At 39.1% G+C, this 60,948-nt stretch overlaps 1 long non-coding RNA gene across 1 annotated transcript; it reads right to left on the reverse strand.

Moving 5' to 3' along the window:
- Window positions 1–29,129: 29,129 nt before the first annotated feature.
- Window positions 29,130–52,788, reverse strand: LOC140604896 (uncharacterized). Its single transcript, XR_012007715.1, has 2 exons — window positions 52,723–52,788; window positions 29,130–32,595 (listed from the first exon to the last, which is right to left on the reverse strand). It is a non-coding gene; the product is annotated as an uncharacterized lncRNA (long non-coding RNA).
- Between the last annotated feature and the right edge of the window lie 8,160 nt (window positions 52,789–60,948).

Genomic DNA, 60,948 nt, shown 5'->3' on the forward strand with positions numbered 1-60,948 from the left:
TTGATTTCCTTTCCCTTAGTTTGTATTTTCATCTCTCTACTCAGAGAGAAATTAGGAAACATGTTGCTTTGGACAAGGCCCAATGGTCTTTATGCCTCCTCTCTGATTTGTCTTCTCCTTGACCACTATTTGCACTAGAGAGGATCTGACTTCTCATCTAATGTTATCTGTAAATCTCATCTAATTTTCTCTCTGTAAATTGAGGGTAATAAAAGCATCTACTTACAGGTAAGGTTGCCCTAAAGATGAAGTGAGATACTCTACGGAAATAATTTAGAGAAGTGCCTGCTGCACTGCCCGTTCCTAAAAATGTTGATAAGTCATCAGTCAGAGCCCTGCTGATTTTGTCACCATTTCTGATCAATTTAGAGAATGATCTTAATGAAAGCAATAATTATCAAAGTGTGCATTCCTTATTTCTTCATTGTCAAATCTGGAGGAGATTTTGCTGTTCTTTGCTATTTCCTTTTTATTAAATGTTCAGATTTCTCTTGGAGTGCTTCTCTAGTTTTACATATATGAGAATCACCGGGGAGCAGGAAGAATGGTGAAAATGCAGATTATCAAAACCTGTCCCCCCTCTCAAGCAATTTTAATTCAGTATACTTGGGTGAGGGACCAGGAATTTGCATTATTAATCACTTCCTCCGACTCCCATTCTCAATCAGGTGATCCACAGAACTCTCTTAAGGAAGCACAGCCTCAGAATCTAAGGTCCACCCTTGAACAAGCCAGGTTTCAACTGTGCGGGTCACTTATATGCAGATTTTTTTATGAAACAGTACTGTAAATATATTTTCTCTTCCTTATGTTTTTCTTAATAACATTTTTTCCTCTAGTTTATTTTATTGTAAAAATACAGTTTATAATACAAAGAACATACAAGATACGTGTTAATCAACTGTTTATGTTATTGGTAAGGCTTCTGATAGTTAAGTTTTGGAGGAGTCAAAACTTATATGCAGATTTTTGACTGCACAGGGTTTGATGCCTGTAACCCCCACATTGTTCAAAGGTCACCTGTCCTTTAGGGCCTGACAATAGGATCATCGAGTTTATTGAACTGCTACTAAATTTGATTTTTTTTTCAGTTCATTGATGTGCTGAGAACTCTTTGTACTTTCCAAGCTCTTTAAAGAGATTTTAAAAACCTCTACCTTTGCATGGGAAGTTCTCAGTTCTGCCTAACTTTTCTGGAAGATTCCCAGTGGAATACTCAAACCATCTTTTCAGAATCCATGGGTCATCTTCCAAAGTGCTCAGGAGGAGTTAACAACTTTCCAGGATCTTCCAGTCAGAGCCTTGCCACCTGCTGGGTTTGGTACCAGCATGACTCAGTCCTATAAAAAAAAAAGCACCTGCGTGTTGGCAGTTGATTCTTGGCTCCCACTGCAGGTGTAGACATGATTGCCGAGTGTCATATGTCATTGCCATATTTTCTTGTGAAAAGCATAGGAATGACTCAGAAAACATTCTTTCCACATGCTCTCCTTTGTTAAAGAAAGTTAACCTCTTTCCATCGTAACAGGTTAAAAAAAAAATGCTTAGGTCTCTTGAGTGTTCAGGTTCTGTAGTGTTGAGGAAAATAGTAACTATAATGTATTATCAGTTTTCTTGGTCATAGAGACCATCTGTTACATCTTGAATTTCTGGTGGACCTTCTACATCTTTTTCATAATAGAGATAAAATTGCGTTTTCTTTTCCTTCAACTAAAAGTGGAATCAATTGAAAAATCTTTCTTGGAGATATGGTGCCTGCTCACAAAATATAAAACGTGGCATGTTACCCTCTTCTCCAAATGCAGTCAGCTCCCATAAATATTAAAGGCACTTAGACACTTGCACGATGGGAGAACACCACCATCTGTATTTAAACTACATGAAAAAAAAGGAGAGAAATAACTGCTGTGGTCTTCCCAATGTTTTATTTGTTGTGCATTTTTTTATTTATTCATGTCATCATACAAGTTTCTAAATATAGAAGCATCACGTCTTCTATGTGACATCTTCCCCACGGTAAATCTAATTAAATTGCCATCAAAGTTTGTGTTTGCTCTATTATGCCAAGGTTACCACAGCAGATACTAAATGTTAACAATATCTTTCTTTTCCCACTGCCAGTCATTTGAGGAGGAATCAGGAATAGTCTTTTAGAAATAGATTTTTTAAATAGATTTTAATAACTATTATTTTATTTTTTAATAAACAGTATTTGAGGATTTTGAAAATATCATTATCAGCAAAGATAATGAATAAACACTTGAAAAAATAATATATTTAGGGGTGCCTTGGTGACTCAGTCAATTTAGGGGTCTGACTCTTGATTTTGGTTCAGGTCATGACCTCAGGGTTGTGAGACTGAGTGCGGCATTGAGTCCATACCCAGTGTGGAGCCTGTTTAGGATTCTCTCTCTCCCTCTGCTCCTCTCTCTGCTAAAATAAAATAAAATAAAATAAAATAAAATAAAATAAATTTAAAAGATATATTTAGGAAATTTTCCTGTAAATAACAGAGTTTGATGGACAGTTCAAATCAACATTTGCATATTTCTCTGGCCTTGGATTAAGTGTCCAGCTTGTGTTCCAAAGCTGTCCATATCTGGACACCTACCTTTCCAGTCTGTTTGCCTGAGGCTAATAGCATTATTGCTGACTTCTGAACACAGCAAGTATGTCTTAGTCCTCACGTTTTTGCTCATACTAATTTTCAGTTTTAATTTTTTTAAGTCTAAGTCCCACCCACCTTTAGGACTCAGGTTGAAATAAAGTTTATCTTAGACCTCAGCAGCCCAAAGTGATTTCTCCTTCACCTTGATTCAACGGAGAAGCAGATCATCTTACATTGTCATAGATCATAGATCATCTTACATTGTCACTCATCATCTGCTCATCAAAAGTGTTTTCTGAGCTACCAACCTGAGGAAGAAGAAAGGCACCAGTAATTCTGTGCATATATTTTCTCCGTGGCAAGGGCTCACTGCTCCTCAGACTCCCAGGAATATTACTGGAGAGGGGACAGCATGCTCTTAGTTCTCACAGAGGTCAAGCAGGCTGGGTTGGGAGTTCCAGCAGCAGGGCCCCTTATCTGTCCATTCTCTCCTACTTTTCTTTTCTTTTCTTTTCTTTTCTTTTATTTTATTTTATTTTATTTTATTTTATTTTATTTTATTTTATTATCTTTTCTTTTCTTTTCTTTCTTTCTTTCTTTCTTTCTTTCTTTCTTTCTTTCTTTCTTTCTTTCTTCTTTCTTTTTCTTTCTTTTTTTTTTTTTTTCCTTCACCATTTCCTCTCTCTGACTGCCATATTAGAGCTCTATTTACATTTGCTGCTCCGGGCAAGCAGGCTGTCTGTTCCTGTCTGTCTCCATTCTCCACCCACACACCATGCAGCAGACTGTCCTTACTGCTCTGGCACAGCTCCTGGCCATGCTGCTAGTTGCATACCTTGGGGATGCAGGGCATACCAGGTTCTGTGGCTCACCTGGGGTCTCTACCAGATTTGTGCATGAATATCACTGCTCCTTCTTTTCCAGCCAGTAAGGCACTGCTTGGGTCCAGCCCCTCCTCTCCTTGAGTACCCTGGGGGCCTGCTGCCCTAGACTGGCAATGCAGGCTTCTTCCTCTGCCGTCTTTGCCCTTCCTTGCTATTTGGGAAGTAGTTTCTTATCTATTCTTATTTCACTATCAGATATCCTTCCACTTGGACTTGCAGGTTCATGCATATGTCTGTGGCCCCAAAGATGGACATTCACCCTTTGGTAGGAAGAGATGTGTGGACAAACATCTATCTCACTAACTAGAATTCCCACTTTGCTCTCTGTAAGTCCCTATGCCTAGTAGACTCGAAATAAATAGGAGTTGAGGTCAATCATTTTGGAACTCTCTCAAAACCCTCACAGCAATTAGAGTTACTATTTATTCAGCTTCTAAGAGGCTGCCAGGTTCTTTACCTGAATTATCTCATTAAATACTTATAGCATTACCATGGGGCAGATAACTCCTTTTTTTCTATTTTGTATGTGAGGAAACAGACTCAGAAATTAATTAACTTGCCCCAGGCCACTCAGTTAATAAGAGTCAGAGAACAGATTCAAACTCAAGTCTTCTGATTCTGGTATGTGCACCATTTCTGTTCTGACAGGCTGTTCCCAAGTGAGGAGCAAAATTCCCAGGGAGGTTTAAATTTATAATTCTCAGTTTATAAGGTCAAGGTTTTAGCTCCACAGAGTGAAGTCTCAATGTTGAACAGAAGTTACCCAGTTAGTTATCTGCACACTTTAACCAAAAATGTTAAAACTTACAAAAAGAAGTGCTTTAGTGTTGAATTCACACGTTTAATTATTTGAGAATTACCTGTTTGGGGAAACCTTAGGCCGTATTGAGACATTTCCTTCTTGCAGTTCCAGTGTTGTGTTTTCATCCATGGATTTGGCTTTTGACCCAAATACACAGAGTATACCATCCCTCTAACAGTTTAAATTGAAATATAACTCTCTTAAGTAGGTAATTTGTCAGCTGAAGGTTAATGATAGCAAAAATGCTAATGATGAAATGGCAATTAAGTGTATCATATTTTTAAACCAAACTCCCTTAAGAAGTATTACTATATAATTCTGTTCTAGGAAACCCTTCATCACCTACTAAATCAAAGTCAGGGAGACCTTCCTTAAGCAGCAACATGTTTGTCTTCTATCTTTTCTCTGTTTGATTTCACACAGCTTCATAAATCATTTAGCAGCTGCAATTGTTGTCAAAATGTTTTCGTTTCAAATGTAAATATTTATAACTATTGTTTTATTTTCCAAAACAAAGAAAGAGAACTGTACTGAAAACAGCAACTAGGACTGCCAATGCTTTAAACTCGGCCAGAGATGAGCCCCCATTATGAGACTGGGATCCCCCAGAGGCCTTTCTGCCTTCTGGCTTGTGGAAGGTCAAAAGCTTGAGTACCAGATTGAGTTCAAGGACTCCTCCACCTAACTAAATTGAATGAACTCAGTTCAGACTCAGCTTTGTCCTGGGTAGGTGTGGTCCTTATCCCAGATGAGAAGCACAAGTGCATTTTTTCAAGGCAGTTTCCTAGCGTTTCAAGGACCTTGAAGATTGATGTCATTCCAACTTTCATAAAATATGGTTCATGTGGGAAGACCATTAAAACAGGTTCATGCTAGACCCTCCTTCCACGGTCCTCCCAAATCTCTCTCTTCCCCAGGGACACTTAGCTGAAGATGTGCTCTGTGAGCCAGGCAGGCTGTGGCAATGTGGGCTCTTGGTGGTAAGGCACTCTCATCTTCTTCATAGGAATCAATATCCTAAGATTGATTAACTCATCAGATTTTTCTGAAAAGTTTGTTTGAAAACTAGACACATGTAGCTCACATAATAGTTACTGCAGGTGAGCAACGTTTCTGAGCTTCCAGAAGCTCAGAGGGGAATTATCATGTCATGCTCAGAATTGGTATTGTCACTTTCTAATTGTAAAAGCAATACATTTTTAAAAGTAAATTTTAAAGCTGAGGAAAGCATAATTCTCAGACTTATCAAAACTAAGTTTTTCTTCTTTCTTTCTTTCTTTCTTTCTTTCTTTCTTTCTTTCTTCTTTCTTCTTTTTCTTTTTCTTTCTTTTTTGCATATTCCGTTTCAGTCTTTATTCTCCTGCAAATAACCTGATATTGCTTCATAGTATCTGTAAAATTTCATATTCCCCTTCTCCCCTCCTCATGTTAGATGAATTTTGACAGAAATTAGATGACCGGCTGTTTAAAAGCAAACCCCCGAGGTGCACCTGGGGTGCACATTCAGGCTGTTGCTGGTGCAGAGACAGGCAGAGGCAGGGCTTGGCTGTGTGCTTGGAGCCATGGTGGCCAATCTCTCGAAGGGTCAGTAAGTCCTGTGAAGCTTAGGAAAGCTAGGGAACTGCTCCTTAGAAAGTGCACAACCACACAATTACAGATTTTTTTAATGTAATTTTAGGAAGTTAGAGAGCCATGATTGAAGATCTCTGATACAGAATTAACTGCAGTGGAACCTGCAAACAGAAATGCGATCTTCTCAAGGCAAAACTGGAAAAGAATAGGCAAGCCCAGAGATAGCCCTTGTGATAGCAAGTAAGGGGGACTATCTCAGGACCAACTGCTTTGGGTGTCAGATATAATGGCTACAGGCAATCTCGAACTGTGGGTCTTAATACTTTGATTTTAGGACTCCTTTACGTGTTTTAAAATTTTTGAGAACACTCCCAAAAGTTTGTTTTTTCGTATAGGCTGTAACTATTGATATTTACCACATTGGAAATTAAAACTGAGAAATTAAAATTATACTGTGGGACCCAGGAAATTTAACAAAAATCCCCTACCCCTGGACAAGCAGAGCAGGACTGATTCCATTTTGTGCTACACCTGCCACCTCCTGTATGACCCCCACAACCTGCTTATTGCTTAAGGCGCTGCCCCACCCTAGTCAAGCCCAGGGCACACCCTAATCGGAAATCGGCTCATAACCATGTAACCCTGCTTTGTGCCCGCCAAAACTGCGCGCAATTCTGACCAAAGTAATAGGCCAGCTCAAATGGATACTATAGGGTAAGACGTAATTCAATCGGCCACCTGCGTGTGGACCAACATGACTGTGCAACTTTCTGCGTATCCCATGGGCCACTGGCCCCTATAAAGCTGCTATGCCTCTTAATCTCAGGGTCCAAGTCCCTGCTCCGCTGTGTCGGGTACACTTGGACCCAAGCTGGAGATTGTAAATAAACCCTCGTGTGTTGGGATCCCTGGGTGGCGCAGTGGTTTGGCGCCTGCCTTTGGCCCAGGGCGTGATCCTGGAGACCCAGGATCGAATCCCACATCGGGCTCCCAGTGCATGGAGCCTGCTTCTCCCTCAGCCTATGTCTCTGCCTCTCTCTCTTTCTCTCTCTGTGACTATCATAAAAAAAAAAAAAACCCTCGTGTGTTTGCATCGCTGTCTGCTCCTTGGCGGTTTCTCAGATTTGCAATCTTGGGCATAATACATTTTATTAATTCATTTAACACTACAATAATAAATTCATGACATTGACATAAATAACATATCTTTTAAAAAGTCACTATTTTTTTAAAGATAGATTTATTTATTTATTTATTTATTTATTTATTTATTTATTTATTTATTTATGAGAGAGGCAGAAACACAGGCAGAGACAGGGGAAGCAGGCTCCATGCAAGGAGCCCCATATAGGATGCAATCCCAGGACTCCGGGATCACGCCCTGAACCGAAAGCAGACGCTCAACCGCTGAGCCACCCAGGCATCCCAAAAGTCGCTCTATTTATAAAATAGTGAGAAAAAGCCATTGTTTTCCATGTTTGCCAAGCTCTTTAGTATCTGTGTTAACAGAAGGCAGCTGGTGCTCATGTCTGTTTCTGTATTCAATCTGTGATGTTTCGTTGCTTTGGTTGAAGAATATGAAGAAAATTCAGCCTCACGCTGACATCGAGAAAAAAAGAGTATATTAGCCATCTTTCCAGTTAATCTGGATATTCTTCCTTTAATACTATGCCTAAAATCTGACAAGTGGTAGTTTCTTAAAAGAAAGTCCCTGCTGAATCCACAAACTGAAATAATTATAAAGTACTTTTTTTTTCGGTTACTTTAAAATCTGACTTTCAGTTTAAATGTCTGTTTTACTCATGAATGGTTTTGCACTTCTCACACCCCCTTAGGGGGTCCTTGAGCCCCAAGGTCACCTAGGTACAGTGCAGAAGCACTCCTCTTCTACTCACGCTACTGGGCCTGCAAGTTCTCCTTTTGTGGTTTTCTTCAATGGTTCCAGGCAGCACATTGTCCTTTTCATCCACAGTTAGCTCACAATTAAATACAGAGTATGGAGGATCCCTGGTGGCTCAGCAGTTTAGCGCCTGCCTTTGGCCCAAGGCGTGATCCTGGAGTCCTGGGATCGAGTCCCACATCGGGCTCCCTGCATGGAGCCTGCTTCTCCCTCTGCCTGTGTCTCTGCCTCTCTCTCTCTCTCTCTGTGTGTGTGTGTCTCATGAATAAATTAAAAAAATCTTTAAAAAATACGTACATACATACATACAAAGTGACCATCATCATGCTCTTGGAATCCATAGAAACTCCAGCACAAGGCTCAAAGAAGTAACATGTTGTGATGTAAAGAGAGAAGACCAGAAGGCGAAGGCAGGCAGACTCCAGAAGCAACCACAGGGGGAAGGACTCTGTCTTAATTCTGTGTGATGGTGTGGGTAGTCCTGGGGCTGGGAGTGCAGACAATTGGGGTACGGAGGCTGAGGGAAATGTGCCCAAACACAAGCTTTGCCTAATACCGATCATGGGAGAAATGTTCCACATAGAGTTAAGACAGTGCTTATAACTGGAACTCCCAGTTATTTGCAAGGCTGTTGGGATAATTATTAAAATAATACTATCTAGATAAGTGTTTAGCAAAGCTGTTGAATGGACCACATGTAGATTTTTTTCTACCATTAAAATTCCTTATATTTAATTTTTTTAAGTTAGTAATTAAATTGATTTCCTTTACTGAAGACAAAGTTAATCTCTAATTTAAACCAACGAATTCAGCACTGGTATTTTCTCTTTCCTGGGTAGTAGTTCCAATACTGGATTCTCAAATCTGACCTTACAGAATCTGGAAGGCCTTCCATCTCCCTGCACTTAATAATGACCTCTGATAGAATGTGCGAACGCTGGAGCCATCCGTGGTGTAACACGCCTTCAGGAGAATCTTGCCTGCGGGTCACAGCAGACCCTGTCGGGACTGACCTCACCAGAGACCAGGTCTTGGGGGAACTGGCAATAACCGACGCAAAGCTCTTCCTGCAAGTGCGTTCCGTTGTGGCTGCAACATTTCATTCCAAGACATGCGCCCTTCTCAGTAAGGGCCCGGCTCGGCCAGGAAGTCCTGGGATCTTGGGAAGCGACGTCCCCGGGTCTGCAGTGGCTCCGTTACCTGTGGAATCTTTGCCCGCGTCTCCGGAGACAGAGACATTTATCAGCCCGAAAGTCGGCGAAGGAAGACGGTGTTCTGGGATGGTAACCAGGGCGCGTCCCGAGCGCGTCCTTGCAGGTGCAGCCGTGGGGCGGGCCCGCAACGCACGGCCCGCGGGTCACCGCGCCCGGGTCACCGCCCTCCGGGGCCGGCGGGGTCTGATTGCCGCCAAGGGGGCGCGGCCCGCTCCCTGCGATTAAAGCCCCCTCCTCGCTGAGCTGCTGCTTTGCTTTTCAAGGAAACGGCTACCACTTGCTACTGACACTTCATGTCTAATGAACTATTTAAGATTCCTCGCAGCATCTTCCATATATCCCTGTTATGCAACTAATTTCCCCAAAGGAAACATAGTCTGAAGTGTCTGGGGCATCTGAAGGAACAAGGCAAAAAAGCACATTCTATGTGAAAGCCAAGCTGGCTTCTGTGCAAGCAGCACCCAGGCGCGGGGAAAACTGGTGTTTCTTCCAGATGGCTCCAGGCTCCAGGGACACATTTTTGGTCTCTGCCTCTGTCAAGTTCTGTATTTTCACCGCTAATGACTCAAAGGGGGGCAGGGGGTGATGTGTTGGCAAAAAACACGACGATGAATCCTGCTGATGCACCTTTTCTGGAAGGAGCCGGCTGCTGTCTTCTGCTTCCTATACCAGGCATATCTGTCACCTGGGTGTTTCCCGGTCCCCCAGCCCCCCCCCCCCCCCCGCCCCGTGGGGAGGAGGCGGCGGCTGCGCGGCCCCAAAACACCTTAACGAGGAGGATGCCGTTGTGGGCCAGTCATTATTGTGAACATCTGTGAACTGTAGAGTTTAATTGAGCTATAACTAATGTTTATCGTGTGTGGAAAGAGTAGGGGATTAATGGTTGTTTGATTGTCTTTAGATGGTTTCTTATTATCTTTTCCTTTCTCTTGTGATGTTTTGGCAGAAGTTACACAAATGAACAGGAGCCCCAAGATCAGGCATCTAAGTTATCTAATTTGGATTTGCAAACAAAGCAGCATGGGAGGTTTTTCTTACAGTCTTCCTTAGAAATATATCATATAAAATGTAGGGGCAGGTGGAAAAGCAGTTAATCAAAGTGAGGAAAATATTAGCCTCCTCCACACAGAGCAAAAAAAGATTTTCTAGAAAATTCGTCATAATTTCCCAAGTGGTATCAACTTTGCACTGTCATTTCCAAATATACTTATCTTGAATAATCCGGTGTTGAGCTGAAGAAATGAAAGTACATGAATTTTTTATATTTAACTACAAGGATCAGATTTTTTTTTTAAGACAAAAAAGGTAAATACTCTTTTTCTTTTCTTTCTTTTTTTCCTTGACTGAGTATAAATAACACTTTTTTAATCTTGGTTTCACTATATTGACCACTTGTGTGTTTGCAGAATGCTTTATACCATACCTTGTATTCCATTCTTGACAAATCTTTTAAGGTTTAAGTCACAAAACAAGCCTGCCCTTTCTTTTTCCCTCCCTTCCTTCTTCCCTTCCTTCCTTCCTTTCTTCCTTCTTTCTTTTCTCAGTATGACTTAAATCTGGAAGCAATTTCCAAGTTGTTTTTCAGTAAGAACATTCCATGTGTCTGGAATTTTAATTCCATTTTCATAAGAAATTTGAGTGTATGTAAGTATTCCAAACTCTAGACTTCAGGCTCTTCTTCTGTTCTATAAACCTGTGCTATAGCTGCCAAGAAAGAAATTTCAGCATTTTTGGTAATCTTCAAAGAGCTTTCTTTTGAAAGAACTCTGTGGAAGACATGCATACAGATGTGTGTATCCAACTTTTTTTGTTGAGTGAAAAATATGCTGCAAGGAGTATGCCAAGGTAAACAGATATACATAGGACCTAAACTTCTTCCTCTCATCCATAGTCACAAGCAATGACCTCCATCCATCCCAGCCTCAGCAGCCCTAACCAGACCCACTCCCCAACACACACACCCAGTTCCTCTTCTAGGAGCATCCCTCCTCGCAGGCGCAGAGTAGAAGTGATGAAGCCACGTGATGCTTTTCTATGTCACCTCAGTCAGATAACAACAAAACAAAAAGGAAACACAATCAGATAAAGGAAGGAAAAAAACCCTTTAGAGTAAAATTCCCTTTGTCCAAATATGTATTTTTCCCTTTTATTCTAGCTAGCAATTTTCCTAGAGAAACCTGAAAAAGAGAGAAGAAAATGCTGAAAAAGACATATGTGATTGAAATTAGCTGTTATCTTCAGGATGCCACTGGATTGCACATGAGATAATGAATTAAATGAAGTAGAAACCATGGCCTGAACTGGAAATGTGCTTCTTGCCTAATGTAATTAATCTCTATTGAAACAGCTAAGCCATTTAATTTGTGTTGCATGAATAATGAAATGAAAGGGGCACGTGTGAATTAACTTTTTAACCAGCAGAGAAGATGCAACCTCCAGGCTTAAAAATTGATTGGGATTTTCCTGACAACTCTTTAGATTTATGGGTCTAAGATACAGTTTCTTTCTCTCATTGGTCGGTCACAGGTTGGTTTTGCTTTTTAGCCATTTCTAGTCCATCCAGACTTATTGGGAACCAAAGTCATGGGATGTTTTCAGACAGTGACTCAAAGCATGGTGCCTAGCCCAGTTAGCTGTGCCCTACATAGTCTTTCCCTGCAAAGTATCTAGTTTTCTCCTTTCAAGATTTCCTTCCCCTGAATATTTGGAGAGAGCAGGTAGGAAGTTATCCCATAGCAACTGTCATGTTGATCTGTGCCTCGGAGACCAACATGGTTCTTTGCAAATGATGGTACGGCTACACTGGCCTCAGAGGAAGAGGGCCAGAAAGCCCTCAGCATTTAACACAGTTTTGCTGAAGACTTAGTAACAGCACATGACGATTATGAATAAAAGACAAGGGGAAGCCCGGGTGGCCTCAGTGGTTTAGTTCATGCCTTCTGCCCAGAGCGTGATCCTGGAGACCCGTGATTAAATAAATAAATAAAATCTTTTAAAAAATAATATAAAAGACAAGCTTAGGGCTACATATCCTAGAATCTGGCTACTGTGCATTTCTGCTGGCTTCCCCTCTCCTTAGCCTGCCACCGTGTTACAGGCACTGGTCTTATCATACTCCATGTTCAAAAATTTGGGTAGACATAAGAGAGTGAGTGGTTGAATAATATTTCTCAAAAATGAATAAGAATTTTTTGGAATAGTCCAATATAGATTCCTATTTCAAAATTTAGGAAAAAGGTCATTTGAAAGGGCACTGATTTTTGGTAATGTGTTACATCTAGAACTGTGCCTCTTTATAGAAAACGTTTGCTTCCCTTTGCCAGCCCTCTTTTTCCTAGGTTTGATCTCCCATCATAACTGGAACAAACATACTCACTCACTGCTGAGTCAGTGAACAGGGCTGACTATCATAGTCTAGAAAAAATATACTGTTCGGGTAGAAACAATAGAGGCCAGAGGCAAGAAAAATGAGGGAGAAGGGGAACAATGTGGTGATGTCTAAGCACAAGTAAAAGTGCTAGCACAGTTACTGAGTGGATTTAGCTACCTAGAAAAGGCAGCCTTTAAAGGTGTAGTCTGTAAGCATTCAAGTCAGGAATCTGCATTTCAGCCTCAACAAGTCTTTCAGTATAATAAATACAAATAAGGACAAAGTGATCATCCTGCTGACACTACACCCGAGTCGCAGTCTAGTGTTTCAAGGGTTCACAGAGTTCCCACACACCTCTTTTTTTTTTTTTAATCTTCAAAGCACCTTCAGAAGTGGAAAACCACTGTAGCACTCTCTGTTCCACCTTCCTTGAGTTCCCTTCTCAGCTGCTGTATATGGCTCCCAGGAAGCCAAAGTACTCTAATGTTTTTCCTAAACAACCCTCTGAGACCCATGGTTTCTCCTCAGTTGTGTCCACGTCCTCATCAAACAAGCTTGCTTCCTACCTTTCCTTTCAAATATCTACTGGACAGAATAAGACCTAAATAAATATATCAACACAAGGGGTTAATTCATTTTAAAGATAATTTTCCTTAGTAAAAAGAAGTGAGTCTTCAAATGTAGCATATTAAGCATCAAGATTGGTTGATAAAGAAGAAGGTTTGCAGAAAACAGGGAAGAGCTTTGTATCTTATCCCATGCTCAAGCAGGTATCCCAGTCCTCAGTATACCATTTTCATGGGGAAATGACCTGTGAGGAAGCCTCTGATCTATCCAACACACTAAGCCTTACCTTACTCATCATTAGAGGTATGATTTCTTTTTTTTAAGATTTTATTTATGTATTTGAGAGAGTGAGGGAGAGCACAAGCAGGGGGAGGGGCAGAGGAAGGGAGAAGTAGAGTCCCTACTCAACAGGGAACCTGACTCAGGGCTAGATCCCAGGACTTTCAGATCATGATCTGAGCCAAAGGCAGAAACCTAACCCACTGAGCCACCCAGACACCCCTAGATGTGTGGCTTTTGAGAAGAGGTCATGTAAGAAATTGCAGCCCCCTGCTTGCTAAATGGCTTGGATCACTTGCTCTGAAGAAAACCAGTTACCATGTTACAAGGGCACTCAAGCAGTCCCATGGCCAGGTCTACGGTCAAGGAACTGAGCCCTTCTGCCAATAGCCATGTGAGTGAACCATCTTGAAAACAAATACTCAGGGGCACTTGGCTGGTTCAGTCAGTAGACCATGTGACTCTTGATCTCGGGGTTATGAGTTCAAGCCTCATGTTGGGCCCAGAGCTTACTTTAAAACAAAACAAAACAAAAAAACAAAGAAGAAAAACAAAACAAAACAAAAGACAAAGAAGAATAAAACAAGTCTTCAGAGGAATACAACTCTGACACCTTGATAACAACTTCATGACAGACCCTGAGACAGAACTACCCAGCTAAATGCTCCTAAATTTCTGACCCACAAAAGTTGTGAAAATATAGATATTTATTATTGTTAATTGCTAAGTTTTAGGGCAATTTGTTATGTATCACTGGCTAGCTAAGAAACATTTAAAGAATATATATTATAAAAATTACATAAAACTATGTGTGATTACATAAGTCCAAATATTCCTCCCTGTTCCAAAAGGATTTGAGGCAACATTATTGAGTTTTATTTGCTCAAAGAACGACCAATTTGGTATGGTACTTTTAAACAAGATATTTACATGCCTCTTTTATATCACATTGTACTACAGTGAAGTTTGAATTTTCTTTTTTTTTTTTAAAGATTTTATTTATTCATGAGAGACACAGAGAGAGAGAGGCAGAGACATAGGCAGAGGGAGAAGCAGGCTCCATTCAGGAAGCCCGATGCGGGATGTGATCCGGAAACCCCAAGGACCATTCCCCGAACCAAAAGCGGACACCCAACCGCTGAGCCACCCAGGCATCCTGAATTTTCTTTAAAGAGTGTAACATTATATTTTTACCTTCACATTTTTGCCTGCTTCTTGTAAACTAGAAAAATCTGTAAATATTATATTAAAACAGAACTTATTAATAGCATAGAAAATGAGACAGATTATAATAAATTATAAGTGGCTACAGTTTAAAAAGGTATACTCTTCTTTACTTTTTTAAATTTCTTTTATGAAATAAGGGTTTTTTGTAGCTATTCAGAACAATAGAAGGCATTTATAGTGGTTTGGCTTCATCTGAACAGTGAAAATTTGCTTAAATTAAAACAAACAGATTTTCCACCTTTCAATTACGGTGTGTTTCCTAATTTGAACCGAATAATCTAATTATCCTTAATTTTATCCCTCATTTGTAGAAAATGAGAAATCTGCAGCAAAAAAAAAAGTCAAGGGAAGTCAAGAGCTGATAGTATACAAAGATGTCCTGCTTATGTCAGTAAGGAGACACTGGAGCAAATGAATCCCATTCTCTTCCTGCCTGGTCCACTAGCATTTATTCCGAATCATGCAAAACAAATCTGAAAGTTTCTTCTTAAACAGCATTTTCTAACTATTTTATTCTTAAAAAACCTGATTAATTTCTTTTTTTAATCTTGGAATCAAGCAATTTGCTGCAATTAGGGAAAAACAGGTGTACTTGCTCTGGATCCAAAACTTAGTGGTTTAAATAACAATAAATTTTACTATCTCACACAGTTTCTGTAGGTCAAAAATTTGGAAGAGTTCAGTGAGGTGTTTCTGCCTCCAGGTCTTTCAGGAGGTTTCAGTCAAGATGTCAGCTGGGGCAACAATTATCTGAAGGTTTGGCTGGGATTGGAGGATGCACTTTCAAGATGGCTCTCTTGCATGGCAATTCACAGGAAACCTCTTCCTCACCACTTGAACCTCCACATAGGGTGGCTTGTGTGTCTCATAATCAGGCAACTGGCTTTCCACTGAGTGAGTAATATAAGAAAGAGGAAAGTAGAGCAATAATGTTTCTTACAACCTATCGTTGGAAGTCACAAACCATCTTTTCTGCAATATCTTAATGGTTGCGCAAGTCATCCCTTAGTGAGTTTAGCTTTTAGAAGGACAACATGTGTATGTACTCGATAGCTCTTAACTTCCCCAAAGGGATGTACAAAGGGCAGTACTCATCCTCAAATCCATTAAATTTGCTTTTCTGTAAAATATATGAATATTTTTATTAGTTTATTTTTTTAACTTAAACTAACCTACATTAATTTTTTCAGGATTCTTTGGATTTGAGGATTGTGGAGAAGATATTACCAGTCAGTACAATTTACCTTCCTTTTATTTGATTGTTTTGTCTTTTTACTTGTATTTAGGTCTACAGCTAAGTTATCAAACCACTATTTTAATCCAAGTTGCTTAGAAAAAGCACTCTATTTCCAATGAACATTTTGCTATAGTTTTATATAGAATGGTTTTATCGCATAGATGTTAGACATAGTTTAGAAGTACTGTGTTGTACCACCTCACACCAGTGAGAATGGGGAAAATTAACAAGGCAGGAAACCACAAATGTTGGAGAGGATGCGGAGAAAAGGGAACCCTCTTACACTGTTGGTGGGAATGTGAACTGGTGCAGCCACTCTGGAAAACTGTGTGGAGGTTCCTCAAACAGTTAAAAATATACCTGCCCTACGACCCAGCAATTGCACTGTTGGGGATTTACCCCAAAGATACAAATGCAATGAAACGCCGGGACACCTGCACCCCGATGTTTCTAGCAGCAATGGCCACGATAGCCAAACTGTGGAAGGAGCCTCGGTGTCCAACGAAAGATGAATGGATAAAGAAGATGTGGTTTATGTATACAATGGAATATTACTCAGCTATTAGAAATGACAAATACCCACCATTTGCTTCAACGTGGATGGAACTGGAGGGTATTATGCTGAGTGAAGTAAGTCAGTCGGAGAAGGACAAACATTATATGTTCTCATTCATTTGGGGAATATAAATAATAGTGAAAGGGAAAATAAGGGAAGGGAGAAGAAATGTGTGGGAAATATCAGAAAGGGAGACAGAACGTAAAGACTGCTAACTCTGGGAAACGAACTAGGGGTGGTAGAAGGGGAGGAGGGCGGGGGGTGGGAGTGAATGGGTGACGGGCACTGGGTGTTATTCTGTATGTTAGTAAATTGAACACCAATAAAATATATAAAAAAAAAAAAAAAAGTACTGTGTTGAATTAGTAAATCTTAGATGTTTACCAAGTATTATAAAAGTATTCAAGATATAAAAATGTTTAATTATAAAAAGTCCTTGAAGAAGCTAAAACTCTTTGTCTTGAAGTTTTCCAGGCTATCAAAACTTTATTTACAGTCCAAAGATGTACATCACTAACCATAGCTACTCATCGCTAACCATAGCTACTCACAGTGAAAACAAAATATGCAGTAGATTCGGAAGCAGTGAAAGCCACTTATTTCATTTACAATTAGGAATGATTCAGGGAATGATCAGGAATGTTAAAGAGGCCTGCGAATTTCTTTTTTTAAAGTACCAGCTTTTAGTTAAGATGATTCTGTATCTTGAAGTCAAATGGATGTTTTGAATTCTTACTTGCATTTGACCTTGGGCTAGTGGCTTAAACTCCTTGAGCTTTAACTAGATAGGAGATGGTACCTATCTCACAGATGAATTAGAAGGATTAGAAAGAATTTTAGTGACAAAATTAACACAGGTCCTCTCAGCTTGTAGGGGCTCAAGAAGTTAGCTTTTGTTTTTTAAGATCATTTATTTGTTTGTTTATTTATTTATTTATTTATTTATTTATTTATTTATTTATGAGAGACACAGGAGAGAGAGGCAGAGACACAGGCAGAGGGAGAAGCAGGCTCCAAGGTGCAGGGAGCCTGACGTGGGACTCAATCCCGGGTCTCCAGGATCACACCCCGGGCTGAAGGCGGCGCTAAACCAGTGAGCCACCAGGGCTGCCCAAGTAGTTAGAAGATGTTAGGTAATACCATCTCTGAAAATTTGGGAATAAAATTTGTAGATACTGAATCATATTTAAAATACACTTAGGAATTTGCCTATAATAAAATCATCTATTTTTTTTAAGAGAACAATGTTTCTGTAAGGTAATTATGACTTTTAAATGACCAATGAGTTGGTCTAGATATTTAAAGAATAAGTTGGCCTTGACTGGGGTATAACACACTCATGCCAGCACCGAGTACCTGCAGCGCTACTGAAGAAGAAAAGGAAAGTCTTCCTGGTCTTTTACTCTGTCCCTCTGAATTCACTTACAGAGAGGAGAAGCTGGGCTGGTGCCAGGGACAATAAACATGAATTTCTCCTTAGATACAAGTACAGTGTTTACAAGGTTAGATGTCTAGCACAGGACTTTGACATTATGTAATATAACTTTTGTTGTGTTAATGTACCTCATTCATATGCTGATAAGACTCCTCTTGCTGGTGGCAAAGGGTTGCCTTTAAATTAATATAAAGGGCAGCTGTAAGTTTTAATTTACTACAACCTGATCAGCCCAATGGATGTGCTATTCTCATCATAAATTTAACTATGGTTACATTGCTCGGGCAGATAATTAGAAAGCACACTATTACTCCTACACTGAGTACAATATGCATTTTGGTTTTTAGCCATAGTTATTTCAACAGTTTAAAGAGTAAATTAAATTTACAGTACAGTTTTCATCAAGGTGCATGCAGTGATATTCCATCATAGCGACAAAGGATGTCGGAGATTATCTGCTTCAACCCTCTCATTTTATCAATGTGGAAATTGCTCCTAAGAAGGGAAGGGATTTCCTCGAGGTCACACAGCTGCTGAGTAGCAACTCTGAAGCTAGTCTCCTGTCTTCCCATGTAATTCCCTTTCCTCTCTCATATCAACAAGAGTGAAATATGGTAACATTCTAATGGGAGAGGCTGGTTTCTTTATCTCATCCATTCACACTTTCTTTAACCTTCTGCCAACTTTTCTATGGAGTATAAGTTATCTGCTGAGTAACCGTAACTTTGTTGAAGGGCTTTTCGATAGCAATTTCTTCCTTTCTTTTTGTCTCCTCCAGGCCACACCCATATTATCTCATGTAAAGATCATGACAATGAACTCATCTTCCTATTTCTGCTATCTCTCCACTCCATTCCAACATGAAAAATACCCATTGGTAAACTCATTCATTTCCTTCCATTAGAGGTCTACCCTGGAGAAGGCACTGTTCTAAGTGTTGGGCATGTTGCAATGAATAATAGGAAACCAAAGCCTATGTTCTCCTCACAGAATCGAGAGAACTCTATTGACGTTCCCTGCACAAAACTACTTTATGCCGTATATTACTTGCTTCATGGAGCCCTGCCTGACCACAGTAGCCCTTCAATCCCTCCTACTTCCTTGCTGCAATCATTGATAAATGTTAGTTAAAAAAAATTAATTAAATAAAATAAGGCTCCTGGGCTCCATCTCAGATCACTGAAGCGAATTGCTAGGTTAAAATCTTTTTTAACAAGCACTCCAAGTGATTTTTAGGCATGTCAAAATTTGAAACACACACACCTACACAAATGAATGTTGGCTCCATTACTGGGCCCTTACCACATGGTTATTTGTCATTTCAAAAGTGAATAAAATATTTTGTCGATTATATGGTTGGCTTCTTGATCATTGTGGCTTTAATTATGCATTTTTTTCTCTATGTCTCACAGAGCCTAGCACCATTTATTGAACATATTAGCTATTCAATTTATTAAATGACTCTATGATTAAATGTGAAATGACATTATTCATCCTTGATACACACTTCTTCTCAGGAAAGCAGCACAAAAATTTAATTTTTCTTCTTAAAAAGTCAACTTTCCAAAGTTGCCAAAGCTGACAGGAAGCTCTGTGGGGACATGCACATGACCGCAGTGGTAGTTACCTCCAGTGGCAGCCCACTCCTCTTCATGCCCACCTTGGATTTACTGGATGTCTCTAGTACTTGCTCTCAGCTCATAGTATTTGTCTTTGGATGACTATGTTCCAGCTCTAGAGTGGGGCCTGTGGCTCAGGCCTCTACTCACCAGCAAGATCCAATCTCTTCTATTGTATTTTCAGGGACATGTATGACTCAGTTAACACCAGTGAGACACAAAGAGAGATTGACAGGGAGGCTCCAGAATATGGAAACTTCTGCATATGGAAGAGAAAGTGTGTAACCTTGACGGCCATCTTACAACCTTCACAGCAACCAGCCTTATATGGCAGACACTGCAGAAGGCAGAGATGGAAAGAAACAGGGTCTGCTGTGATCTCAGTGGGTTGTCGAAACAAACCACCCCTGAAGCTGGCTTTGTCTTCAGCTTTCCCAGTTATGTAAGGTAACAATCCATTTTTATTATTTAAGTCACTTGGAGCTGGATGTTCTGTTACATGGAAACGAGCATCCTGAGTGACACCGTTAGGGACCATGTTTATCTTTTTCACTGCTACATCTCCTAAGCTTAGCATAGTATATAATGCAAAGCAGACAAAACCAAGATGTATTTTTGAATGAATAAGTAAAGTTCAATTGTGCACTCTTGTTTTCCTAGCAGACTAAATAATCACAGCATATTCAGAAATGGTCACGGTTTGTTAGAGAACACCGTTCATGTTGTTCAGTATGCTCAGCTACATATCCATATATTGAATCTGTACTGTATTCCAAATGCTGTGTTCATTTCTGGGGATATGGAGATTTTTAATAGGGAAGATGAAATGAATTAATGTTTGCTTGACTCCCTGAAATTGTCTGGGTACTGGACAGAGTGCATTCACATAGACTTTTTTCCAATTAACCCTCGTATAAGCCTTATGAGATATACACCATTGTTCTTATCTCTTTAAACAAACAAAATGATGTTGGGGTGAGTAAGTGATTAGACCAAAGTTGTATAGCTAACATGTGGGGATATTGATAATCAAAGTTAGGTTTTGTGCTCCCTCCTGCACCACCGTTTGATGCCAGAGCCCAAGAGCCTCAGAGCCTTTCCACCCTGGTTGGAAGCCTGGAGGGAACAGGGCCGTGGCAGTGAAGTCTGAAGTTTCACGGTTGATCCTCTTCAGGGAGAACTCAGTCATTCATTGTTCCAAGGTCATCAAAGGGGAAAATAGAAGCCTTTGCCTCAGAGAAATAATAATGTTTGTTACAATGTTTTTTGTCTTATTTTAAAATTTAATTGGAGCTAGTTTTTAGCTTCTGCAACTGCCAAATGACCAAGAGGTCAGTTGCCCTGCTGTGGGGTTTTTAGCCAATTCGTGAGGGTTATTTTACTTGGCAAGGGTCCTGTGTTAATGGGAAGGGTTGTCACATCTGATTCATATCCTGTTTTTGATCTCACTACAGCCAGTTTGGTTAAACTATTCCCCTGTCCTCAATATTGTCCCTTCCCAGATTTTTCTTTTAGCAGCCCCACTTTGATATGCAGGGAGAGCTTGTCCTGGTCAAGCTGTTTCCTGCCTTTTTGGATTTTCCCCAACACCTGAGTGTGCTCTTCGGCGTCCAGCAGTGTGGAGTGTGCCAGACTCCACGGCAGCTGCACAGCCAGCTGCTTTGGGATTGCAGGCAATCTGGGTGAAGACCTTATCAGTCCCGGCTTCCCAGCCATTACTATCAAATACCCTCCCTGGTTCAACAAGACTATTATGTGCTTGTGCTGCTCTACTTAGCAGTAGCTTTAATTTCTTCCCAGCAGCAGATGCCATTGTTCTGTGGCAGACAAATGTCTTGAAACTAGTCTCTGGGCAGCCCTGCTCTCAAGTGCACAGGTACATCAGCTTGGCATTCCTTCTCCTGAGGTGGAAACCAGAGCTTGATGACTTCATTAGCATTAAGAGACAACCATAGGGCATGGGGCATCATATGTCAGACGAAGACATGGGCAAAGGAGAAGGATGAGTGGGAGAAGCTATGTGAAGAAAGGAAGAAGGAAAAGAAAGCATGCAGCTTCTCGACAAGGTATAGGAGGAGCAGGATCTTGAGGAAAGTGGTCTCTTCTTCCCTTTCATGCCATTAATCATGGCCTTTTTCACTCACGTTTACCAGCTGAACCCATTTCTGGGCCTATGCCAGATCTTAGAGTACAAGAAGAATCTCCTGGTGATTGTAGGTAGAGTCTGGAATTTAGTCTCCCACACAGTGGGCCCAGGTTCCTGGGGCAAACCCAGGACTGCCTGATATCTTTTGATCTGCAACTGCCCCCCTACCCTTGCCAAGTGGACCCAGTTAATATGTACAGATTTCTGCCTGAAGTGCCTCTTCTATCTTCAGCTACTTAATGGGACTGGGGTCCTATTCAGATTTCCAGACCAGTGGTGCCCACAGAAATAGAGGATTCCAAGGGATCCTCTTTGTGGGAATCAGACTCCTTGGGGTTGTGCATGCACAGACTGTATGACTTTCTGTGACAGTCCTGTTGCCATATCCCAGCACCCTTATGGTGGGTGGAGGGGTTTGCCTCTTAATCCTAGGTCTTGGCTAACTTCTTACCTCAACAAACCATTATGTCTGCCTCATTGTATTCAGAAAGTGTCAGTTATGCTGTGAATATCTAGGATATTGAGCTTGGACTGAATCATCAGGCAACATCCTCTAATACTGCTGCTCCCCACACTGCAGCTTCCCATCAGGAATGGCTTTATAGGACAGCTGAGTCAGTTATCCTCCTGGCCTGGCCCACATCCAATCCCTGGGTCTCTCCCGCCCAACAGAGGGCCCTGGAGGTCACAGCTGCCTGTGTGCTGCTCTTCCTACCCATGACTCCACGATCTCCAGAGCACAGACCTCTGCTGGCCACTCTTCTGCTTAAAACTCTTCAGTGGCTTCCTGTTGGCCTCAGAAGGAAAAATAACCAAAACGGTGACATCAGAGAAAGTTTAAAAACTAATGAATTTTGATGAAAAGTAGATGTTCTATCATGTAAAAATAACACATCTCTGGCTAATTTAATTTAAAAATTAAGAAAGAAGATAGGAATATAGAACTATTATAAAATACATTTACATACATAATGCTTATATACAAATATATACACATCTATATATATGCATGTACAGTTTTATATATACTATATATAGTATATAATATATTTTATATATATACATACCTCGATGTGTGTGGGTGTATGTGAGTGTATATCTCTCTCTATATATATATGTATCTCTCCACATATAGATACATATATATGATTTCAGTACTCAAATTAGAAATCTTAATGAAATTTAACTATATTTAAGTATTTTTATATGACTCAAGTACAGGAAAAAAATTGGAATAGACTAAAAATGTGAAAGAAATTTTTGAAGTTTATGAAAGAATAACCTCTAGGAAAGATGTCAGTTGGCTTTCTAAGATAGTTATTTCAAATGTTTAGGAAATAGACAATCCCTACCATTACCTATTACCATTTAAATGGTTCCCAAAGATTCAAAAGAAAGACTTTAAATTTCATTTTAGTATGAGTCTGATATTAAAATCTGTTTAAATTGTTTTAAAATAAAACATTTAAACCAGTGTCACTTGTGAATGTAGATGCCAAATATACTAAAAAATAATAGCTTATTAAATTTATCAATATATTAATGTATCAGGAAACCAATGTGTTACAAGAATAATATACTTTATTGAGTAAGATTTAATATAAAAACATATGTCAGGGGTGCCTGGGTGGCTCAGTGGGTTAATGTCTGCCTTCAACTCCGCCCAGGTCATGATCCCAGGATCCTCTAATACAACACCACATTGCATCTGGCACCTTGCTCTGCAGGAGCCTACTTCTCCCTCTTCCTGTGCCTGATGCTCCCTCTGCTTATGTTCTCTCTCTCTGTCAGATAAATACAATCTTAAGAAAAAAAAGAACATATGGTTAAATAAATGCTAGAATACCTATGAACATAATTTATAATATTAGTAGATCAAAGGATAAATATACAGTTGATAGAGTTCAAATTTTATTCCAAAATTTTTTAAAATAGTAAAACAGGAGTAGAGAAAAATATCTTTAGTATGATAAAAAAAAATCACAAAACAATAGCTATCATCTCACCTCATGATGAAAATGTTCATGGTATTGTTTATAAGTCAGACATAAAAACAAGAAAGCTCCTTTTACTGCTATTATTATGATGAACATTTTACTCAGTGTTCTGAAAATTTCAGCCACTGTAATAAGAAGTTAATTCTAGATTTAAAAAAAGAGAGAGCTGGGCAGTCTGGATGGCTCAGCGGTTTAGTGCGGCCTTCTTCCCAGGGTATGATCCTGGAGACCCCGGATTGAGTCCCGTGTTGGGTTCCCTGCATGGAGCCTGCTTCTCCCTCTGCCTGTGTCTGTTCCTCTCTCTCTCTCTCTCTCTGTCTGTCTCTCATGAATAAATAAATAAAATCTTAAAAAAAAAAAAAGGGAGAACTGCACAACATATGTCAATTATTTCTCACTAAAACTGAGACAAGAAAGGGAGAGCAGATATTGTCAATTTTTGCAGAGTTTTCTAAACAGTAAGGAATCAGGCACTTTTATGATCTGGTAATAAGAATGTTTGTGACAAAGCATTTCAGAACGATAATTTGGTAATGGGTATATCAAAAATCTTGAACAGAAAAAAAATAAAAAAAAATAAAAATAAATCTTGAACAGATATTATGAAATTCTTGGATCTCAGACCAGCAAAAATGGATATATGCTTACTTAATGCAATGTTTTCAATACTTATATCAGCAGAAAGTGAGATGATGGAGATTTTACGTGAAATGTATATTACATAGATAGATCTACAGACAGAATCAGAGATAGCAACAGTGGTTCTGGGAGTGGAATTGCTAAAGTAGGATTTTCAACAAGGTAAAATTCATGATTCATAAAAATATAAAATGAACATACGAACAACATTTTGTTCAATTTATAAAGTAATGAGGGAACCAGTAAGATACTAAGACTGGTTCAAAGAATGTTTTAGAAGAATGTTTAAGATATTTATAGGCAATTTAACAAAGGAATGTAGGATATAATCATCTGGCTTGAGACAAAACTGGTTAATATTCTACAACACAAAATGGCTAGTGATGTTATTTTTCCTATGGGACAGAAGCTATTCGGATCGCTACTGGACAAAAACCTACAAGTTAACTTGTGATTTCACTAAGACTGGGAACTTGAATCAAAAATAAACAGTTGAGTTGAACAAAGTAACTTTCCCTTTATCTATGCAGTCCAATATGGCGGTCACTAATCACATGTGGCTTTTGAACACTTGAAATAAGCCAGCCCAAACTGAGATGTGCTGCAAGTACAAAATACATCCCAGATTTCACAGACTTAGTACAATAAAATAATATAAAACATCTCATTTATCATTTCTTATATGAATTACATATAAAATTGATAGTATTTTTTATATATTAGGTTAAATAAATTATATTATAAAAATTAATTTTACCAGTTGATTTTTAGCTTTTTTAAGTATGGCTATTAGAAATTGAAATAATACAGTTGTCCACACCATATTTTTATTGGTTCTGGAGAATCCTTGGGCAGGCCATTGCCCTCATCTGATGTTTAAAGGATGCACCACCCATATTTATGTCTCATTTCCAAATTTCACATAATTTCTATTAGTAGAAAATTAAAAGAAAATTTAATTTTTCTTCATTTTTTGGTAATTTTGCAATATATCTAAAATAGATCGATATTGATTTATAATCTGAGAAAAGATTATTTTTTACATCCCTCTGAATACAAGTAGTAAAACACCTAAGTCAGGTTGGGAAATAAAAAGCACACAGAGCAGGATTCTGAATAGGGCTCTAATGGCATGTTCAGCTATGTTAGCTCTAAAGTCCTCCTGTGAGTTATTTTCACTAATGGTTTTAAGCAGCCAAGCATCTCTTAAAGTCTATTTTAGAGAAAATGAGAGCAGCCCCAGGCGTAAGCTATGAAAGCCTCATCTGGATGAGAAGGTACCTCACTGTACATTTCTAAGTAACACACTTTCTCGAGTAGCCATCAAGCCAGATGGCACAGGACTAATCACACAGGTAACTCAGGTGCTGATGTGAGTTTGATCTGCAGAGTTTGACTCTTGGAGGAGCAGGGGAGATCAAGCTGCACTACACCTGGTTCCTGGAAGGTTCGGGTTGGAGGCTACAACCTGACGTTGAAGGTGGCCACAACCTTCTGGTGAGAGAAGTCCCAGGGATCCTTACCTCCTCGGGCTACTGTATTTTTATCCTGCTTGCTAGTCTCCATAGGGCAGACCTCACAGTTACTAATCAATGTCAATGGGTAACTCCTAGCCATGAGGTAGATTCTTTAAGAGATTGTTTTCATTTTGTTGGTGTTTTGTAGTATCTTCCTATCTTTGGGTAATATTTAGGGACAGAAAAGCCAAAGCACTGGGATTTGTATTCTAGCCTACTTTATGTCCCCTGTGATCAACAGTATAAACCTCTAAATACATGATGATAATTTTATGTTTAGAAACCAAGATGACTTGCAATCTTGAATCTAATACCTTTGCCAAACAATAAACATTTTCTCTGAAGTTTATAAAATAAAAATTACTAATAGTATTCTCAATCCCTTGGGTATTGGAGGAGAGTGTAATTCATTTGGAAAAATATCATTTATTATAAAACTAAGGTGGCAATCTGTTTTAAAAATAGCAAAAAAAGGGGTGCCCGGGTGGCTCAGTTGGTTAAACACCCAAGTCTTGATTTCAGCTCAAGCCATGATCTCAGCATCATGAGATGGAGCCCTAAATGGGACTCCATGATTGTCAGGGAGTCTGCTTGAGTTTCTCTCTTGCCTCTCCCCCATTCACACATACACATGCTCTCTCTCAATAAATAAATAAATCTTTAAAAAATAACTAAAATAATAAATTATATCTTCCTCTTTAAAAAAAAAAAAGTGAAATATCTTCAGTTAAACATAATGGCAGAAGGGATTTATCCATGTTGTCTTCTCTTTGAATTTTAATCAATTGCCCAGATTTTCAAGTTCACTTAGCAAACTGTGGACCAGTCGAAGTTGAGACTGCTTCACTGGGGCTGGTTCACTAAACAAGCTAAAAGGACAGTGTCCTTTATGTAAACACCTCTGTTTTTAGGGGCAAAATACAGCAGGTCAAGCAGCAATTTCTGAATTGGATGAGTTCTGCTTCATGTAGATTGGTAGGATCCACTTTGCTTACCCCTATTTCCAGACATCCATTGGCAAAATTACCTTTCTAGTATGCCTAACCGCTTACCTAACCACTATCTTCCAGTATTCTAATATAATAGTTCTCAAAATATAGTCCAAAGGCTCTTATGGTTTCCATGATCCTTTCAAGGCCATCTGAGAGGTCAAAACTATTTTTACAATAGTGCTAAGATCTTGAGAGCTTGTTTTGGAGGTTCTGGCAGGGGAGCGCAGCTACTCCTATACCCTTGACGGAAGAACGGTCCTCCTCTATGGACGATGGTCGTCCTCTTCGACCGAGCGTGCAGCGTCGGGAGGGAAGCACATGGAGCGGTGAGGGAGGAAGGGGACACCCGCCTAGCCAGCCAGATCAGCGGAATCAACTGTGGCGATCAATGGGTGACAGATGTCGCAGCCAGATAGCCCTCACATCCAATAGTGCTAAGATCTTCTTTACTTTTTGCACTGTTAAAATTTGCACTGATGTTGCAAAAACAGTGATGGGTAAAACTGCCTAGCATTAATCAGGACAGTGGTCCCAAACCATACCATTGCCATTTTCTCACCACTGTGCATTGTTTCACTTAATGAATGCACTGAGTGAAATAATAGAAATTATTGGTTTGACTAATTTTGACACTTAAGTACCTGTATTTCTTTTTATTATTCTATGTAAAGAAATAGGAAGTACATGTAAAGGTCTTCTGCTCAAGGAAAACCTCTTGTGCAATGCAGTTCTGGTACTGGTACATTAAAATCCGTTAGTCCATATAGACTAGAATCCATCAATCTATGTTCATATTCTTACATTAAAACCTATTAGTCTGCTTTGAATGGATCTTTCGTCTATGTTCTGGTTGAACAGCTGCATGCATCGGTCACCTGGAAAATATTAATTCACTGAGTTATCCAACTCTTCCAAATGTTGGCTCATTGTATATTTCACAAGTTTAAGAAGCTACTACTCATAGAATTTTATAGGGGAAAGATCAAAAGAAAATATTCACAGTTATCTGAAAAGAGTATTAAAATACTCCTACCTTTCTAAGCTACATATTTATGTGAAGCTAAACTTTCTTTATATACTTCAACCAAAATAACATCGTAGAATAGATTGAATGTTGAAGCACATATGAGAATCCAGCTGTCTTTTATTGTTAGACACTAAACAGATAAGCAAAACATATAAATAAAGGTCTCTGGTCTCAGTAATGTTTAAGACAGGGAACGAGTTCTGATACCAAAAAGTTTGAAAACTTATGATCTCATCCATCCTGTCTCATCCTGTTCACTCTTCTTCTGATATCTTTGAACATGATCCTCAAACTTTATTTTTATTTATTTTTAAAGATTTTATTTATTTATTCATGAGCGACACACAGAGAGACAGAGATATAGGCAGAGGGAGAAGCAAGCTCCTCTCAGGGAGCCTGATGCAGGACTCCATCATAGAACCGGGATCACACCCTGAGCTAAAGGCAGACACTCAACCCCTGAGCCACCCAGGTGTCCCATGATCCTCAAACTTTAATATGGTGGCAGATCACCTCAGGAAAGTGCCCAATAAAACACAGATTCTGATGCATCTGGAGTGGGGCCTGAGTTCCTGCATTTCTAACAGGCCTTCATGGTATACCAATGCTTCTTATCCATACAACCCCTCTTAAGCAGTAAGACTTTAACTCATACTAGCTGTGCTCTTCACATAATCCTCATCACTTGCTGCATTGTGACATCTGAGTTGTTGGCTCATTTCTGATATTATTATTATTGTTACCATTTTTATTATTGTTTGTGCATATTTTATTAACTCAGTGCTGGACACTGTGCTAAGAACTTTACATGTATTATCTCATTTAACGCTCATAGCATTCTTAGGAGGTAGATCCCATTGCTATTCCTAATCCAAAATTGAGAAGATTGAGGATAAGTAATTTGCCAAGATCACAAATACCCAGGAAGAGCCAGTATTTGGTGCAACATTTGTTTGACTCCATGGCCAATGCTACTAATCCCTGTATTATAGGGACTTTGTAAATCCCATAATATAATTTGTTTTCACTTGTATATGCTTTGTCTTTCTACATTTTCCCAGCACTCTTTTCAGAAATCTGTAGTGACTTGATACATATAGTTGTGGAATAAATGAGTCAACATTACAAAGAAAACTAAAGCCCAGATGGAGTCACTATGTCAAGGCCCACATAGTCAAACCCAAATTTAATACCTAACTTCAGTTTTAACCCTTACAGGACTATAATCTTTAAGCAGCCAACCTGGAGTTTCCTGATCAGCGCTAGGGAATTTACTGAGATACTCTTTTCATTCCCGTTAGGAGGGCAACCTTGCCTAAAACAATTCTTTGCTAATCATTCCCCTTTCTTCACTCCCTCACTGCCTTTGACAACCTTTCCTTTTCTGCAGCTCACTGGAGCTTCTTCCTATTTGCTAAATGTGATGTTGCCTAATTCATGAATTGATTAATAAAGCCAATTAGACCTTTATAATTTGGTCAGGTGAATTTTGTTGTGCCCAAGATTGCGATTCTGAGAAACCACCAAAGAGCCAACACCGATGCAAGCACATGACAGTTTATTAGCAAGCTCGAGCTTGGGTCCAAGTATATCCGTCACAACCGAGCAGGGACTTGGACCCCAGGTGGGTTCCAGCTTGGTTTTTATGGGCTGGTCTAGGGGATTTCCAGTAAGGGTGGGGCAGTTTCTCAAGCTCTTAGTTCCTCATTCCGATATGGAACTTTCCGTTAAGAGCGTGCTCTGAGGTTTTTCTGGAACTGACTAGGGCTAGAGGCCACAGTTGTTACTTATCTAGGCGCCAGGGGTGGGGAACACTTTCTGAATTTCTTGGGTCCCACATTCCCCCCTTTTTCAGAGGAACCCAATGAAGGACCCAATCGTGGGTCCTGAATGTTCAGTGGTTGGTATCATTGCCTTAGTACTATGAGTTCAAAGGTGTTAACTGGATCCCTGACAAAAGCCACTAGTCAAAAAAAAAAAAAAAAAAAAGCCACTAGTCTATTAATGAGGCAGGGTCTAAAGGTCAGGAGGGGGAAGAGGAAGATGAGGGGGCCGGCTAGGGAGGACAATAAGGTAGTTAGCCAGGGGGAATGATGAACCAGGATTCGAACCACCCCTGTTGCTACTCTTGCTGTCGTTTTCTCCTGGCCAGTCCTTCCCTGACCTTCGCCATCGATTCTCGGACTATTCCTGAATGGTCAGTGTAGAAACATCATTCTTCATTCAGGGCGGCACAGATTAACGTTGCACAGAATCTGGTAGTGGCGTGGAGGAGGGAGTGCCTATGCAGAGCCCCTGGGCTGAAACGGGTTGTAAGGTGAGGCCTTTACTACCAGGCTTTTGGTTCCACCTGCAAGCATTAGGGTCCATGGTTGTGTTATATTGACCCATTATTGCAATTCCTTCATAAAGAGGGGCCGGATGTCATGGCACAGCCAGCAGGATCGGGTAAGATTGGGTTTAGTTGTGTTGAGGAATTTGTAAGTCTGGGACATCAGCGCCCAAAGAGAGTGTTGAGAAGGGTCGAGGGGAAGGCCAGTCGGGCCTGGGGTGCCCCAACCGGAGGAGTTGTGGGGAAAATTCAAAGGGGGTGTTGTAGATGTTACCTGAGATTGAGCACAGGGTTGGGGCCCATTCTTTGGACTTGACCTTGCGGCTTCTCAAGCTGTCTGATCATGATTAGGACTCCCCAGTCATACCCAGCTTGGTAAAGTCGGAGTCCCCAGAGAAGTCCTACCCCGCCCCCCCAATTTGTATCTTGTTTTCCAGCCTCTGTTAAGGAAATGGTGACTTGATTACAGAGATAGGGGTCTGACTTCACAGCGCCGGGGCGTGTGGGGCTCTGGGCGTTTCCTTGGATTTTTATAAGGCCGGTTAGATTCTGTGACAGCCAATGGCACGTCCCAGTTTGTTCCCAACCCCATGTTTTGCAGAAGTAATCCGTCCAGCCACCAAGTTTGGAGACCTTATTATGGTCAGACAGGGAGGGGGCTGGGCACACGTAAAAGCGGGTATCACGGAGGGAGCTTAAGCCCCACCTACCGACACATCTGGGTACAGGCCGTGGAGGGCCGAGGGGCCCTGAGGGGCTCCAAAGAGTTTGGGGTCCCATAAGTCAAAGGTCAGATTAGGCCACCAGGTCCCCCTAGGGTGTATCCCTGACAGCTAGGTTATTATCTCCATAGAACTTGGGGTGAGGATTTCCCAAATTAGATTAAGTGGTTGGTGGGGGTTGGTTTTAGTTGCGAGGGGACACAGCACAAGAAATACTAGCGGGGTAAGTGGGAACGATGCAGTCTTAGCTTTAGGGGATTGTCCTTGTGGGGCTGACTCCTCCATTCCGGAACAACGTCCTTGAGGACGGCGTGTGGATCAGCTGGCGGCCGCGGGAGCAGGGACCCAGGCGGTTATTCCGACGACCTTGAGCGCGGCGGGCGTGGTCAGGGTCACCAAGTAGGGTCCTTTGCCGCGAGGTTGGAGTGTCTGCTCTTGGTGCCCCCACACGTACACCCAATCGCCTGGTCCATGTCGTTGGGGTCAGGGGGTGGTTTGTGTCTGCCCCATTATGTCCCCAGTCCACGCCAAGTCACAGACAGTTATGACGATGAACAAGGACGTAGTAACACAGACAAATGTTCCAATGCGGCCGCGGAGACAAAACAAAGTAAACCGCAGGGCTGGCAGTCCCAACGGCAGTCGGCCCTGCGCACACAGGAGCACCCCGGCCTCCGGGCGGGGCAAGGGACGTCGCTTGGGTCCAAGTGTACCCGACACAGCGGAGCAGGGACTTGGACCCCGAGGTGGGTTCCAGCTGGGTTTTTATGGGCTGGTCTAAGGGATTTCAAGTAAGGGGGGGGGGGAATCTTAGTTCCTCATTCGGATTTGGAACTTTCTGTTAAGGGGGTGCTCGGAGGTTTTTCTTGGAACTGACTAGGGCTAGAGGCCGCAGCTGTTACTTATCTAGGGGCCAGGAGTGGGGGACACTTTCTGAATTTCTTGGGTCCCACAAATTTGTGTTGTTTAACAACATAAATGTTCAAATAAGGTAATAACAACTACCCTGAGAGCCCAGAGCTGCTGTTTTTCACATACCTTCAGTAAGACAAATACTATGAATTCTTTTAGTACCAGGTAGTGAGCTGAATCTGGGCTGATGAATTTCTATCCTTTATCTCTAATTCCAACCAAAACATAGGTCCATGATGTCTTATAAATGGGTTTTCTGTGGTCCCAGCATTGTCAGGTCTTTACCTCTTTTTCTTGTTAATCAACTGGCAATACTTAAATATCAAGGAATTTCACACACAAAAAAACTTCAATCCATTGCTCTGGCTGTAAAGGAGCCTCCATTCCACATTAGCCTAATTGTATGAAAGGAAATTACAACAGGATTTACATTCTCCAGGTCAGTGGTGGGGGGCCCAGCATCCCAAAACCCCAAACCTGTCTCACTGCTCAGGTTCTTACCTGGTACCTTTAGTCATTGTCCCAGTGTCTCCAATTTTAAGGTACTGGTATGCTTTTATTTATTTATTTTTTAAAGATCTTATTATTTATTTGAGAGACAGAGAGAGAGAGCACAAGCAGGAGGAAGAGCAGAGCAGGGATCCTGAGGCAGGGCCAATCTGAGGACCCTGGGATCATGACCTGAGCTGAAGGCAGATGCTTAACCCACTAAGCCACTCAGGGGCCCCCTGGTATGCTTTTAGAAAAGACATTCTGTTACCACCAAACAAGATGTATGTCAATGAAGTGTGTTATAGTACAGTCACGTCTACAACATACCTGATAAAAACTTTGTCTTAAATATCAGCTTAAGTCTTCTCTTGGTAGAGTTTCATAATTGTCATATTCTTGGAAGTCCCTGCTGAGGATGTCCCAGCCAATCAGTTCCCTTGGAGGTTTTGGATTGGGAGAGGAGAAAAAAAGGAGGAAGAAGATTCCCACCAGGAAGTGGTGAGAACAAGGGGCTAAGCTCTGGAAGACAGCTTGGGATGCCAAGGAGACCTGAAGGAAGAAGGATAGAATATTTCAAAATTGGGTAATTTTGAAAGTTACCCATTTTTTTTAAGTTCAAATCATAATTTATAGACTCCATCTGAAAGGCCATTTGTTTAAAAGCTCAGGGTCAATTTTGCCTTTTTCTGAAAAGCTTCATGAAGAAGGCCAACTGCACTCTTAAAAGAGAAGAAAATAGCTACAATTAGCATTTGTATGGGCCTCTTAAAGTTTGTAGAGCTCCTTTGCAGACATTAACTCAATTGATCTTCCCTGCAATCTAGTGAGGTAGGGATTATTACCTTCCTATTAAAGATAAGCCGTCAAGCCCCAAAGCACCCACCCAGGTCCTCAAGGTCACTTATCTATTAAGTAGGTAGACCTATGTACCCACATCCCATGGTCCCTCCCTTCTCTGCAGTAGCATTATAAGGGGCATAAAACCCCTATAAAAGTATACAGTTATATTGCACATTGGACTGGAACTCATTGAAAGTAAGAATTATAACTTTTGTCTCAGAACTTCTGCAAACACAAGTAGCAAATATTTGATTACTTTAACCTCTCCCATTTAAGATGATTTTTTGGTCACTACATTTTCCTGTATTTAAAGAGGCTGCTTTCTATTCTCTGCCCTTCTTTGCTTTGAAGTTTAGTTTATGTCTTTTTTGGTGTTCATTGTTAGAGGAAAAAAAAGAAAACAACTATTCTGAGTCTTGTTAAAAAAGTAAGGCAGATTTTATTCAGGACTATTGTGATAGATACAGGGAATACTGCGATGAGGTTTTATACTAGAAGAGGTTGGACTCAACTCTAAATATAACAAGGAAAAGTGGGAATTTCAAGCCAAGGAGCAGAACTGGACAGGGGTTTGGGGTATATGGGAGGAGATAAGGAGTCTGGAGATGTAAAATTACTGAAGAGGGCAACATAATTCTTTACCAAACTGACCTAATAGGATTGTTGCTGAAGAAAAGTCAAAGTGGTCAGACATCACTTGGGAGACAGAGACAGATAAGACATTTGGTCAGATTATAAAGAGTGATCAGATTAAGGATGGAAGATTCTGGCTAAACCAGCACGACAGGATTCTCACTAAAACTGGGCTCTTGAGGACATACCCAAGCACAGGAACTAGTTGAAAAAGAGCTCATGCAAGCTTCACTAGAGTTTTGTCAAGGAGAGATTCTTTGTCATCATATTTATTAAATGAATAGTATTTGAACGGATAATCAGTGGAAACCCTCTTGCCTTCTGAAATTTAGTCCCGTTTCTAATGAGCATGTGTGTATGTGTGTGTGTGTGATTGTACATGCATGCATACTATGGGGTTAGTGGGAAATAGAAACCAAGCATCAGGTCTTATAGACTTTTATCCCTTTACCCTGATTAACATTTGGCCAACAGTTTTTGTTTTCCATGCTAACTGTTGTCTTTAACTATAAAGGGAGAGTACTGGCTGAGAGCTAGCATAAAACTCTCTGAGTCAAAATTTCACTTTTATTCTTTGTTTGCTAGGACAGCAGTGGGGACTTCACAAAGTGTGATGAGAATGGGACTTTGTCGCCCCATCCTTCCTGCTCTATAAGTCTTCCGTTCCTTGAAATGCACAACTGACATTTTTCAATATTCATAAACTTATGTACAAACTTAATTTCAAGGCAGGTTCCCATGTCCCGATTTTCAACTAAATTGCCACCACTAGGGCTCTCTTGTAGAAGTTCCAGGGTCACTATGTGCTGTAGTCCCCAAGAGAATGTGATTGTGCATCTCTCCATAGCTGCTACCATGAGTCCTAAGAACATCACTCTCCTTATGTGGTTGTGTTGAAGACTTCTCCACAAAATCATGATTGGATCTGAGAGTGTCCCCAGATGCCCTGAGTTTGCCAAAATTGCAGAGTATCTGTGTTGCTATGTGGGCTAAAATTCTTGTCCTTTTCCTCATGTCTCAATGATAAGATCAGATACCATTTAGCAAATGTTTACCACGTGCCAAACATTTTGCATACATTATCTCTAATCCTCATAAAACCCATGCAAGATATAATTATCCCCAAGTTACTAATGTCAGAATTTGGATTCAGAAAAGATGAATAGTTAGACCACAACTGGATTTGACTCCAGATCCGCTCAATTCCAAATCATGTGTTCTTCTGACTATATGCAATTGCAGTATTCTGGCCTTTTTCTGGCTACAGTTAACATCTGGGGATCCAAAGCAATTCATCTCCAGTATAAAACAGAGAAATCAGCAGATAGCTCTTCCTTAGCATTGGGACTTACTTACTCTGCTTACTGACTGTCCAGACTCAGACCTCACTACTCCTTTCTGCTTCATATGAGGGGGCTTAACCCCTTTGTGGTGAGGATGCTCAGAATCTCTCAGATTCCCTCATAAAAGCTGGAATTTACTCTAATGGTCATTGGTTCATCCTTAACTCATTTTTGCATAATCATCATTCACTAACAATAAATCAGTAATATGAATTTTTTAGGAGACTTCAGTCTACTCCTGTTTCATCTGATAGGTCCTCATATGGGAAGATTCCATCCGTTTTCATGTAATTCAAGATTTTTGAACAGGAATAAATACTAAAGATGATTTATTTTATTCCTTCACTCTGGGGATGATTAAACCAAGGCTTAGTGCAGTGAAATGATTTTAATTACAACATTGTTCCAAGTGGATAGTGGAGGAGGACTGGATTGCAGGTTTCCTGACCCACAACACAGACCTATACCAAAACACCACACTGAACCTGAAGACTCTCCTGCAACTCTTATAACCCAGGTGAATCATGTTTGCCATTCTCCAAACTCCAGCTGAATCAACAGCCAATGTGACCATGAGATTTTTCCAGTCTGAGAGGAAAGCCTGACAAATGATAAGGGTTGATCTAGAGCCCATTGTCCTTGATCAAACTGAAAAGCACCCTGCTGTCAGACAACCTGGTTAGAAACCAAGCAACACAAGGCAGCCAGTCCTGTCAGCTAGAGACAGGCATCCTGCTGGCAAGCTAAATGCTTTGAGGAGGTTACATTTTAACTTGTCTTAAAAACAAATGCTCTGAAGCCAAAAATTTATTGAACCACACAAAAAACAGTGCAGGGCTGTAGTCTACATATTTCCTTCCTTTGTCATTCGGAACTGTGAAATTTTGAGATTGAGGGAGAGTAAATGACTATAGCTGGGATCCCATATGGAGAGCAGGTTGGGTGGGAGAAGCTGCCCAGTGGCAGACTTGTTCTTCACTGGCCCTTGGGGACTTGGGTTGCACTCAGGTAGACTTCTTTTTAATTGGAGATGTTGAAGAGGTCACTTCACCAGCTGGGACTTAACTTACTCATTGATAAAATGAATGACTTAGGCCAAGTCATCACTGAGAGCTTTTCTGTCCTTTAAAAATAAACCAGAGAAATTCAAAATTTAACCATTATCTTCCAACTATATTCTGTCTTCACTCCCACCTCACATGCTCATTGTCACCTATAACTTCCAGTCTCTGATGTAATTCCTCTCCTAGCTTGACCAGCCTAAACTGCTCATCAGTATTCTCAGTGCCCTTACCTCTTTGTCCTTCTGCCCGCCCCCCAACATTGTTAGTTGCTACTATTGGGCCAGCTTAGTCTTCTATTCCTGAGAAGCTAAGTCTTCACATGCAAAAAAGAGATTTAGCTCTACTAATTGGACCTATTCCAATTTTGTGATTTTCTTCACAAGAAGATTCTCCATATTTCTCAGAAGTTCTCTCAATCATTTCTAGTTGACTTATTCTGACGTTCCCTATAATAGTATGCCCAAACACTTATTATTTTTATCAGTATATTGTTTTCACTCATGATTATAAATTAGATTCCATTTTCTCCAAATACATGAGAAATTCTGTTGTACAAAGTCAGTAACTATGAATTAAACACTTAGTATTAACAGGTACTGTTCCAGGTAGCAAGGATAAAATGAAATATGTATTCTTAGGTTCTAGTAGGAAGAATGGAAACAGACAAACAAACAAATAAATAAAACTGCAAAAAAGTTTCATCGTCTTGGTTGAATTTTAAATTGGTTATGTATAGGGCCTGGTTCCATGATGTAGTGGGCACAGAATAAATCTTGGGAAACTGCAAGCCAAGTAAAGGTTCCAGAGCATGTGCAGTACTGGGGATTTTTGGAGTGTATTAAGTATTTCTAAATGCTATGGAGAAAATAAAGCAGATATGGGAGAGTAGAAAGTGATGGGGGTGGTGAGGTATATATTGTATATGGGATTATGAGAAAAAGCTATTTTACAGGTGAATTTGAAGGCAAATACTTGGAACCAGTGTGAATATGAATCATATAGATAACAAGGGAAAGAACATTTAGAAATAACTATAAGTAGGGACACCTGGGTGACTAAATGGTTGAGCATCTGCCTTTGGCTTGGGTTGTGGTCCTGGGTCCTGAGATTGAGTCCTGCATCAGGCTCCTTATAGGGAACCTGCTTCTCCCTCTGCCTATGTCTCTCTCTCTCTCTCTCTCTCTCTCTCTGTATCTCTCATGAATAAATAAACAAAATCTTTAAGAAAAAGAAATAACTATAAGTAAACGTGCTGAGAAATAAAATTAGTATGTTTGCAGAAGGTCAAGAAGGCCAACACATCTGGTTTGAGGGAATGAGGGCTAGGATGAGAATATGAAGTCAGAGAAATAACAGAGGGATAGATGATTCAGGACCTTATAAGGGCCTTGAGAAGGATTTGTACTTTTATACTAGTCTAAAGAGTTTTGAAATAAAATAAATAAAAGGAATAATAAGATAGTACATTAATTTTATTTATTATTATTATTATTATTTCTTTTTGTTTTATTTATTGTTTAATATGCTGGACTCTGTTTCTGATTATTACAGGGTAATTAGCACCAAACCAGCCCTCCCACCATAAGTATTCTAAAAATGAACCAAATATATGGAACAGCTATTTTTAGATTTTAGACAACAGATAGCATGGGACTGTGATTCTGGAAAGAAAAGAAAAGAATTAAGTGAACCAAATAATTATCCTGAATTTCTGCCTAAAGGCCCTTTCTCAATATGGCTTAAGAATTTGGAGTCCATACAAATTTGGATTCCATATAGATCCATGCAAAAACCATCATACAGACTAGAATGGTCTTGCATGATTGAGAACACATAAGTCAAAGTTTAGAGTAGCTGAGATAAATGAATTTATAAGGTAGATTATCAAAGAGAAGGGGACTTCATAGGGAAGAACCTGAAGACATTGATTGGGTGCATCTTGATTCTTAGATGAATACTAAGCTTCACATGTGAAATGCAAGATTTTATGGTCTTGGGTAAACAGGAAGTATTAGGAAGGTATGAGCCAAATAAGGATTCTAGGAGATGTTGGAATTCTGACTGGCCAAGTGGAAAGATTTGCTGAATTACCCAGGCATTTAGTAGATACTTGAGAAAGGTTGCACCCCTGGAACTACTATACTACTATTGAGCTACTATAGCCAATAGGTGTTCTAGATTTTTCTGAACAAAGCTTTAATAAATTCAATATAATCAAAATAATCCATAACAAAATCCAACACTCAACAGAGGAGGACAACAAAACCTTAACACTGAACAATTTGGTATTTACAATGTCCAAAGAATAATTAAAAATACTAAGATCTAAAAAAAAAAAGAAGATACTAAGATCTCACTCATTTTTATGGTTGAGTAATGTTCAATCATATATATATATATATAACTGTTCTTTATCCATTTATGGAGGAACACGGGTTGCTTCCAAATCTTGCTATTGTAAATAATGCTGCAATAAACCTGGGGTGCCAACAACATGGGTGGACCTAGAGGGTATAATGCTAAGTAAAATAAGTCAGTCAGCAAAAGATAAGTCAGATTTACTTATTTACTTATTTACTACTGTTAGATTTAACTAATATGTGGAATTTAAGAAACAACACAAGTAAAGAAAAAAACAGACAAACAAAAAAGCAGTCTCTTTTGAATACGGATAACAAACTGGTAGTCGCCAGAGGACAGGTGGGTGGGGAATTGGTGATATAGAAAAAGGGAATTAAGAGATGAGCACCAAGTACTATACAGAGTTTTCGAATCATTGTATTATCTACTTGAAAGTAATATAACACTGTATGTTAATTATACTTTTATAAAATGATACTTTAATAAAAATTAATAAATGAACATTTGCTTACAAAAGCATTTGCATATAAAAATACTATATATGCAAAGAAAAATCTATCAATAAAAAGAGACCCAGAGATGACACACCTGCAAAAAGACATGATAGCATTAGACCTAAGGAGTTTTCAACAGCTACTATGAATGTATCAAGTATTTAAAGGAAAATATGAGTATAATAGAGAAGAGATGAGATTTCTTAGTAGGTATGTGGAAACTAAACTTAAACAATAGGAACTATCTAAACTCAAGCATGCATAAGAAAAAAATGTAGGAAAAAATAGAAGCAGAGTATTAGTTACTTGTGAGCCACCAAACGAAACCTATGTGTAATTTAAATCCCAGAAGTAAAAATTTGTGCAGCAATGATAGCCAAAACTCTCATATATATATAATATATTATATAATATATTATATATATATATACCAACATATCTGAGAAACCCAAGAAGCATAAACACAAAGAAAAGCATCATGCAAGGGGCACATAGTATTTATGCAGTACTCCAATCAGGTGGAGGTCGATGGCATAGGTGGTTAAAAAATGTGTCTCAAGTAGAACAAAGAATATAGAAGTTTATTGAACACACTGCAAAGGAGTGGCTGACAGAACAGGAAAGAAGAAATTTCAACAAGGTGGTGGTGAGAGACCATGATTATAGGGTGGAGTAAGGATGTGTGGTAATGGATGGAATTTCTCCAGTTTTGGTAATCTTAGGAACTGTGCCTGGTTGTTATTGGTCAGTTACTAACTATGACTATTTCAAGGTGGGTCACTCAATGAGCCTCTTTGCATGGAGTTGGGTGATTTCTATAGGTCCTTTTGCCTTTACTTTCCATTGCTCAACTTTCCGTTACTCAAGGCTACTGTCTAAAAGCAGCCTTTAAGATATTCAAACTGCTAAAAACAAATAAAAAACAGAAAATCTTAAAAACATCAGAAAAAAAAGGATGCACATGAAACAAAAATAAGAATAGCCACTTACTTTTCAGCAGAAAAAAAAATGCAAACAGAAAATGAGGTATTATTGTTAAAGGAATGAAAGAATAACTTTTAAAAATCCATCAATTTGGAGTTCTGTAACTAGACAAAATAACCTCCAAAAATCAAAGTGAAGTTACACTAATTTTAGACAAAAGTTGAGAAAATGTATCACTATAGACTTGTACTACAAGAAATGTTAAGGGAAACTTTCAATTGATGATGAATTTGACACTTACAGAACACTACACACACAGGAATTGAACCACTACCTCAACCATATACAAAAAAACAACTCAAATAGAGTTACACTTAAAGCTTTAAGTGTAAGAGTTAAATTTATAAAATTCTTAGTAGAAAATTTAGGTGCTAATCTTCATGATCTTCAACAGGTAATGTCTTCTTAGGTATGATACTGAAAGTACAAATAAAAAAAGAAAAAATAGATAATTTGAACTACATCAAAATTTCTTTAAAAAAGATTTGTGCTTAAAAAATACAATTAAGAAACTTAACATATGACCTAGGAAATGGGAGAAAATATTTCAAATTACATATTTGATAAAAGTCTCCTATCCAAAGTACCTAAGGAATGTTATAGCTCATCAATAAAAAGAACATTAACCCAATTAAAAAATGTTACAGTCATCAATAAAAAGAATACTAACCCAATTAAAAAATGGCAAATTATCTAAATAGACCTTTCCTCAAAGAAGACTAACAAATGACCAATAACTATATGAAAAAATGCTCAGTATTAATCATTAGGGAAATACAAATCAAAACCACAATGAGCTACTACTTTATTCCCACTAGAATAATTAAATTTTTAAAAGACAGACAGTAACAAGTACTGACAAAGATCTGAAAAATTAGGAAGCCTCATAAATTGCTGGTTGGAATGTAAAATGGTATAGCCACTTTGGAAAACAGTCTGGAATTTCCTAAAATACTAAATATAGAATGACCTTGATTCAGCAGTTCCAATGCTAGTTAAGTGACTGAAAAAAAATGAAATCATGTATCTGTTTTTTTTTTTAAGATTTTATTTATTTATTCATGAGAGACACAGAGAGAGAGGCAGAGACAGGCAGAGAGAGAGAGACAGGCTCCATGCAGGAAGCCCGATGTGGGACTTGATCCTGGGACTCCAGGACCATGCCCTGGGCCAAAGGCAGGCACTAAACCGCTGAGCCATCCAGGGATCACTGAAATCATATATCTATACCAAAACTTGAACATGAATGTTTATAACAGCATTACTCATGATAGACAATGAGTAAAAATACCCCAAATATTCATCAACTGATGAATGGATAACATGTAACATATCCATACAGTGGAACATTATTTGGCTAATAAAAGGAATGAGTATTGCTACATGCTACAACATGAATAAACCTTATAACTTTAAGCCAGTCACAAAAGGCACATTTTTTTATAATTCCATTTACATTAAGTACCCACAATAGGCAAATCTATAGAGACAGAAAGTAAATCAGTGGCTGCCTAGGACTGGAACTAGGAATGCAAAAATGTGAATTGACTGCTAACAGGTACAGACTTTATTTTGGGGGTGAAGAAAAAGTTATAAAATTAGATTCTGGTGATTGTTGTACAACTCTGTGAATATACCAAAAACCATTGAATTGGTTACTTCATGTGTATATATGGTATGATATGTAAATTATATCTCAATAGAGTGTTAAAATATTGTGGATACCACTAAAGCATGTTTAAAGAGAAACCAAGAGTTTTACATTCTTATATTTAAAAAAAGGAATTTAAAGTCAATGACCTTAAATTCCACCTAAAAAACTAAGAGAAAAGCAACAGAAAATTAAACCCAAAACATGTAAAAGTAAAGGAAATAATAAGGACTAGGTCAAATATTAATAAAATAGAAAATGGACAAAAATTAGAAAAAAGTAATGAAACAAAAAGTTATTTTATTGAAATAATAATGAAATGGATAAATTCTTATTAAAGTGATTAAAGAAAAAAGTAAGAAGCAATGAATTGCTAATATTAAAATGAAAGAGGGTACATAACTGAAGATCTTATACACATTAAACAATAATATGAAAATATAAACAACTATATAAATTTGACAAACAGACATATTTCTTGAATGATACACATTTCTAAAATAAAAAATATGAATTTCACTATCTTTTGAAGAAACTGAGCTTATAATTACAGGATTTCTCATTAAGAATGTTACAGATCCAGAGAACTCACTTCACTGGTGAGTCAGAACTTCTCTGATATCGTATCCCAATAAAGACATTATAAGAAAAGAACTGTAGGCTAATAGTACTGATGAACACAACAACCAGTTAGTCACCTGTCACATCAACATAATATGAGAGAAAAATCATGTGATAATCTCAATGGGTGCAAAAAAGCATTTGGCGTTACTATGGACAGAATTGCATCTCCCCAAATTCATCTGTTGAAATTCTAACTCCCATGTGACTGTATTTGGAGATAGGCAATTAAGGTTAAAGAAGATCGTAAGAGTAGAGCTCCAGGGACGCCTGGTTGACTCAGCGGTTGGGTGCCTGCCTTCGGCTCAGGTCATGATCCTGAGATCCAGAATCGAGTCCTGCATCAGGCTCCCTGCAAGGAGCCTGCTTCTCCCTCTGCCTATGTCCCTGCCTCTCTCTCTAGTCTGTGTCTCTCATGAATAAATAAATAAATCTTAAAAAAAAAAAAAGAGTAGAGCCCCAATCCACTAGGATTAGTGTCCTTATATAAACAGACACCAGAAAGCTTGCTCTCTCTCTCTTCACCCTGTGAGGACAAGAAAAAAGGTGGTTATATGCAAGTCAGGAAAAGAATTCTTCCTAGGAATTTAACCTTGCCAGGCCTTGATCTAGGACATCTTGCCCCAGAACTGTGAGAAAAAATAAATTTCTGTTGTTTAAGCCACTCAGCCTGTGGTATTTTGTTATGCAGCCTGAGTGACTATCACATTATTCAACATCACTTCATGAGAAAAAGTGATGAGTGAAGTATGAATAGAAGGAAACATCTTAAATTTAGTGAGTTTCTCTGAAAAACCTGCATTTCACATTCATACTTAATGGTAAAATATAGAACTCTTTCATTCCTAGAACTGATAACAGTAGAAGTTTGTCCAATCTTACCAATTCTATCTTCTATTATAATAGAGATCTTGCAATGAAATAAGAAAAAGAAAAAAAAAGCATGCATTTTGGAAAAGAAAAGTTAAGACTTCTTATATTGGCAAGCATTAGGTTGCAGACACAGAAAACCCTAAAATTCAGTTGTTCAAAAACTCACTAGTACTAATGAATGAATTAATCTAGGTATCAAGATAGAAAATCGGTAAAGTCAAATCAATTGTATATCTATACACCAGCAACATACAATTGGAAAGTAATCTTAAAATATCATTCATAAAAACATCAAAAACAATAAACGCTTGAAGTTCAATTTAATAAAACCTGTTGACTGAAAACTACAATGTAATACAATAAATGGTAACCCAAGTAAATGGACAGGTATCTATATTAATAAGAAGATTATATTAGTAAGGTGACAGTTGTACCCAAAACTGTCTGTAGATTCAGTGCAACTTTTGTGTGTTGTATAAATTGAAATTCCATTCCAAAAATGTTTTTTTGAAAATGCAAAAGACCTAAAATGGACAAAATCTTGGAAAAGAAGAACATGGAGTATATGAACTACCTGATTTAAAGACTTACTATAAACCTACAGTTATTAAGATGTATATTGTTGATGTAAAGACAGGTATGGATCAGTGAAACAGAATAGTGAACTTAGTTATAGATCCACACATACATGGTCAATTCATTTTTGGGACAAGCAAAAATGTAATTCAAGAGATGCTATTACATATTTTTAAAATTGGCCAAAACCCAGAACACTGATAACACCAAAGGCTGGTGAAAATGTGGGTGCAATAGAAACGCTCATTCATTGCTGATGAGAATGCAAAATAGTACAGCTACTTTGGAAGACAGATGGGAAGTGTTTACAAAACTGAAATACCGTTCCCATATAATCCAGCAATTGTGCTTTTTTGGCATTTAATCAAAGCAGTTAAAAACTTATGTGCACACAAAAAACATAAGTTTTTGTATGTTTGTAGTATTTTTATTTATAACTGGCAAAACTTGGAAGCAACCAAGGTGTCCTTCAGTAGGTGAGTGGATAAATAAACTGTAACCTCTAGACAATGGAATAGTATTCAGCCCTAAAAAGAAATGATCAAGCCATGAAAATACATAGAAGGACTTTAATTGCATGTTACTGGGTGAAAGAAACCAATCTGAAAAGGCTACATGTTATATGATTCCAACTAAAGACATTCTGGAAAAGGAGAAACTGCAGACACAGTACAAAAGTCAATAGTTGCCAGGGGCTGGGGGAAGTACCCTCCTTGACTCCACATCCTCACCAGAATTTGGTGTGCTCAGTGTTTGGGATTTTGGCTGTTCAAATAGACATGTAGTAGTTGTTTTAATTTGCATTTCCCTGATGACATGGGGTGGGGCATCTTTTAATGCGCGTATTAAATGCACCTATGTATCTTCTTCAGTGAGATGTCTGTTAAAGTCTTTGGCCCATTTTTTAATCAGGATTTTTGCTTTCTAATTGTTGGGTTTCAGAGTTCTTTGTATATTTTGGATACAGTCCTTTGGCAGTTGTATCTTTTGCAAATATTTTTCCCCCGGTCCATAGCTTATTTTCTCATTGTCTCGACATAGCTTTTCACACACTAGAAGTGTTTAATTTTCATGAAGACTAGTTTATCAATTACTTTTTCATGGATTGTGTCTTTAGTGTCATGTCTAAAAAGGCACTGTTATACCCAAGGTCATCTAGGTTTTCTCCCATGTTGTGTTCTAGGAATTTTATGGTTTTATGTTTTATATTTATGTCTGTGATCCATTTTGAGTTACACAGTGCCATTTTACCAATAAAAAAAGTTGGAAAGAAATAACATAGAAGTATTTAATACTTCTTGTGTTTAGAAATAGTATCTATATGTAAGCTATGGATCAAATAGAAAATAAAACTGGAAAATAATACTATATATCCAAATTTGTAGTATATTTAAAAGCAAAATCCAGTGGTAAGTTTGTAGTTTAAAATATTTTTATTGGGAAATGTAAAAGGTGAAAAAATTAAAAGTAAGTTCAACTTAAGATGTTAGAAAAAATAAACAGATAACCTCCAAGTGGAAAGGAGGGAAATGATAAAGAGGAGAGCAGAAATAAATGAAATAGAAACCACATACAGTAGAGTAGAGACACAAAGCAAATTTGGGTCTCTGAAAACAAACATTGGCTAGCGTGACTAAGAGAAAAGTCACAAATTAGGAATTTAGGACTGTAAAGGAAGGTATCATTATGGAAACAGCAGAAGTTGAAAAGAAAAATAAGAATAAAAGTTGAATAATATGTCAATAATTTTGAACAGAGATAAAATACACATATTCATAGGAAAAATATCTAATCAAAACTGAATTAAGAAGAAACAATGAATTTATAAAGACTATATATACTTAATCCTGAGTTAAAAGTTTTTCTACTAAGAAAAAATCATGTCTAAACAACATAGTCAAATGCTGCCTTCAAGGAAACTATCCCAACTCTATAGCAATTTTTCCAGAGGAAAGGAGGAAATACTCTCAATCTCATTTTATAAGATTCTTATAGTCACAAGACAAACCAGACAAGGACAGTAGTAAGGAAAAAATATTGGAGGGCTTTTTCATTCATGAACCTAGGTGTCAATGTCCTAAGCAAAACATTAGCAACCTGATCCAGCGATGTTTAAAAGAAATAATGCATCATGTCTAAGTTGGGTCAACCCCAGGAATGTAAAGTTGGGTCATGTTAGAAAATACATCCATAAAATTCCTTACATTAGTAGATTAAAAGAATAAAACAATATATCCCAATTGAAGCCAAAAACTATTCAATTAGATGCTTCATATTTCAAGATTCTAAAAAAATACCATCAGGAAACTTGGAATAGAAGAAAAAGGAACCACCTTAACCTAATAAAGCCTTAAATAAAAAAGCAATAGCAAAAACCATATTTCATTTTACACTGTTTGAAATAGTCCCTTTAAAAAGACAAAAGAAGGCAAGAATGTCTCATAATACTTTAGTCAGCAGAGAGGGAGGGTCACCCAGCTTAAAACTCAGTCTCTCCCACCGCTGGGGTGGAATTCCCCTGAAGGGGCCTCTGCTATCATGGGCTCCAGTGGACTTAGCCACTCACTCCTGGGGACGTCCAACCTCTTCACTGTGACTCTCCATCCACTGTGATCCTAGGTAAGGCACTGTTCTCACTTCTCAGGTAGTGATCTTCCAGGGAGGACTGCTCAGCCTCAACAGAAGAAGGTTCCTTTCTCCCTGAGGACCAGCCCCCCAGAACCTTCTCAGGGGTCCCAACCACGTGCCCTCTCATGCATAGCTCTGTGCCTCCACCCCTCTGTCCCTCCCCCAGAGCGCCTCCTCTCCTCCCTGACCTCCCTCAGGACGAATCTGCCACATCCTTCTGAAAGGAGATTGGGAAGAAGACTTTCTGGGGTGGGTGTGTGAACCACCGTGATGGTAGTTCTCAGAGGGGTGTCCAAATATCTTTTGACCTTTAAGTGAAGTCTCTTATAAGTAATAGATATCTAGTCTCCTAAGGTGACTGAAAAATTGTGTTTATTTGGCTGTTTATTTTCTGGCAGTTCCATTTATTATTTATTTTTTTTTTAGAGATCTATTTATTTATTTTAGGAGGGGGAGAGCACGTGAAGGGAGGGGCAGAAGAAGGGAATCTCAAACAGACTCCCTGCTGAGGGCAAGCCCACTTATGGGGCTTGATCTTCTGACCCATGAGATCACGACCTGAGGAGAAATGAAGAGTCAGAGGCTTAACAGAGTAAGCCACCCAGGTGCCCCTCTGGAAGATCTGCTTTTACAAACAATTCACCATTTCATAAAGCTATTTCCACATAGAAGACATTTCTCTTGCTTCTTAATGCTCACAGTACTTTGTCTATTTTATCTATGCCTTACCTACAACCCTGATCACTTTTTACCTTTTATTATAAATTTTTTGTTTATAATCTTATCTCTCCTATTAAGCATTAAGTTCTCTATTTAATCTGCCTTTTAAAATATCTCAAATAACTTTACCAAACATGGCCAATATTTAAAAAAATGTTGGGATGAAAGCTAAAAAAACAACAGATAACATATATTGGATACTTATTATGTTCTGTTTGCTGTGATAAGCACCTTTTCTCTACAAGTGCACCATTTTAGGTGGTGGATACTATTAGCATTCCCCAGCATCCCCCAGGATACTGATGAAAAATACTCAGAAAGGTTAAATAACAACCCTGTCCAAGGTGACCTGTCTGTAATGACCAGAATCAGTATTTCAGCTGAAACTGTCATATAGCTGAACTCCTGTGCTATTATGTCTCCCTTTCAGTAGCCCTGTATGGGGCAGCAGTGTGTATGCGAAAGCTCCCAGGCTTGAAATCAAGAACTTCAATAAAAGAAAAATAAGACAAAGCAAAACAAAACAAAAACCTCAAAGCTGAATGCTTAACCTAACTCTGCCACATGACCACTGACACATATTTGGGAAATCACTTACCCCTCAGCCCTAGTCTTCCAAATTTTAAAATGAGGAATATTATAGACCAGCTTGAAAGTCTCTTTTACCCTATGATTCTATGTGCTATCAAACTTGTTTACCCATATTTCTCGAATACAAACACACTCTCGCACAGATGCTGCACTATCCTTCTTGCATGCACTGGTTAATCTTACCTCTATTCCTTTACACGGTATCTTCCCATTTTGAAACACCTGGTCTTTCTCTTGGCTCCCCTATTTCCATTCTCCTTTAAGATGTCATCTCAGCTCTATTTTTTTTTCCATGAGGGCCACACCAACTTATAGAAGTTATCATATGCCATAAAGGATGTAGTACTTTTCTATTTTTATTGTTCTCTAGTTGTTTACTGCATGCTGTTTTGTGATGGCATCTAAAATATAAGCTCCTTATGTTTACAAACTATGACTTTGCTTTTTTTTTTGTTTTGCTTTATGTTCTACAGCATACACCACAATCATGGACATAGTATAAATGCTCATTCATATTTGATTGTTTATTTAGAAAAAAAACCATGCTGCTTAATGAAGGGGGAACTCAGTGGGAAAATTCAAGGAGTTTACAGAATCAAGTAGAAACTTTGATACTGCATTCTTCAAGGTCAAGATATATCAGGAGTCCGAACTAGAGTGAAATGTATTAAAGTCACAGCCTAGGGATCCCTGGGTGGCGCAGCGGTCTATTTCCTGCCTTTGGCCCAGGGCGCGATCCTGGAGACCCGGGATTGAATCCCACATCGGGCTCCTAGTGCATGGAGCCTGCTTCTCCCTCTGCCTGTGTCTCTGCCTCTCTCTCTCTCTCTCTCTCTGTGACTATCATAAATAAATAAATAATTAAAAAAAATAAAGTCACAGCCTAGAGAGTAGACCTCAGTCAATGTCTTCTGTTGACAAAGCAGATGATAAAAAACTGAATGAGATTAATACTTACTAAAATCAGCATCCCTGAAAAGAAAATTGACTTTTCTTAAAGAAAACACACACACACACACACACACACACACACACAACCTAGAAGCAAAGTCTTCTAGAGGAAAGTTACATCAAATTAAACTATTAAAATCATAGTGAAAGTAGTGATAAGCACAAATTTCCTTTGCACATGGTTTCTGTAGAGAAAAGATTGATAGGTTGGGCCCGTCAGAAAGAGCTGGTTCTTGGTCATTTCCTATGTAGTCATGTCTGGTTGGATACTGGCCCATAATTCATAATCACCTCTCAAAGGACAATGATTTCCACCGCATCTTCTCCTTAACTTATTCTGGGCAGATAAGCTCACTTTCTGCTTCACCAAGAAAATTGAAGCCAAGAAAAAGAACTCTCTCCATTACATGGCTCTGTTTCCCCTTCTCCCTCCTCAGAGACTACACTTTCTCAATTATCCCTGAATTATTCTCAATTTCTCAGCTGTATTTACCTCTCCCACCCTGTTCTCTCTCCTAACAGCATTCAGGTAGTTTCAAAATCTCTCCTTTCTTAGTGGAAAGAAGTCCCTCCATCCTGCATCCCCCCGTATTCTCCTCTTCCACCTTTTCTCAGCTGCATTGCCACCTCTTTTCAGTTGCATTGCCAGACTGAATAACAAAAAATTATTTTAAAGATTTTATTTATTTATTCATGAGAGACAGAGAGGCAGAGACATAGGCAGAGGGAGAGGAAGGCTCCCTGTGGAGAGCCTGGTGCAGGACTCAATCCCAAGACCCCAGGATCACAACCTAAGCTGAAGGCAGATTCTCAACCACTGAGCCACTCAGGTAGGTGCTCCTGAATAAAAATTTTAACGCTCTCCTGTCTCCCTCCTATCATAGGCAGCTTGCTGCCTGGAAAGGCAGGAAGGAGAGAAGACACTTGGCTTGTGATCTTGTCAATCCTGAAAAAAGAGAGAAAGTCCAGTAAGGTTGAATGAACCATGTTTACTCACTGTTGCAAATCTCACCAGCAAAGCATTGAGTAAAGATGTAGAAGATCCTGTCTTGAAGGAAAAAGTAGGAAGACCAGAAAAGGAAGAAAATGGTTCATTCAGGCATGCTCATCTGATTTTACTCCTCTTTTGCTGGCCACTCCTTTATAGCTTCTCTTCCTCTTTTCTCCTTAAACATCAATCTTCTGTAGGAATTCACTCAAACCGTCTCCTCATTTCTGTGTGTATACACTCTCAATATTTAATCTCACATCCCCACCTCCATGGTTTCAGTCATGAATGTCCTGATAACTCTAAAAGCTGCATTCCTATTGCTGCATTACACATCACCACAAACATATTATTCATTAAAGCAATATTTATTTATTTAGTTATTTAGTTATTTAGTTATTTAGTTATTTAGTTATTTAGTTAGTTAGTTAGTTAAGTGCAAGTGCCAGGGAAGAGGCAGAAGCAGAGGCAGAGGGTGAGAGAGAATCTCAAGCAGACTCTATGCCAAGCCTGCACCCTGACACTGGGACTTGATCTCACAATACTGAGAGCATGATCTAAGCCAAAATCAAGAGTTGGCTGCTTACCCTACTGAGCTATCCAGGTGTTCCAAGCAATACAAATTTATCATAACAGTTTCTGTGGCTCAGAATTCTGAGCATGGTTTAGCTGGGTCCTGTCAATGCAAAATGACACACAACACACACCTTTTAGAATTAAAAAAAGAGAGAGAGAGAGAGAGAGAAGAAAGAAAGAGGGTTTTATCGAGCCTAAGTGAGGACAGCTGGACAGCTGCTGCCCAGGATACGTAATCTTCACAAAGAAGAAAGTGCTCCAGAGAAGGATGGTTTAATACAGGGTTATATATATTTTTTTTTTGTTACATCAAGAGTTACAAATCATTGTGACAAAGGACATTTCAGAAAATTACAAGCTTTAACTTATGCTTTTATATGTGCAAGGTTGTAGGGTCCAAAGGTATGGGAATAGGACTTGGAGAGATTTTTACTTTTTCATTTTTTTAAACATTTTATTCATTTGAGAGAGAGAGAGAGAATGAGCACACACAGGGAAAGGCAGAGGGAGAAGCAGACTCCCCACTGAGCAGGGAGCCTGATGGGGGGCTGGATTCCAGGACCCCAGGATCATGACCTGAGTCAAAGGCAGATACTTAATCGACTCAGCCACCCCTGTGCCCCAAGATTTTTACTCTTATCTTTAGTTTAAAATGTCTCTTTTAAGGTTATTTGTTAATGAGGCAGATGTACAATGTGTCTTCGGGGCAGCAACAGAGTCAGTCCTTGCCTTCAAGTTTGGTGAAGTCATCCTGACCTTGATAAAAGTGAAAATATAGTTTTCTGGGAGCCCAGGAACAGGGCCCACAAACATGAAAAGTTTAAATTTTCCTTTATCAGTCATTGTCACAGATTTTCACCAGGCCCAGGCCCAGGCCAAGGTTCCATCTAAGGCTTAGCGTCCTCTTCTAGGTACACATGGTTGTTGGTGACTAAGTTCAGTTTCCTTCAGCTGTGGTTGAGGTGCCTACTTTCCTGCTAGCAGTTAACCAAGGAACACTGTCATCTCCTGGAAGCCATCCTCAGGTCCTTGCTATGTGGCCTTCTCCATAGGTTTTCTCACCAAATAGCAGCTTACTTTGTCAAGGCCAGCAGGAGAGTCTATCTGTTCAGCAAGGACCCAGCTCCTTTAGGAGCCAGTCTAATCTTTTGATTAACTCAGGGTTAACCAATTAGTAATTTAGTCATGGAACAAATATCAGAGTACTCACAAGTCCCACTCGCACTTAAAGAGAGGGACTTCTACAGGATGTGTACACCAGGAGGTGGGCATCTTAGAGTTCTGCTGCTGCAATGCACAGCTTCTGTCTTTCTTCCTCCTGAGCTCCTTTACGCACACACTTGTTTCTGCACAAATTTGTTGAAAGGCTCCAGACAGGGATCCCAATGGCTTCTCAGAAGCCACCCCAATGCAAATTGTCTTTCTTCTGCACTCTAGTGTGTAGTGAAGTCCACAGACCTCACCATACCTGTCCAAGAAAAGTAACTTTGATCATGAGTGATTCATACTCATGGCACTTAAATGGAAGGACATAGCCCTGCTATTCTAACCAACGGTAATTGGGCCAAGAATTTGTGCATATCCTGAAGTCAAGCCTATATGGATGAGAAACCAGGCACCACTGAAGTGGGTTGGTAGGGATAAAAAGGCATTTCATATGGGATGATGGTAAATTGAGCTTGTCAAAATTACTTTTTAAGTAATATAATAACTCCTTCCTAACCAAGGAAATTATCTTTCTGAAAATTATCATATTCAGGAAAATCTGTCTTTAAGATTATAATACCATAATTAATGCAGAGTAAGAGGGAAAGTAACTTTAAATGGCCTCATATTAAGATGATGGTAAATGAAAATTTCAAAGACTCCTATTTCCATTTAAAAAAAAATCAGATGACATAGCATTAAACTTTTTCTCCTCTCATTCATGAAAAAAAGAATGAAATCTTGCCATTTACAACAACATGTATATACCTACAAGGTATTATGCTAAGTGAAATAAATCAGACAGAGAAAGGCAAATACTGTATGACTTTACTTATATGTCGAATCTAAAAAACAAAAGAAATGAACAAGCAAAACAAAGGAGAAATAGATTCATAGATACAGAGAACAATCCGGTGTTTGTCAGAGGGGAGGGGTAGGAAGGACTGATGAAATAGGCGAAGGGGATTAAAAGGTGCAAACTCTCAGCTATAAAATAAATAAGAAGGGAGATGAAAAGTACAGCACAGGGAATATAGTTAATAATATGTAGCAACTTTGTATGGTGACGGAGTGGGTAGATTTATGATGGTATGACTTCCTAATGTACATTAATATTGTGAACTTGAAACGGTCATCATATTGTATGTCAACTACACTTAAAAAAAAAAATCTCTTGTAAACCTTCCCCTCCCCTCTGCCCCTGAATCACCCTGTGTAGTTGTTTAAGAAACATTGCTTCTTATGTATGACCTTCCCAGGTATACATAAACAGTTTTCGCTGTGGAAAAAAAAAAAAAAAATTCCTTTTAAAGGTTTCAAAGTAGCCTTTCCTGTTTGAAATCCAATGCTCTTGACCTCTATGCTCTTGTTTTGTTTTTGCAATTCATGGAAAAATAACAGCCTGTCCTTTACAGAAAATATATTGATGACGTCCTATCTTCTAGTTATAGCCTGGTCTGGTCTCTATTCGACGTTTTAGCAGGTAGAACATAAATGGGGATTGCCTCTCTGCACTATCTGCAGCTTCATTTAGCAGACTATACAATCTCCATTTTGTCCATCCATTGATACTTACATTTTGGATAAGATCGTGATGCTTCTGGAGTTTCCAAATACACCTATTGGTCCAAGAGCTGCCTCTAAAGAAAGAACAGAGCAAAGCAAAGTCAGGAGCAAGAAAATGATGCTTGCAAGTCAGAAGCAATCAGTGGGCATCTGCTTTAATTTTACTGAGCTATTTCATTCTGGTGCCATATTCAAAGCCTTCTATGTATTTCTTTTGTTTTTCCATAACTCACAAACAGAATGCCAATTCTGTAATGAACCAGTCCTCGGGCTATATAACAATATATGTAGTTTATGTTAGAGACATGCTTCAATTTGTCTCATTGTCTCACAGATTGTGTTTCAAAGACCGTCTCTTTGCATCAGAATTTCCCTAATTGAAATATATTTTAAATGTAGTAGGGATGAAAAAAAAATGTAGTAGGGATGGAATACTCTATAAGCAGTTAAGTGTATCTGAATATTGAGAAAATAATTCTGGAACAGAAATTATAAGGCCTGAATTCTATTATCCATTCTTGACACTGCCTAGCTATATAATTGTAGCTCTGGACAAGTCATAACCTATAAAGCCTTTATTTAATTAAGTGCAAAATGAGAAGTTTTGATAACTAGACTCTCTCCAGTTTTATAAATTCTATGACAAAGCGTTCATTTGATGCATACATATTTCATGAGTTTCGGTTGAGGAATGTAAGAGTGTATTAAAACCAAGACTAAAATATATATTTGTTTGTATATTCTGGATCTGGGACCTCATGTAATTTTTTTTCCAATAAGCAGAAATAATACCAAAGCTATGCTTCCTAACCCTGGAGAGATTATGAAACTCTACCTAGAAATAATACCTTTGCCTCCACTAAAGATTTTGACAGAAACACATCTTTTGACCTTAAGGACATTAAAGCCTGTAACAGCCTTTGACCAATTGGGTCAGACCCCAGGGAGAAGATTCTCAGTAGCAAGCTGCCTGGCCCAACAGAGGCCTCCTGACATTCACTGTGCTGGAGTCAATATGCAATTAGAAAACAAAACAGCAGGATGTGGGCAGTTTGATTTAAAAGTGGATTCCTGGGGCTCCTGAATGGCTCAATCAGTTAAGAGGTCATGGACTCTTGACTGCTTCAGCTCAGGTCACGATCTCAAAGTCAGGAGATTGAACCCCCCCCAAGCCCAGCTCAACGCCCTGTTTAAGATTCTCTCTGTCACGCTCTGTGTTCTCCTCCCCACTCCCTCCCTAAAGAACAAACAAACAAATAAAAGTGGATTCTTCTTCCCAAATCCAACTTCTCATGGAGGAAGAGTCCCCAAGGCAGCATTCTGTTAGGTGAGCTGGGCTTTGTGGCTGTCTAATCCTCCTCAGTAGGAAAAAAACAGATCTCAAAGGGTATGTGTTGTCTTAGAATTGCCTATTAGCTTAACATTACATCTATGACAACAAGATTCTTCTTATGGTAGTTTAAAAATTATCTATCATATATAATCATGAAATCCAAATTACTCAGTTAACAAGCATATATATCAGGCAGGAGCTATGTGTCTGGCACCTACAGGAAGTGCTTTGGAAATAGCTATAGCTGGAAAACTGCAAGCTCCTGGCCCCACCCAGGAATCTATAACTCAGTGCCTAACATCTAATACAGTAACTGATAAAATGGGGATAATGATAATGCATATGTTTAGAGTTATAGGGGGAATCAAATTAATTAATACAGGGAAAGTGCTCAATAAGTGTTAACCTTTATAATTAGTTGGGGCATAAGATGTGTAAATACATAAATACTATTCTATAGGGAAATAATAAATTACCCAATGTAGCAAATAGAAAATAAGGGAAATCTGTTGGAACAGGTTTTCCTGGGGTGAAATAGATAAAGCATAAAGGCAAAATCAAGTAAGAGGAGCATCAGTTAGGGGCTGGAGTCCATTCTTGGATGGGGCCTGGGAGGATGAACGGGTAGTAGCAGACAGGGTGTAACAAAACAGTTAAGTTGTGAATATTCAGTATCAGTGTACACTACACGTGAGTATTTAGGAATTCCAACTAACTTTAAAGGTGCCATAGAAATCTACACACAGAAATCCTAATGAATATAATCCTATGTAACATAAGTTACTGGAAATACTCTATCCTTGTGCAATTGTATGTGCACCCACATAAGCATGCATGCCTCATTTTTTGAATACATAGCACTTAACAGGTTCAAGTCACATCTTTCCCCACATTCAAGGTCAAGGAAAAAATATATCTAATAATTGTGAAGGTGTGTTTTTAATAAGACATCCTAAAATCCATCTGGATGTTCTCAAATATAATCAAGTATGCTAAAATATAACTAAGGTAAGATAAAACTGTAATTTCATATTTTCATCATGTCACAGGTTTGTAGGTAATTGCATACCCAGCAAGCAGGTCAGCTAAAGGTATCAGCAGTGGTACAGGAAGTAGAAAAGGGGCTACAGGACAAGGTGCTTATAATAGTCTCAAGGGTCCCCATGGAGAAGAAAAGGGGCTGAAGTGTTAACAAAAGAGAGTAGGTCTCTACTGGTGTCCCCAAGTATCATGAAAATGTATTACATTTGTACTTATTTGATGCCTATCAATTGCTTCCTCTGTGACATGATTAAGATCCAGAACAAAGTAGAAATAAATAAATGCCTAGCCTATTTGTCTAATCCATATCACATGATTAAGTGGATGACATCTGTGTCAGAGATGAAAGGAATTCACAGAGTACTCAGCGCCCCTGTCTCTTCTGGAAAGCAGACGAATAAAGGGTTTATTAGCATAACAACTATGACCATTCACAGAGTTGGAAAATCCTGCTGTTTACTGAGAGGAAGCCAGGAAAACAACTGGGCTACGATGAGTCCATGTTAACCACCAGGCTTCCTGCATCATTCACACGTGTACTTCTGGCATAGTCAGAGATGTGCAGGGACCGTTTGACCATGCCCCACTCTCCAACGCCTCCTTATCAGCACCACATGTGGGTCCAAATAGACACACACACACACACACACACACACACATACACACACACTCTCATACATAAACATCTATGCCAGAGTCCTTTCTTATTCTGGCACATGGAGGAATAACTGCAAGTGTTGCTCTACTTCCCCCTTCAGAACACAGGCAAGAGATAGAAGAGTTCCCAGTTCACTACAGGAGGATGGGACAGTGCATGAAGCCCAGCAAGAGTTTGTCCATGTCTTTCCAGCATTGCCTGCTGACTCCTCAAGCATCAGAACAGGCACCATCCTCAAGGCTGGGAGGAAACATTCCACAGGACAACCCAATAGTGTATATTACGTATTTCATGCTCCCCAAGCAATTTCAAATTCAAGTGATAAATCCCAAGTGATAAATCCCAGCAAATATTTATTCAATATCTAATATATCCCAGTGCTATATCTGAACCAAGCAATACAGAATGAAAGGTGCATACAGCCTGGTGAGGAAAATGCCCTTGAAGCAGGTAATTAGAGGGTAGTGAGTGACTCACCTAGGAGTGCCTGATGCCTCCAGGACATTGTGAAGCAAAGCCTCCCTGCAGAAGTGATTCTTAAGTTGCAGGACAAGAGGAGTTTAGTTAAGAGACAGGTAGAGGGCAGGAATAATGGTGCCCCAAGCAGAGGCAACAAAAGGGTGAGAGCAAAGGTGAAAGGTTTGGGAGATGTCCCATTCAGGAATTCTAGATACAGAAAGGATTTTGTTTGATTATAAATCTGCTTCCTGTGAGTTTGGTAATAATGAATTCTCAATTATTATTCCAGCTCAATTATCCCTGAGCAGCTGACAATCGAGAGTCGAGTCAGATCGGGGTCCTGGTTGAATGCTCAATGACCCTGGGAGTGCACAAATGGGCTGGCATTTCCATCTTTCCTTATATCTTCATTGGGAGAGGTGCTGGTCAATCAAGTGTATGTAAATTCGATCATATTTTAGGGAGGACATGACAGGAATTTTGCAATAAATCCTTTTTAGCACAATGACTTATGAAGAAGTAGGATGAAAATTTGTGTAACATGTTGCCCCCAGTGTGGACAGCGGCCCTCTTGTTTAGCTGAGCCCCTTCTTCAGCCCTCTCTGTGATTCATTTTCTCTCCCCAGTGGACTTGCTTGTTATCAGTCATTGCTGATGGCAAACAACCCCACCCCCTCCACTGCCCCAAAAGGCAGAAACATCTAATAGGAAAGAGACAAGAAGAGGAAATCCTAAAATGTGAGGGTAAAAATTCTGGGATATCTCATCTGTGTTAATGAGTTATTCACAGAAACTCCTCTCCAAATGCTCCTCATTGGCCAAGACTGAGCACTACTCTGGCTCTAAGGGAGTTGGATTCTAAGAAAAATCAGGGCACCTCTCCTGGGAGGTGAAGCAGAAAGCATCAGGTAGAGATGGTCCTGTCCTCTTAAGAGCAACTCTAACATTAAGAAAAGTGTCTCAATGGCATTTCTGTTTTAAGAAAGCATTCAAAGCTTACTTGCAAACTGTTCTCAGCACATATTACCTAGAATTAAGATTCTCCAAATACTTTCCCAGCTGGATCTTGAACCTCTCTGTATTTGACAGATACTGTTAGTGGTTAACTTAATACTCATTTTCCTCTTCCACCTTAGGATAACTATGACAGATATCTTCATCTGCCCCTCTAGATCCTTTCTCCTCCATTCTCTGTCCTGATATATCAGCCTCAGGATACTGACCTACATGAACAACATCAAAAGGTTTGTCCTCTGGCTTCTATTTGGTTTGGCCAATAGGGAGCTTTGGCAGATTTCAAAGGGAGGGTGGAAAATAAGTACAGGTTCTTAGTCCCTTCTCTTTTTCTGAGTTTGCCCTGGGCTGGTTGTATTCTTTAATGAAGATAGACTCCTTTCAAGGTGGCATTCTCTACTTACTCCAGCCCTTCCTGGTTCTTCTGTCACTCCCTCTTCATCCCTTTATACCTAAGGATGATCTGGCACTAGTCTCAGGTTACTGTATCAGTTCTTCAGGATGGTCTAGATCTAGCCATAGTATTGTGTGCAATCTGGTTATGGTCTTAATATTTTCACTTGGATGTGCCATCTTTTCCCTGTTGGATGCTGACTAATCCAGTTATACTGTTAGATACAGGATACAGAGCCAAAATCTGTTCATGTGATAATCTCAAAACCAAGCCCCAAAACTCAGCTTACTTTCTTATAGCCAGGAGTGGTCATGTGACAACTGAAGCCAGTGAGAGGCAACCAAAAGTTGGGAAGGCATGGGAAACTTCAGGAAATGTCCTTTAAAAGGAGATGGACTCAGCTGTTTTGTCTCTTTAGCCCTTTACCTTCTTCCTTCAAGGACAGTGGATGCCATCCCCCATTCCAGGCATGAGCATGAAAGCCACATGCTAGGGATGGAGGTGCAAGAAGCTAATGAATCCGAGAGTGATCACAACAGGAGCCCTGGACTTCCAATTTCCAGTTTACTTGTTACATAAGAAAAATATATTCACATTTGGATGAATCACTGTGGTTGGGTTTCTGTCACATGCAGCCAATGCAAACCTAATTTATACCTTGCACTTTCCTCAATTCTGCTTGCTTTTTGGAGGCTGTTTATATAATCATCCTGACTTTTTAATTTTTCTCCAATGTTTCAAGTTTGGAACCATTTATCAGCTTTTCTAATTTTTGACACTTCCTTCCTACTTCCTATTTCCAGATACCCTGAACTTGTGCATTTTCAGACTACCCACCTAGAAGATAGACTCTTTTTCTTGACTTCGGGATAGTTTCTGATAAACCCCCTTTGAGCTCAGTCCACGAAACAGCTCCAGAAGTCTAGACTCTCAGAAGAAAGTAGAACATGGCAACTTTAATGTAATCGAATACTCATGGGAATTGGAATCAGAGTGGAAATCAGAGTTGGAATCATTAGTTATTTCTCTATTACTTTCTGCTTTGTGACCAGTAGCAAGTTAATAATCTCTCTTAGGGTCAGGTTTTACCATGACAAAAACTGGATAAGTTGGTTTTACCTATGCAATAGAGTTGCTCTGAGATTCAAAATCAAACAAAATGTTTTTCAGTTTTGAAAAATAAACAGTTCCATCATCAGCACACTAATTTAGGGATTATTATTAGGATCTTGGAGATACAGTGCCAGAAGATTGGGCAGGGGCCAGGATGCCCGGGCAATGTGAGCCTGGAGAAGTCAGTTAACCTTCTGGTACTTCAGAACCTCTAGTAGCTCAATAATGATATTATTAATATCATCTGCCTTGCAGGGGTTTAGGATATTCACTACACCAAATAAAGCTTTCTCATGGGCACTTGACTTTTTTTTCCCCCTCTCTGTTGAGAACATAGCTAGTGGTTTAACTGGAAGTGGTGGGGGAATGGGACATAAATAAATTAGTTCAGAAACTACCTCCTAATTATTGCAGGATAAAAGAATCTGCGTATTTGCAGCAGTGCAGTTTATTTCTTCCTATGGAGCTGGAAAAAGGAGGCATCTGGCAGATATTTCCTTTTGTCTGAATCAGGCTTTCTCTCTGATTCATTGGTGCTCTCAGTACCTGACCAAAGTCATGGCCAATTAACTTTGATCCACCAAGTCACTAAAGTCCTATGCAGTATTTCCTCAGGAATTAATTTTAGAAAATGAATTTCTGTGTAGCTTTTCCTGCAAGTTGCCCACTGAAATGACTTAGCAGAAGTGAATATTGCACATGCACCTAATGTTTATAAGCTGGTCTGGTTTATGTGAGAAGTGTTGTGGTGGAGCAGTTTTTTAGAGTACTGCCCCGCAGCTGAAATGCCTGACTTTGAATCTGATCTGTACCACTTCTAATTGTCATGACTGTAAGTTATTTAAACTTTTCCTGCTTCACTTTTCTCTTTTACAGAATAGGACTGATAAGAGTTCCTCTCTCATAAGTTTGTTGTAAAGATTAGGTTATAAGCAAAATGCTTGGAACAGTGCCTGGCACATGGTAAGGTTCCGTGGAGTTTTCTAGTTGTCACTCCATTGTAACTGAGGTGGGAATGTGGACCCAATCTTTCAGATGATTCAGTTATTTAAGAAAAGCTAGACATTGGATTTTCATGGTAATTTTAAATATTGACACCTAATTTAAAAATCTTTAAAAAATAAATGAAAACCTTTAACACTATAACACATATCAAACAAAATATGACTGACAGTTGAATTCAGCCTATAGGCCTCTACTTTTTTGGTGAATTAGAGATACCTAGAGTAGATGGAGAATTTCATTTAATGATTCCCAAATTCTGAGTTCCTAATCCTTGGGAAAGTTGACTTGAGCCAAGGTTACACCTAGATCTTGAGTGCAGTAAATTGGTATGGGAAAGAGGAAAGCAAGTACCTGCTGTGTGCCAGTTCTTTGCCAACACTTGACAAATGGAATTTTATTACCTTTTCACAATAATATGAGTGGTAGTATGATGTTGATTTATAGTAAGAAATATATAATTTGGTCATCATGCCTGTTTCTGGTACAGAGCTCCTAAAACCCTTGGAATTTCTGGCTGTTGAGAGCTTGAGAGCTATAAAGGTATCTTTTGTCATGTTAATGAATTGACTTCCTGGACAGCTGGTAAAGATAGGGGCAAGGAGAACCAATCATGTGACTAGAGGGTTGGAGCTTTCTGGTCCACCCCCTGACCTCTAGCAAGGGAGACAGACTAGAGGTTGAAGAGATCTCCAATGGCCAATAATTTAATTGATAATGGCTATGAAATAAAGTCTCTATAAAAATCCTAAAAAGAGAGGGTTCAAAAAGCTTCTGGGTTGATGAACACATGGACGTGCAAGGAGAGTGGCTTGGAGAGAGTAGGGAAGCTCCATGCCCTTTCTTCATATTTTGCCCTGTGTATCTCTTCATCTGTTGATTCATATCCTTTAATGTCCTTTGCAATAAACAAGCACATTTCTAGTGAGTAAATGAATTCCCTGAGTTCTATGAGCTGATCTAGCAAATTCATTGAACCCAAAAAAGGGATTCTGGGAACCTCAGATTTATAACCAATCCATCAGAAGCACAAGTAACAACCTGGACTTGTGGCTGGCATCTGAAGTGGAGGCAGCCTTGTGGGGCTAAGCCCTTAATCTGATGCTAACTCTAGGAAATAGTGTCGAAATTGAGTTAAATTGTGAGACTCCCAGCTGATGTCCAAGAATTGGTGTGGGAAAGGAAAAAAAACCCACTGGAATTGGTACCAACAGTGGACCTT

The sequence above is a fragment of the Canis lupus genome, chromosome 15, assembly GCF_048164855.1.
Source record: "Canis lupus baileyi chromosome 15, mCanLup2.hap1, whole genome shotgun sequence".
NCBI classification, from domain to species: Eukaryota; Metazoa; Chordata; class Mammalia; order Carnivora; family Canidae; genus Canis; species Canis lupus.